This window comes from Vidua macroura, chromosome 12 (genome assembly GCF_024509145.1).
Source record: "Vidua macroura isolate BioBank_ID:100142 chromosome 12, ASM2450914v1, whole genome shotgun sequence".
NCBI classification, from domain to species: Eukaryota; Metazoa; Chordata; class Aves; order Passeriformes; family Viduidae; genus Vidua; species Vidua macroura.
In genome coordinates, this window is record NC_071582.1 from 12,138,544 (window position 1) to 12,200,675 (window position 62,132).

Genomic DNA, 62,132 nt, shown 5'->3' on the forward strand with positions numbered 1-62,132 from the left:
TTAACCTCCTACTCCATTCTGTTCCTGGAATTGGTTTGGTTGGTGTTAGCTTTTTTAAAAATCACTGTCTTTTCTCACCCTAGCTAGTACATTTACATGGAACTATATCACTTCCAAATTTCATATTAATTATGAAGTTTAATAAAAATGGTCACTAGTTTGTTAGAATTTTCAGTATAGGTTAGAAACCATTGGAAATTAGTTTTAATAGTTCTAATCACTATTAGAAATCTATCATTAGAATCTATGGTCATGCTTCTCTAAATTTTTCTATGTAGTCTATATGTAAATACCTTTCTGGGAGAACAGAAGAATAGAAGGCTGCTTTTTGCAGTGTCTATACAATGAATTGCTAATTTTTGTTATTGCAGTAGTAGTTCAAGGCCTTAAAACTGCAGAACTTGTGGTGGTGTGGTTATCAGCTGTATTGAGGTTTTTTGTTTCTTTTGATGTGATAGCCCCAGTGTCAGCATTTCTTCTTCTGACCCCCTGCATTTCTCTGCCACAAGGTGCTATTAGTGTAGTTCTGCAATGTCTGGTTACTTCAGTGGTGGCTTTCTGCAGAAAATAGCAACTTACGGAGGGGGCTGATGCAACTGTTGAAGGAAATGGTTCATCCCGCAGTTGTCTGCCTTAGTGCAGAGGGTGGCTGTCCCTAGGACTAGCTGTGGAAAACAAACAAGAGTAATGGGAATGATTCACTGAATCCAGCCAATAATTGGTGTTGGACACTTCTGGAAAAGCTTTCAGGTTAAACAAACATGGCACAGTTTTCCTTTGCTGTCTGAAGCCTTTGCTGTTCAGCACATCCACATGCCATACAGGAGCACACAGACAATGAAATCCCGTAATAAGTGTAACTGAAGTAGAAATAAAAGCAATACTGCTGGCTTGGCCTGGGGCACTGGGGTTGGTGAGTGTAGCCCTTCAGGTGCTGATGTGAACAGGGAGCAGGCAGCCTGTTTGCCCAGAGCTCTCTCCCATCGGGAAGCAGCCGTCGCAGTAATGGCCCCTGCAAAGCCGTGCGCTGACACTGCATCCAAAGCACCTTGGCCTGTGCGCCTCGCCCTGGCCAAAGATCACACACCCTCACCAAGGCTGTGCCAACCCTATTTATGCTGGACCTTGCCCAGAAGAACAAAGGGTTTAGTTTAATTAGCGTTTACTTTTAGATAATTTTATTGTACATACGTTCTGGCCAGAGCCATTACTGGGGAGGTGTTGCCCTTCAGGGCTCACCCAGGACAAGGGACAGCTCCTCACAGCACGGGGAGCCTGGGGCCTGCCTGGGACAGATTTCACCCTAACAAGTGAGAGCTGTCCTGCAGCATCACCACGGTGCCTGTGTGAGGCCTGGGGGCCATGTGAGCAAGGTGTAGGAGTGGGGGTGGCAGAGCACTAGTTGGGAGCCCTAGAGATAGTTTGTCTGGGTATCAGGATATAGGCCAGTGCTGGCCTTCACTGCCGGGTTGCCAAATTAGTTTAAATAAACCCTCATCTCTTAGCAACAGGGACATGACAAAGGGTTTGGTTCGGTGTTGATTTTCACCTTTAAGACCTCCAAGGTTTGGCCTGGTGTGCCAGGCTGGCTCTGTGGCCTCTGTTTGGGGGCTGTGACGCTGCACGGCTGTGTCCAGTCCCTGGAGGTGCCCGGGCTGGTGGCTCTGTGTGTGGAGCCCGTGAACGGGCCTGGCTGTGCAGCAGCAGCAGTGACAGCCAGGGCTGGGGTGCTGGGCTGGCAGCTGTGCTCCTGTCCTGGCTGGCAACACCATTTCTGCTGCTCATGGCCAAGATTTGAATGTGTGTAACATTCCCTAAAAGGTCCATGTAAATAACTTCATCATGCAACGTTTTTAAGATAAAGCAAGTCACTTTTGTGACCGTCTCTCCATAAGGTTTAAAAAGTACTTGTGAGCATCTGTTAAAATTCAAATAGATGTGCTTCCAGTTTTACTGGCTGTTGAGCAATAGAAAAATCACTCAGTTCAACTTGAAATATTCGCTATAGAATATTTCTAGACTCTGATATTATTTGCTTGCTGCCTCTCACATCCTCCTCCCTATTTTCTATTGAGACTCATTTCTTTTTTTACTTGTTGGCACATGTTTTCTTCTTGCCAAATCTCTTTTCTGTCTCACCCATCAAAACAAACACATCAGAAAAACTTAATTTTTTCTTGGCCTAATGTATTTCTCTATTACTACTGTTTACTGGTAGACCAGCACTGCGTTCTAGAAAGTTACATGTTAGATGAGTAGATCAGAATATAGTTAGGCTGGTGGTTTAAACTAAGAAATTAAGCACAAGAGGCCTTGCTTTCAATGTTTGCCTGCATTCTCCCTCTGTCCTCTTCTGCTGTGTTTTATTTATGCTGATGGACTGTAATAAATGCATCATGGGTGGAAAAAAGGCAGAGCCTTACTAATAACAGTTAGGACGCATAGACTGTAAACATTTCAAGAAGTCATTATATGCATAAATAACAAAAGTACTTAAAATTGTCTTTCCATTTTTAAAAAAAATTGAAGCACAAATTTGAGCCAAAAACATAAGCATGCATTATCTTTCAACAGATTTACATAAAAACATTTGCAGTTTTTCTTTGAATTTGTTAACAAATTAACACTATGTTGCTAGGTAGGGTCCATTCCACTGGAAGCTCTCTCTAAATTATGCTGCTGCAGAAAAATAAGGGCCATATCTGCTAATAATATTATGGGAGGCTCTTACTCGCCCACTTCTATCTGGATGTCTTTTGTTTTGAGTGAGGGATGTTCTGTTACTGAAATTCTGTTCATCTGGTTGTTTCTTTTCAAGTAAATGGTAAAATAATTTGTTCGTGTTCTGTAACTCCAAACTTGAAGTGATCTGGCAGTTTTTAATGGTAAGCACTATAAATCACAGTGATTCCTGTGGCCTGGCAGACTGTGATAGTGCCAGTCCAGACAGAGGCTGTGAAACAGCTTTTTTTCATTTGTGTGTTTTTTGAGTAATTAGAAGACATCATTTCTGTAAGTTCAAACTCCCTTAGCTCTCCCTCAGCTAGATTTGCTGACTTCATTGACCCCAAGTATTGCTGAAGCAGGGGGAGGAGATGATAGCTCTTGAACTTGGGACTTTTATTACAGACATTGATTTTATAATCAGATTTCCCTGCTGAAAGGCATGGGAATTCTGCATAGACATTGCTGTTACCAGATGATGGTAAACTGAGAATCTAGAGACTCTAGAGGATAAATCATTAGGATACAGCACCAAAAATAGACTATGGGGACCAGAGCTCTGTAGCAATCCTGTCAAAATCCTCAATCATTAAATCATGCAGTCCTAAGGCAGAGCTGCCTGTATCCCACTTTGTGGTTCCAATTCTGTAGAACTCTTTGGTTTTTCAAGCCATTTTCTATCATTTCACTCATTTTTACAGTATTTGGCATGAGACCAGTCTGGTCTGGTACTCCAGAGTTAGACTGTGGGCACAAGGGCTGCATCAGCCTTTTGCACAGAACCGTATTTATCTTCAGAAAGCACTGGTGCATGGTGTGAGTTGTAAATGAGGAACACCCACGTCCCCACTAGATCATAACAGAGATTGTCAACAGCATAATATTAGTGAAAGGCTGGAGTTCTTTCCCTTCATGTTTCAGTATTGGACACTGTGAATTTTTCATTACAAAGTTCTGTATTATCTGAGAGGTCAGAAAGCCACAGAAGTCTGAAAAACTTCTTGCATGTAAATAAATATGTTTAAGCTTTCAACTGTAGCAAAACTATCACATTCTTAATTTCCTGTTGGTTGTCACTTCTTTAATTGAATTAAATGTATTTCCAATAGGCAGGTAACTAATAAACATCATGCTTTATCTAATGCTGCTGCTGCACAAACAAGGAAGTAAATGCAAAAAGTCCTGATCCCTGGTAGTAACAGAAAAATCTTATCAGTTTGCCAAAGAAAAGCAGTTACCTACTGCTAATAAATCACCAATTCACTACATTAAAAGAAAAGGAAACATGTTTGTTTAATGAAGCTGTTAAAATGTTTCATTTAATGATGCATCTTTCCCTTCTGCTGTGACTTCCTTTATAATTCAGTAAAGCCTAAATATTTTTGAAGACTGTTAGCAGTATGTTGCCCATGCTTTTAGCATTATTAAATGTGTTAGCATTATGCTGCCATTACTGTGATTAATTTTTCTCTTGGCAAGTGCTTTGAATGAAACATCCTATGGTCAGAAAAAATTAATTCATCTTCAAGACTGCAGTATCCACTTTACTCCCTAAAGCAGAACTCCACAGCACAATCCTAGTCACAATGACTTGCAGTTCTAGTCATTGCCTCATTGCCAAACTCTTGGCCATAATTTCCATGTTATACTAGTATGTTTTACAAAGTAGATGAAAAAAACATTAGTTTGAAGTTAGGTGAATGTTTTATACTGATTTCAGGGAGGCATGGAATTAATACAGTAAAGTTTGCAGCAGTTGTGTATATGTACATGTTTTTGAAAATTCTCTTCTTAAGAAAAATTAAAACGTTTAAGAACTGGGCGTGTCTGTGCTCAAGTTCCTGTATTTTTATTAGTTCACAGAGGAGGCATTTCCACTACACAAAACAGGGTGTTACAGGGAAGTTTGTGTTTGAGGATATACTGCTGAGAGTGTCACTTCCCAGTAGGTGTAAAGGGCACAGGTGTACACCCTCTGCAGTAAACAGAATTACCACCAAAGTCATAGATGGATTCCCTCAATAAAGAACCAAAGTGTTTGACCTTCCTATCTGCTCTTAGAAATCTTCACAGTTTTCTGGCTGGCAGTGCCACAGGTATAACCTGCATTCCTTAAGGAAGAGTACAGCACAGGGTATTGCTGTAGCTACAGTTCATTTGTTAAAATGAAGGGTAATCATTTTCAAAAAGCATTACTTAAGTGAAGTTCTTTGTCTACTGGGCTTTTTTCTTCTTCACTAAACAGATAAATGAAAATATGGCAACACAACAAGGAAGGGAAATGGGGGCAACACTCCAATATTCTTTTTTTCATACAGTAACGAAAGTTTTTGGTGTGGGCTAGACAGATAAAACATACCTTGTTTCAGAGAAAAGTGACTGTAAAACCGTCAGATGTCTTAGTTGAACTGCACAACACATCAATTTATGCTGCAGTCTGTAAAGGAAATAGATATTGATTTCATTTCTGACCACCACAATTTGCTCCAGGTACAGTAGTATGTTTCATACTTGGTTGCATGGTAGTGTAATGGAGTCTAATGTTTCCCAGTTGCTATCTGCACTACCCACATGACCTGGCTTTATGTTTTCTTCCTTCTTTCCTTTTTTTTTTTTTTTTTTTTTGTACACAAACACACCTTGTATCAGAAACAAAATATGAACTCTTAAAAAATAAAAAGAAATTTTTAAAAAGCCAAGCAATTAATACCCCTACTTAGCCATAGCAAGTGCTGGGCTGATTAGCAGGGTTTAATTTTGTTATTACTTCAACTCTGTGAGCAGCCTCCTTCTAGCTCTGACAGCTAAAATTAGGAACTAGCTCTTCTCTTGATCCCCTCCTCAGAGCAATTTCAGATGTAGTAAGTCTGTGGAAGAAAAATATTCTGCTTTCATTGCTGCTTTGCAAACACAGTTAATAGAGTTAATGTAATGAGATATCCTGCATAGCTATTCACAAGTGAGTGTATCTAAAGCATTTATAGCTAACTGCCCATGAACCTTTAACAATTGATAAGCAGAGAGTTACTGTCCTTCGAATTTTCTATTATATGACTTGAACTTTGCTCTGTGGCAAGTTGAGGAAGCTAGGTTGCTTGAAAACCATCCTCATTTATTCCATCTAGGTTCTGTTTCAAGCAAAGAGAAAGAAACCAGTGTGTAACTGGTTGGGCAATTTCAGTTTCCAGTTTAAGGTGTGTCTCTTCTGCAATAGTTTAGAAAATACAGAATTGCTTAATAGCTTCAAGAAATTAAAGAAAACTTTACTGGAAGGATGTTGTGGTCTGAGTTCATCAGCCTCCCTCAGCTGTATCTTCTCTCTCTGAAGTTGTTCCACTAAATCCAAAACCAGCACTGTACAATTGCAGAATGTAAACACAACAATATTTGTCATTTATAATTGTGCCTGCCTAGTTTGAAACAAAATTGTTTCCCTCAGTTTATGTTTTTGATTGAAAGTGTCCTCTGATTCTTCAGAAAAAAAGCACAGTCAGAAATGTTTCAGATGGAAGCATCTGTTGCCCTGGAAACATGAATTCAGCACCCCAAAGAAGGAATACTTATTTTCATAGAAAAAAAAGGACTTGCATGATAACTCACCTTGTTTACATTAATGAATGTAATTGAATTACATTTCAGATATCTGGAGCCTCAACTAATTTCTACTCATATGATTTTTTTCCTAGATGTTTGTAACTGGAGGAAGGCACTGGAGCATGCATTCTATGGTATTTGCCCATATATGCCTTTGGGAAGTGTTTAAACTCCTTCCCAGTAATTGATCGGGCAGTCTGTTCTAGGTTTGTGCTTTTCCTTATTGCGTCCATTAAAAAGTTAAATCCCCTGTAGTTTTTTCTAGGAAAAAATAAGAGGATTTGGTGGGGGTTTATTTGGGGGTGGGGGGCGGTGTTTTGGAGTTGTGTTGCCGTTTCTTTACTTACTAATAAGACATTTCTAGAATGTGTAATAGCGTATTTCCCTTGCCAGCGGGAAGCCTCCACGGCTCTGCTCAGCACACAACTCTTCGGAACGCTGGGAGCGGGGCGCCATCGTCTGGAAAAGCTGGGAACGGCCTGGAAGGCTCCCAGGTGAGGAGACTCCGTCCATACAGCTGAGTCAGACCTGTTCTCACAGGGGAAACAAACACGAGAAATCTGAAAAAAAAATGCAGAATAATTGTATGCTATGTTGAACTATAGAGCACCATCTTAACTATGAAAATGTTTGTTTACAGTGTTTTTCTCAAAAATTCTGTTTTACACTTAAAAGGTCAGATACTAGACTTAGGTAACTGCTTTTATAAGTTCACGTTTCATCAGTTTATTTAGGGATTTATTAAATAATTTCTTTGTGTGTGCTTTGGGAAAAGAAATAGAAAGATTGCAGGCACTTGGGTGCTCTTAATGCACCTGGAATTAAAGCACATTTTTAGTCTGCTTGCCATCTGGGTCCTTTTGTTTATTCATCAGCTGAACTAAATATCCCTGTGTGTATCAGTACTTAGTTTACTATGTAAAACAATGCAAAACAAACTCTATACAGACAGCACTGATGATTTATTTACCCTCATGTACTGGCTGATAATGGTCCTGGAGAAACAACTTATCTTTTTACCACATATAATAATAAGGCAATCATGAAACAGTCATCTTAAGGATAAAATTATACTTTTGTTTATGAAATGATGCTTTTTCTTCCCCTACATAAATTGATGCCATAAAAGGTGTAAATGCTTCATAGCTGTAATAAATGCAGTTATTTTATTCTGCATATTTAGCACCAGTTGCTTTCAAACTGTGCAATACTGAGAGAAGACAATGTAGTAAAGGAAAATAGAGATAAAAGAGCAAAAATACTCAAAAGAGCAAATATAATGATGAGGATATCATCATTTTACAGCTTTACACACAGAAGGCAGCTACACGTGTGTTTTAAGAGCAGATTGCTGTGGTGGCTGCAAAACAGTAAATGGAAAGGATCCATATTTATTCTAGTAGCTTCCATAGTTGTGTCAGGTATTTCAGAGAATGAAAGAGCATGTAGGGTCCTTCCTAGAGCATTCAGGTGTGGAAAATGGAATAAGAAGAGTAGATCAGTAGGGGATTTTCCAGCTCCAGAGCACAGAGACAGTCAGTGCCCAGCACGATTTGGTATAGAGGGGAGGAGAGGGTGAAACTGGAAAGGTAATTAAGGGTGGGGAATGTGAAGGATGTTCATATTTTTTTTTTTTTGTGGTAGAGAGGGAATCTAGAGGCTTTCAGATTACGTCTTTCCTGTGAATTAGCAACTTGGATAGAAGGCTTTTTTTTTTAATTTTGTTGGTCAAAGAGGAAATTACCTTTGGGCAAAGACAGGCCTGTATTTGAACGGCACTGTTCTTGGGGTGTGTTCCACACCTGGTGCAGTGAGAGAAGCTCCTGGTGACCCTGCAAGCAGCAGGTGCCCAGAGTGTGAGCTGGACATGATTAATGAAACTGTTGAGAGGACAGGATATGGCAAGAAAACAGAGAGGGAAGCTGAGAGCAGTGGCATAATGCAAAGAGCTGGTGAAACATGACATTTGAGCTACGTGTGCTCACTCCTGAAAAAACTGAACGTGTCCAGAGCAGCCATCAAGAAAAAAAGACCTTAGCAATGTTCTTTTGGATAGAGGGAAATGAGCTGGATATTTCCCTTCCTTTGAGATCCCAAGGGACCTTCTTCTCTGGCAATGGATTTGTTTATTGGACTAGGAAGCTGCTGCAGTATGTGCCATGTCTTTTACCCAACTACCCATCTTTGTATATTACACTTACAGTTATTTGTAGAGAGAAATAATGCATTAACAGCCCTGCCCTGAGCATCAGTGCAGTGTCCTCATGAGATCCCACCAAAATACCTGAACAGAATCCTTGCCACTCGTTACTTGATGGGTGTCTTCTGGGGTTTTTGCTTCTATGTCAGAAAATTACTTTTAAATGCCAGCCTTCTGCTTTTCTGAGTCACTCTGCCACTTGGGAGTGATTCTGCAAGAAATAGCAGATATGTACAGTAGTGAGATAATTGAAGACCAGATTCAAGTATGACATTTTAAATGGTAATTCTGCTGGTGAAGAAATAAATGCTGCTGGTATTGAAAAGACAAAATGTCAACACAATTAAAAACAAAAACCAAACCATGTAATTAAGCAAGGAAAACATTCAGAAACAAAATATGTTTCTGATAATTTTCTTCTTAGGATAAGAACACTTCAGAAGGGAAGAGTAGGCTGTGAGGGTTTGCAGTCTACTCATATGAAAATGTTTTATTGACTCATATGAGTAGGTTGTCATCAAAACTGTATCTGTGCTTCAGAAAAGGATGAGTGACAATCACAGATTTAGAAAGGATAAACCTTCTCCCAGCGTGGACTTCCAGGAGTGGCAGAATTTTCTCAGGATTTCATCTGTTCAGTCAGCAAGAGCATTCCAGCACAGCTCTGGAAGCCAGGGATACTGGTTGTGGAAACCTGCTTGCATCTTGGAAGTTTTTTGTTTAGAAAGAAGTTCTGTCAAGTATATGCATTTTCATTTCAGCAGAGGATTTGTTAGAAGGAAAAAAATAGTGTAAGAGTGTGTAAACTATCTTAGCCATATTAAATAATCTGGCTTGGAAAAACATGAAACCTCATTTATAATAATGCCCCTTTTCTCTAAGCTGATACTGAAAACAATCTTGGAGTATCTCTAAAACTTACTGATTCTTTTAGTCTTTATTCTCATTTCGTCTTCTGTTGCCTTTTCTCTGAACTTCCAGTCTACAGACCCTTGGTAACAAGGGCCCCTCAAGGGTGAATGTAGGGTTTCAGGAATGTTGTGCCAGTTGCTTTATGATGATTCTTCCCCATACTTTGTCAGCTTATACTTTCTGAAGTGCAATTGCATGTGAAATCACTAGTCTTAAATTGTTGACTAAAGACAGAGACTTAATTAATTCTATGTATAGCATCTGCAAACCGAGTTAAAGCTGAGTGTTCAGACACTTCAAAACACAGCTGCCCTAAGAATCAGATTGGTGTAAGAATTTGAAGATGATGAGAGAGAGAAATACAAATAAATATTTTATAAGACAATGTGAACTTTAATAATCAATTTAATAAAACCCACAATAAAACAACACACCTTTTTTCTTCAATTAAACAAATGTATAGTAAATTATTTAAAAACTGCAAATACAATACATGTCTACTATACTTCAACATCTAATTACATCAACTGTAACCCCCAATTTAATTAAAACCCATTTGAGCATTAGTATGTGCAAAATACCTGTTGTTTGTGGTTTTTGCCAGTAAGTAAGGATGGGATGCACATTTTTCATGAACTGTGATATGGCTTAATTAATGACAGTGTTTGTATTGCAGCATTACCTTCCCAAGCACAGTGCTGCATTTGAGCTGCACATGCTCCCACGATGTACACCAGTGTTCCCATTTCTTGCCCAGACACAAACACAATCTGGTGTTATGTGCACTTTGTCCAGATTCACAATGTGCTGTCAGCTTTCATCAATAAAAATTCATCATGTGATCCCCACCTCCAAAAAGGGAAGAAAAGAAGCTAAAACTGTTACCACCAAATGCAGATACAAATCAGCCTTATGAAAATGTGAAATCCTAGCGAGTTTCAAAACAGAAAATAGCTGAAGTAGTCACAGTTGAATATCACAATAACTGTAACTGGGCTGAAGTTTTCCTTTCTGATCCTCAGAGAGAACTACTTTTCATGTCAGTGAAAGCTCTGCATAAGATGAAAGTACAGAATAAACAAAAAATATTTGAAGCCAAGTTCTTGGCATCTTCTGAACTTTGTAGGTGATGTTCTTGCTGCCCTTAGCTTCTTGAATGCCAATGACGTCAGAAGCAGGTTAAATCTGGGCTTGTAGGTGTATGACAGCTTAGTGTAAAGATTTATTATCTTGTGTACTTTCAAAATACAGGGTTCCACAGTGAGGCCAAACAGTTCCACTTTGTGGACTCTGAGCTGTCCAGATCAATACACAGTGTTTTCAGATTGCCTCCTCTCTGTAAACACAAAAGGTTCTTTCTGCCGCTGTAGGTTGTTCTGACATTGTTGTCCAACACCTTTAGGTTATGGAGCTTGCTTGGCTTTTGCTTTATCCATAAAGTGGGAACTGCTGTCGCAGTGGCATTCCTGTCAGGACACTGCCATGCTGTGCTTAAAGCAAAGATGAAAAGGTCAGAGATTGTGATGGATGGAATTGCGCATGTCTAAAACTTCTGCTCCCCACTTTCCTGTTAGATGTACATACCTGGAGATTGCATTTGAGAGTATTTCCAAGTCAAATATCACTTCTATCATTTTACTTTTCTTTTAAAACAAAACAATCATGAAAAAAATTATCAATTACAGGACATTTATTAATTACAATTAGAATGCATGCTAATCAACTGGTTTTTAATGTGAATCAAATGATGGTTTAGACATTCAAGATTATTAATAATAAATTCATCTTACAAGTCAAAACTTTGTAAAATAAATAACCTGTTTCTAATGTATAAATCCTATTCTAAAACACATTAAAGATAACTGATCACTTAAAACACTTTGGGTCCAGTGTTGGGTCTCTAGATAAACACCAGAAGTCTGGGCAAGGATCTTCCTGTCTGGATCTCTGAATGCCCAGATTAAAGCTAACTTTCTCGTCTGGGTACAGTAAATTCTGTATTTTGCAGTGTTTCCAAAGAGACAGTTTCCACAAGAATTCAACTTAATGTATGTGTTAGTCGTTTGAGATACTGTCTGAAAATTACTATTGCAGAAATACTGAATAATTAATTTGGGGATCATGATATATTGTGCAACCCTGGTATGATGAGCTTTAGAGACTTTTGACTGAAATACTGAATACCTGATGCTCTGTTTGAAGTGCAGGTACTTTGTGGTACGTAATGTTTAAAGGACAATATTGGACTGTAATTTGTGAGGTATCTGCAGAGCCACGTTCCAGTTTGTAAACAATAATCCAAAAACAGCTTTGTCTCAAAATCATAATAAATTGAATAAACCAGTACAACAGAGAGAGTGAAACAGATGTTCTGTAGGGCAACCACTGCACTTTTTGCAGCACCAGTTCTCCCTGCTGCATGTCCCATGGTACAAATCCACATATTAATGGTTACTATTGGATAATTTTCATTTTGCATTTATTGCTCTCAGTCTTTGACTACACAAGGTGAAGAATAAGGCAGCAGTTCCCAAAACATATGAAATTAGGCACTGGAGTTCTGACAACTCGCGCAGGTTTTGCTCATTTCCTGTTTGTAACTCTGAAGCTGGACAGAGCACTTGTACATTCCAAACGTGTTCAGCAGCAGTTGCCGGGCCTTGGACTGAACGTCCTCCCATTTAGATGAACTACCAGGAACTGCAAAATTAAGAAAATAATTAATAAATTCACTCCTTAAGAAACTTGAGCAATGCAAATGTTCTCAAACTTATCACAGTGTCACCAATGAGAATAATTTTTGCTCACACTCTTTATTAATTTAATATTGTTCTTGTGGTCACTGTGTACTCTCTATCATTTTACACCTCTCTTGATAGAACTCTGTGTGTGTCTGATACTTTCCCCCAAAAAACCTGAGCTTTCTTACTAAGAACTGATATTCATAGTATAGTTAGATGTCTGAATCAGCACATGTTTTGGCAAAACATTTATTTTTCATATGTAGATCGTTCCACATCAGAACTTCACCCTTTTTTTCCCTAAACATGTAAGAAAATTTCTGAGGAGAAATTTTGTGTTGTTTTTTTTCCCTACCCGAAGAATCTGCATTGGACATTTTGGTATGAATATATTTTATTTGCACAGTTTTAGTTTACACCATGTCTTTCTTGGCCAAGGTGTTCTATCCCTTGCTATACAAAACCAGAGTTAGTAGAGTTTCCTTCCCCAGAATGGTATTTCTTGGTTCAATTTAAATAACAATATGAAGAGGAAGTGGTGGGGTTTTTCCTAAACTTGGATTTAATTTAGAATTATGATATCCAGCAGCTTACCTAGTTGCAAGTGAACAATGGCAGTTGTTTTTCCTGCAGTGAGAGACCAAACATTTAAATCTTCTATAGAATAAACATCCTCAATTTTCATCAAGTCTTCCTTGATGCGATCCACATTTAAGTGCCTTGGAACTCCTGTGATACCAAACATGAGATAAAATTAATTCTGTCTTCTGCAAAGTCTCAGTAGCCTTTAAAATGTCACAACAGATCTCAATTTCAAAGAAATTAGAATTTGTGCTGTTAGAAGCAATTAGTAACTTCCACGTTATCAACAGAAAATAATATGGAAATGGGCCTGTTAAGCTATGGATACAGAAGTTGTACAGGAATGGCAGAGCTGTCTCAACTGGAATCTGTCCTGTCCACAATCCACACTCTGGCAACAGCCAGCATTAGATCCTTTGCAATGATGTACTTTTGTTGACAACTTCACTGCAGCTTCTAACCCTTAGTAACTGCTTAGGCCGGACTCTAGGATCAAAATCTGTTTAAGAAAACAAAAGCTAGGGCCTCTCTCCTGAAACTGCTTTTCAGGTACCTGGGATCATATTCACAGGCTACAGTAATCCATGTGCAGTGGTCAACACAGAGGACACTGTTTTACAGAGTGTCATCTCTGCAAATCAGAGATCAAGTCCTTTTGGCATTTTCAGCAGTACACCTCTAACTTACCACTCCCATCCTTTTTCTATACAAAGGGCAAAATCAAAATTTTAGATGATCAACTTGGGTCAAAAACTAATGCAAGTACTGAATAAACTCTTTCAGAGTAGTTTTGATGCTACAGTAGCTTTTCTTGCTTATCTTCTAGTTTTGTAGAGTTTCTTTATGTATACTATGAGTTCAGCCACTTGCTTCTCAAATTTCTTCAGACTTCTTTCATGAATTCTCTGAACTTGGTACCTTACTGTCTCTTAAATTATGTTATCTCCAGTACTATCTCTTTTGAATGTTCAGTGTCTAGGACAGTCTCACATGAAACAAAATTTTCCTTCTAGTGGAGACCATCAAAAATCATTTAGCTGATAAATAACTAGCTAACTGTCTGGTATTTGTATAGCTTTCTTTCTCCCAGGAAAAATGGACTTAAAGTCTCATATCTACATCATACTTGTGATGGGCTTCCATTCTGCCTTATAAATCTATATTAAAAGCTAGAATCTCATTGCTTATGTTGGATAGCTATTTAATTTTTTAATTTAGCATTTTTAGTATAATGAAGAAACTGAAGTTAATACCAGAAGTTGATACAACTTCAAGGGCCTTGATGTTGCAGAAGCAGTTTCCAGGATAAACACAAGGCCATTCTCTGGAGATCCTGAATTTGAGTTGGAAAAGTACCCTAGGATGCATAAAGCCCACATATCATCACTTTTAATGACATCATTAATATGGAGGTTTTTATGACAACTGGGATACCTATGCAAACAGATACAACACAAAATATCTGGAATCTGATACTTCATTAGTTTGTCTTATCTGTTTTCTTCAGCTAAATCTATTGCCTTGGAGCTGAGGATTCTGCAAATTTCATAATTTTTGCCTTCTCAGTGAACTTCTACTTTGTTGTTTTTGTTTTTTTTTTTAATCTTAAGTGACAGCAAAAGCACTAAAAGCACTTGACTGAAGATTCTGATTTACCCTCATAACATAATAAAAGTAAAGTCAATGGTAATTCACATGAGACAGTTAGGAATGTGCATTTAAAACCTAGGATTTTTCCCCCAGCCCTAACATCTTCACTTAATAAAGTAATAGTACTAGATCAAGCAGTAATAGTTGGCATGTAAGCTGTGATAAAGCAAAGGATGTTGCTGACATGTTTCCCTCTATGTCACACAAGATAAGATCCTTCAGCCCATGTTCAGCTTTTTCTTCCCTTTTTTTCCCTGCATTTTACACCACTCTTAACTTGCAGCTTCCCCTATGGGAACTGTAGAAACACACAATACAAGGCACTTGTGGGAAAGGGGCAGACAGGACTGGCATGAACTACATGTCCAGCCATTTGCCTATGCTTGGTGCCTCCTTTTACCTGCATTCACATTCACTTTAACTGTACAAGTAATAAAAGTGAGAGTGTAGAACTGAGTCTGGGCAAATGTTCACTTGATTCAGCTGAGGGTCACTGCAGAAACACAAGAAAGTTCTGTACATTTCACATCTCCATCTCCTGATGGTAAAGAGTGTGCAGATATAGGACTTGTGTTGTTCTGGCCACAGTCAAAGAGATCTAAAAACTGCTGCAATTTAGAGGAGCCATAAAGAACCACCATACTAAAGCAGCACCGAGACAGACAGGTCTCCAGGTAGAATCCATGTAGAGATGGGGATCATAATGTCAAGAAAACTGGTATTTTCCATGTAAAGTACTGCAGATTGGGCACAGATCTTACCTTCCAGAATAATAACTCCCGTGTCACACAGAATTCGAACTGTTGTAAAAACCACCAGTATGGAAAATACATATGTACATATAGGATCAGCAATCTTGTATTCTGGCTGCAGAAGGGAAATTTCACAATGTCAAAGAATGTATTAAAACAAGATCACTTACAAAAATGTGACTCAGAAAACATGGTTACTTCTAGTTCCAAGTTTCATTAATTTTTTTTTGCTTGAATAGTTACAATATATGTAGTAGAGACAGTTTTGCTTATTTTGCATGATGCATGAAGTTTATCATAAAGTATCATTAGGAAGATATTTTTAATAACTTATAAAAACAGGCCCCTTTTGACTTTAATCACCAGAATTGAAATGCCAAGAATTCCTCGTGCCTCCAGGAGAGGCCCTTCCTTACCTTATCCTTACCTTAAAGCGGATGATGTAGGCAGCTACGAGCACCCCGATGCTCTGTACCAGGTCCCCCAGGGCGTGGACAAACGCTGCTCTCACGGCCAGGCTGCTGTGCCCGTGGCTGCTGTGCCCGTGGCTGCTGTGCCCGTGGCTGCTGTGCCCGTGGCTGCTGCCCTGGGCTGCATTTGGAGAGCTCGGCTGAGGTACGTGAGAGTGAGGGTGAGAATGGGAGTGGGAGTGAAGGTGGCCAGACTGATTCAGCAAAAACCCCATTCTGAAAGTGAAAGAAGAGAAACAGGCTTTAGGGTTTGTTGGGTGGGGAAGATTTGTTAGGGTTTTTTCATTTTAAACCAAATAATTGAAAAATAATACTCGGTGTAATATCTTGTCTTATTTGGGAAAATTAAGACGTCCAGCAAAATTACATCCCATGACCAAGTTACAGACCATGAATGAATTAGCAGCTTATTGAGAAATACATTTCTGAGTGTTAATGGAGAGAAAGCTCTTACATTAAGTTAACTGCAACACCGACGGCTGCTGTGATGAGCATGATATCACCATTTATTTCATAGTCCATATGGATAGTTCTCTGAACAGCCTCATACAGGAGGAATGCCATAAGGATATAGACCAGCAGTACACTAATGATGGCTGACAGTACTTCTGCAAACAGAAAGGAAAAGACATTATAAAAATGTGTCTCAGATCCATTTCTGTTTCCAAATTAGAATGTGGACAGGGCCTTGTTTTAACTACTTTATCCATATCATACCTAATATAACTAACAAGTTGTGTGGCAAATAAAACTCGTAAAATAGGATTAACTAACAGAGTTTGTTCTAATAAACTCCTTCACATGTCCCTGTCATCCATATATACCTCAAATTATGTTTTCTCTGAAAACTTCTGCACAGGCGATGATCCTGACTTCTTCAGATAACCAGAACATTTGCCTGAGAAGTCATAGGCAAAGGCCCTGTCCAGGGATGAGGAGGACAGGTGATCTCAAACATTACCAGCCTACCCACAAATAAGGGAAACCTTGATTTTAAGTGTCCAGAATATTAAGCTGGGTTTAGAAATTATTTTTATAGATCCTTTTGTATTTAGGATGGAGAAAAAATTACAAAAAGGTAAAGAAATCAAACAGTACAAACTTGTCACACATTATACTCTTAAGCTTCTTGACATATGTGTTCATAAATGTTATTTGAGGCAGATTTCATCTACAAAAGCTTGATTAATGTAAGTTTCTGTATTGCTGTGTGTTCTGTAGTGCTGCGTAATGCTGTCCTAACATTATCTAATATTTACCAAATATTATTTCACAAAAGTAAGAGCATTATGACCATTATTTTGGCATAGGAATTGTCTCTGATCAGCAGTGATTTTCAAAAGGAAACATATTAAATAAAGATAAAAATTAGAAAACTAGTAAACACTAGTATTTTATTGTCCTATACTTTCTGCTGCCATTTACATCTGTGGAAAGTGGTTACAGTTCTCTATGAGGTTCCTGCTGTTCAGATGAGAGGTAAACAGGGCTGAGTATTTTATAGGTCGGGACTTTTGTGCTGCCTCAGTAACCAAGTCATAAAACTGTGCTGGTAATAGCACACAAGCCTGAGAAGGATGAGTCCACACTACAGTTTTAAGGTCCTACTATAAAGAAAATAGGTATTTCCAAATGTGTCACCGCAGGCCCCCAGCCTGGTAATAATTAGTATTGACTTCATGACTGTAGAAGGTTGATCAATTGCTTTATTAGATCATCTTATACTATATTATACTATACTTACTAAGAAACTTAGTAACTCTTCTAGCTAGTCTGCTACAGCTTTGACCTCATTGGTCAATCAATCTAAATACTATTTAGTGTCCAATTAAGAAATCGCCCTTTGGTAAACAAATCTCCATGACACATTCCACATGTGTACAACAGCAGGTGCAACAAGTGGAGATAAGAATTGTTTCTCATTCTTTCTCTGATCTTCTCACAGCCTTCCCCAGAAAATGCCTGGGAAAAATCTGTGCCTGCTCTCTGTGGCCAGAGAGCTGATGCCACACAAATGGGCCACTAGATTGCTTTTATCATAAATGTACTTTTGTCCTCTAGCTTCATTTTTTGAAAACTATTGCCTGCAGTAGCTGAAACTTTAAAAAAAAAAAGTCAACACAGCTGGCAAAGAAAACATTAGCCCAGTTAAAGACTGTCTCAGTTATAATCAAGTTAATATAGGGCTTTACAAAAAGCCCTGGGAAAACCTTAATGCTTGCTCCATTGTATTACATATGAATCTGCAGCCATGCCTGAGTAATCTGTAATCATTATGCATAATGCTCATTACTGTCACTTGCCAGATGGATCACTGGGATCTCAGCCTTCCTCTGTGAACTCAAAGATCAGAGGTGGAATTAATTTACTTGGAATTGTAATGGTTGTTCTTCCCCCTAGTTTCACACATGTTGCCCTGATTTATTCCCCAGTAAGGGCAAAATTCTGCCCTTGGCTATACCATAACTCTAAGAATACTCATCTGAGAATTGCCTCCCTTCTTCCTCTGCTTTCAATCTGTCAGCCTGCAGTACAGCTTGGGTGACTGCAGATGCCTTCTCTAACACAGAAGTGTTTTAATTTTATTTATTGAGTATTACAGAAAAAAACCCATGCAGCTATATCAGCATTTTAATGTCACCAAAATCAGCTGATCCATGCACTGAATTATTAACATCATTATGGGAGAAGAAACTCACACCAACACATTCAGCTGCTGGGTAGTGTGTCAATGCCTGGATGAGGAACAGCAGTTCCAGGCAGTAACAAGGCCCTGAAAGTCAACTGTCATAACCTGAGATGATTTCAGAGCAACTTGAAAATCCTGGAAATATCCACAGAAATGGAAATTATCTTTACGAAGCTGGCAGATTATTCAGGGCAACAGTCCTAAAAATACACAATACATTGCTTAGAAGGTTTCCCAGAATGCTTTTTTAAAAACTTGTGAAGCCATAGCACATTAGCATTTACCAGAGAAATAATACAGTGTGCTTTTACAATCTAAACCCATGTTTTCTGCAATGGAAACCAGTGTTTTCCTTGCAGTTTCTTCCAGAGTCACTGTCATGTCAGCATTGTAGATTTGTGCTGAGATCTTTCACTTCTTGTGAAATGAACTGTGCAGGGTCTCAGTGGACTGGCTGATCCTGTCATTACTAACATTGTCTCTGCAGCAATCAAAGAGTGCCAGGTTCCATATCTATGCTTAAATCTGCTCAGTGTCTTGCTGAAAAGGAGGTATCTGCACTTGGTGGGGAAAATGAACTATTTTTGGTTTCAAGAATTTAATTTTTTTTTGACATGACTGCAGTTCTCATTATTTTGTCTTCAGTTTTCTAACCCATTCCTGAATCTGTCAGCTTCCTTTTCACAACTGAAAATGGAATAAAACTGAAGATGGAACTTATGTATTCAAAGAGAATTCAAATAAATGAAAATTAGTGCTAACTTCCTTCTGGAATTTGACTAGACAACTAACAGGTCTGTTGCTTTTACAAAGCCATGTTTATGGGAATAATTAAAAATTCATCATTCTGAAAACAAAAATGATAACAAGTACCAGAAACATTGTTCATTAGAACGTTTTCATGCCTACTGAATGTATGGATTATCTTAAAATTTAATGCAGAGAAGGTCAGTGATGAGACAATTCTTGCACTTATTCCCAGCTTTAAACAAATAATCCACATCTTTTGTGACAGATGCCCAATCTGCACCCTACTTCTAACATCCTGACATATTTTAACATCTCTATTACAAAGTTTAAGCTATTGTTGAACTGATATTATTTGCTGACAAGCTTCTTACATATAGGTTACATGGAAAAATGTGTTACAAGAAGGATATACCCTAGAAACTGCTTTGTTCCATTGCCAGCACTCACTGATGTGTGAAACTGGGCCCTCAGGCCACAGCATTCAGACTGGGTGCCTAAAATCAGGCAAATAAATTTCACAAATGTGATTTTTAAAAAGACTGTGTATAGTAATTTTGAACCATCCCATCTTCTGTACTCTGGGGGTCCCTGGCAAAGCCTTGACTCACTTCCTTCCTGCAGCACAGAAACTCTTCTACCCTGCCCCAGGCTCTCCTCATCCAGAGAGCTGCACTGCTGCTACTCGTGCAGGATGGTTGAAGTAAAAAGAGCCCCTGGAAACTGTGTAGTCCTGCTCAAAGGAGGGTCAGCTACAGTGAGTTGCTCAGGGCTGCTTCCAGGTGGGTTTCATGTATTTCCAACTCACTAGAACCTGTTCTAGTCTTCGACCACCTGCTGGCACTGGGAGCAGAAAAGGAGGAGCAGTTGTTGCAGAACTGAGAGGCTGCTCCCTGTAGCTGCTCCTAGAGAGAAGGGCAGTACAGACTAATTTTATGGGCCACATGTGGCCCATGGACCACCACTGGATCAGTCTGGCTAGTATTTGACTAGTATTCTTCCTGGCAGTAAACTGGAAAGAAAAAAATATACAGAAAATGAGGTGGCAGGAATCTTCAGGGATTTCTTCTTTCACATTAATTGAAAAGTCAGTGAAAATTTACAGAACTGAGTAATATTTTAATGGTTAAGTAAGGTCCTTTTATTTTTAATAGCCCTGTTTTAAGCTAGGCCATGGCACATTCAAGGTATGTGCTATTTGATTTTAGAAAAGTTACAAAAACATATAAACTACCCAAATTATTTTGAAATAGGGTTAAAGTATGTATAAATGCTAACAAACATCCTTCTGGAGAGTATGAGCAAATGCCAGAGGCATACCTGCAAGGTCAGGTTTCAGTATCAGAGGAGCTCCTATCACAAAATTAAAACTTCATGAAAGAAAAGTTTGTAATGGGAAATGCTGGCATTGCTAATGCTTTCTTGCTAGAGCCCCAAAGAGCTTAGCTAGTGTACAGAGTTATGCATTCATGCACTAGTGACTAACTGATGACAAATGACAAGGAGTGATGGAGTTGTTGAATTCTACTGCTGTTCTAGCAGCCAAAATAAGAATTGCAAATAGTGACTACACAAGAATGAAATTCCTTGAAAAATGTATGCTATAGTGTTATAGAAAACAGGTAGAAAACTGGGACACTAGAAATTACCTATTTCATGAAAAAGATACTTTGAAGTTTTTGCTAAAATGTCTACGCACCTGCAGCTGTATATTATATCCAGTTAGCAACCACATGAAAACACTATCATCATTACATTTCCAAACATGAAGTTATAAATCCTGAAAATATTCTTCTAAAGGTTAGTCCATAATCCTGTTTATACTTCTTTTTAGAGACACCTTAACTGGACAGAGGGCTGTATTTGGCAAACCACGGGGCATTTTGACCTCAGCTTTCTGTGGTTTGGGGAATGCAAGAGGAATACTGATTTATAAGAGTAAATGGCAGGGCAGAGCTCTCTAATAATATGTTCTACATAACTTCTTAGTTGTGGATTAAAATGTAATTTTTCACATTGAATAGGACTTTTTTCCAGTATCACAATTCTGCTGAAGTCAACAAGATTTTTTAAATCCTGGGCACTGGCAGTAATCTGTTGTGAACAACCATGGGCTGACATGCACAGCTCCTGCACCAGCAATGTCATCATGAATTCAATTCCCCAGCCTTCCTCTTCAAGATGGAAGATGAATCAAGCATTCAGAATTTAACTCTCAATCTGCTAAGTGCCAGTTCCACAGAAATGGAGGGACTTGCCTTGCTCCCAGTGAATGAAATTCTGCTGTCAAACTTTTGGCCAAGTTTGGTTTTTTGATTTTTTTTTTTTAATCTATTCACTTGTAGCAATACAACCTAAGCAGTGTATCCCCAATGGCCAGTGAAAGGACATTGAGAGTCAGTTAAGGCAACTCTTTGGTTTGTTGCTACTTTCTTTCTAGCTACTTGTTCTTCTAGAATTAGGTGGTCTTTACAGTTGTTCCTTAAAATACTCTTTAATAGCAAAATCTGATAGCTACATACCTAAGCGATGAAATCCAAAAGTGAACCTCTTTGTTGGAGATTTTGCAGACAGCCAGAGAGCGAGGAGAGTCAAAATAATACCACTAAGGTCAGTTAGCATGTGAAGTGCATCTGTCATAATTGCTAGACTGTTAGCAACATAGCCACCTGAAAACATAATAGCAAAAGTCAGGACACTTGACATTTTAAATTATTTTACATAATATCCTCTTGCACAGCTTACAGTTATTTCTTTTCAGAATAGAACAATAAGTACATGAGAGCCTTTCTTATACCCTCTAAACATGGAGAGGTGTTTGCCATTACAAGCAAAATGCCATGCTATAATTTAAAGCTACCATAGTTAAAAGTGCAGTCAAGTGTGCTTTCTATTAAGAGTAACATACAAAGGATTCGCTCCTGTTATTCTAACAGAGATTCCTTGCATCATAATGTTTGCAAGATCAGGTCCAAAACAATTCTGTATCTTTTCTCTACATATTACTGCACATGTGTTTAATCAACTGATTCTTTTTTTAAACTACATTTGTTAAACACACTGACAGAACAGAACAGGAACAGAACTCCGAAGATTCAACGACCAGGAAATTTACCTGGTCCCCTTTTTATTTTTATTACTTTATCTTTTAACCTTAATTATTCCCCTTCCTGGCAGAAGCATGTACATTCTGGCAATATCTATTGCAGACAATGACTTTCACTTGTACAGCATTTTTCTTTGTTGTTTATGACCATAATTTTTTATTGTAATAATGAGCTGCATTGAGACAACCTGAGATCAAAGGTTAATATCTTTGTTCCAATTCAATTGCTAGTGCTACTATTGGATGAGTGAGAGATTTAAACAATGCACCTCTCGCTTAAGTATCCCTTATACAGAGGGGAATCAAGGACAGGCCGTGTTGTCTCCCATATGCTTGAAGGTAAACCCATTATCTCAGAAAAGATCACATCTTCAGTGTCAGCTCAGCTATTATTTGGTTTCTCTTTTTACCTTGAGATTGTCATGCAGCCTGTAAATTGTACTGAGCAAAGTGTGCAGCTGGTGTGCCATTTGGCAGGCTTCAGGCTTCAACTAACATTTCAAATAAAGAAATCTTCATATACAATTAAAATTGTCTTAGTGAAGTGCCTGACCAGAGGAAATAGGAAAGTGGAATTCAGTGGAATTCACAACTGGCTGATAGCTTTTAAGACTGGTCATAAAGCCTGTGTGTGTGTGGCTGTGGGTGTTCTTATGTACACACCTGCAGACAGAGCTACTCTCTCCTCCCCAGCCAAACACGGAGCACAGCTGTACTGCAGTACTGTTTGTGCTATGGCCACCTACCAAATGCACTCCATTTCAAACAGCTCCTTTCCTCCAGCCTCTTTCTTCAATTGTTCAGAACTTTCTATGTGAAATTCTTCTGAGGCTGAAATTCTCCAAAAGGCAATCTCAGCTCAAAACCAATGACTTTTTAAGATTTAGCAATTCAGCGGCTTTTTGAGTAAAATGAGTTATGCCTTTCCTTTCTGAATTGTGTTTTCCCATAATTTAAAAATTTTATTTAGAAAGTGCAACTCAACCTCTTTTATAGTCATCAGAGAAGAAACAATAATTTATATGTAAGGACATTTAGTTCAGCACTTTACATATATCATTATTTACAGTATATATGTTGATTCAGATGTATTATTTTGAGAATCACTTCAGTCCAAGAAGAGTCAATTCCACTTCAGCTAGTCTCTCACTTTTAAAGATTTTCAAAATAAAATTATAAGGAAGGAATTCAGATACTGAAGCTAAACATAATGCAGCACGTGGATTAAGAAAAAATAATTGCCATTTACAAAATCCTGCAATCAAAGGTCCTCTGTTTCTAAAGGTATCCCTTCATCACGTGGTTAAAGGTACTGCCTAGGGGCTGTTTAAATACAATTGGCAACTTGGAAAAAAAGACATCTATAACCTTTACAAATAGACAGCTTGATGGCTCACCACTGTTTTCAGTGACCCATGAAGGACAGCAGTTCTCCTCATGGATGATCAATTAGAAATCTCTAAACACAGCTGAGAACATCAAAACCCTGTGAGAAAAGCTAACTGGGACTTGCAATATGTTTTTCATTTCTTGATGCACAGTGGTTTCCCCAAAGTGTAAATTGTTATCTAACTGATCATCAAATTAAGCAACAAACACTGAGATAGGCTGAAGTAATGAGTTTGGAAAAAATATGCCAATCAAGATCTCACAAAAAAAGCTGCCGAAACACGATTTCCTTCATCTTGACATTGTTAACAGACACCAGAAAGATTTTTACTGAAAAAAATAATTGTCTTATACAGTCTTCTGCCTTTCTCTCAGAAACTCAAATCTGTCAAAGAACATAGATGGAAGTCAGTTAAAATATCCTACACGATCAGAGTTTCCCAAATACCTGAGCCTCAGATCAGTTTCATAAAGTTTGGAAATTTGAAACCAACCAAAGACAACACAATACAGGGCTGAAGTGAAATAAATTAAATAGGTGGGATACTGACCCAGGACTTGGGAGCTATATCTCTAATTACTCTTCTGCTGATTATTCCTTGCCCTGTGACAAGTCATTCAGGTCAAGATCCACAGAATTACAGAGATATCCAAACCCTCTATTTATTCTCTGTGGAAGATGGATGCCTGAATATTTGATGGGTCTGACCCTCAGTGCTCTCTGATTCTGTGTCCAAAGAAAGAAATATGGCTGGAAACAGCACACCCAGACCTGAGGAGGACAAGTCCACAGTACAGCATTAACACTCTGTACAGACAAATCCAGCCTGCTCAAGTCCTGACTGTGCAGGAAGAACAACAGTTGATGTGACAGTGATCAGAGTATTTTTACTCTCAACATCTATTATTTCTAGAGCTCTCCCTGCACTAGCTATGGAGAGGTCTCCAACAGCATGAATCAGCTCCCAAGCCCCAAACAGAAACACTCCCAATGACTTGAGCATCAACCTGCCAACAGCTCAGACATTATTCAGTAAGAGGCCCTTCAGATGAACTAAATTCAGTGTACATCAGAACTCTGATACAATCACCTAGCATCACTCTCATGTTAAAGGGTGTCTAAGCCTAAAATAAACCACTATTGCTTATCAAATTTACCTGAGTTCATGCTGAACCAAAATCTCAGCCAGAGAAAAAACATGGAGCCAGGGGGCAAATGGAGGCATTCAGCCAAATCCCCACAGGTTTGACACATAGTGCCTTAGCCATAATAAGTTGTTGTATTGTGGCCATGTTATTAATTACCAGCCACACACTGAGACATGCTGAAAGGCAAAACCACTTTTTTCCATTAACCCACATTCCTGAAATAAGGCCCCAAATAAAACTGATGCAGACACAGTCAATATTCTGGTCTCTCTCTGAAAAACTGAATATTTCTTGTAGGGTTTTTTTTTTTCCTGCTACATCTGTGGAACAAACTGCATTAGTTATACTCTAGCAATTATTTTGTTCCCTATCCATCTTGCACAAGTTTGTATTAAGAACACGATTCACAGTTGTCCTAGCAAAAGCCTCCAAGAGCATGAGCTCACTTCACACAAGTATTCAACTGACTCAATCTGCAGAAGTCAGGAGGAGGATGTAGAACATGCTACTGTTCTTCACTTCCAGAAAGTTTTTATTATTTGATTTTTTGTGTGTGTTTGAATTATGGCAAGTAATTAATCTGATTAGCTCTGATTCAGACTTGAATGTTGAAATTTAAGAAATTCAAAAGCATTAATTGCTATGGAGAGACCTAGCTCAACATACATATCAATGTACTGGCACTGTGTAGTTCTCCCCACAGCTCCAAATCAGGGGACAGTGGATGAGAACATTAAAGCATTTTTCAGGAGGCTGAGTCACACCCAACAGACACTTGCACTGCACGGCATGGATGTATCCAAAATACAGATAGTAACAGGACACAGTAAGTGAACAGAGATTAAAAGATAAATACCGAATTTGTAAAGATGATAAGACAATGGCAAAGGTATAACATTTAACAGCTAATCTATGCTTCTCAAGGACACTCACATTTTATTTCATGTCTATGCTGCTATAGCCTATTCGATAAAGCACAGTTGTATAATGTTGGTGTATAATATACAGGTTCTCCTCATCCTGCACAGCACAGCTGTTAGGAGGGAGCAATAAAAGCTGAACTTGAGCAATAGGTTCATTCTTCTGACCAACAATCAGGTGCTTATATGGGAACTCATTTTCAGGTAAAACCCCACTACACTTCTGCAAGTACTAAAAAACCCCACAAATAATTTAATGCAACTACTTGGTATTCTTGTATGTTGTAGCAGGAAGTGTTAAAATAACTGTCATTTTACATGACTGTGCTCATATGATTTATGTCTGGATGGAGCACATGCTAGTCCGGAGCACAGTAGGACATCAAGAAGTTCTCAAGGGAGTGATGTCTCCACTGGATTGCCGTTGATAGCTCAGGACTTTTTGTTCTAAGTAATAGTGTGTATTGCTGTATATGGTGAATAAGGAAAAATATCCCCATGTATTACTTTCATTATCATAGTAAATGTCACATTTAAAACTGTATTTTCCTCTTCTTCTCTTGTTGCAAACACAGCAAGATTTTTATGGTCGTTGATTAAAAAATCCTGTAATTGAAATTGTTCATGCCACTTTTCCTTTGTTAAAAATAACTTAAAAACTTACAAGAAGAAATAAAAATCCATTAGACAAAGAAAAATTTGCATATTTCATGCCATTTCGGGGAATTGATGAGAGATTCAGGTAAAGAAAGTTGCAAATTCTTTCAAGGACAATACAGATGGACTTTATTCCCTCTCGCTCTGCACGTGCAGCTCATCTCTCTGGTCTCTCTAAAGGACTGATGGTTTCTCTCAGTAACTACTCAAAGCCAAGGCCACAGCAGCCTAACAAGCTGTGAGGCACGTGCCGGAGGGACGGCACAGAAGGCCCCCGACTCACCTATGAGCTCCCCCGTCATGAAGAGGAGGTAGAGAAGGGCAGCGAGCGTCAGCCGCTTCTTCACCTTCCTCTGCTTGGAGCGCTCCCGCCGGCTGCTGCAGCCGCTGCAGGGGTCCGGCCGACCGGCCCGGGCGCTGCGCAGGGCGATGTCCCGGTCCAGCAGGGACTCGTCGTCGGACGGCAGCCCCGGGGACGCCCCGTTCACCGGCGTCTCCGGGGCCGCCTCCGAGCCGTCGTCCGCCACCACCACGCGCAGCTTGTTAAACCTGGGGAAGTCCTCATCCCCCACCTCGTCCGAGAAGTCAAAGGCACTGGAGTCGTTCAGGAACAGAGGGTCCTCGCTCCTCCCTAGCAGGGACTTGATGGTCGTCCAGAGCCCGGCCCCAGCCATAGCGGCGGCGCTCGGGGGCCTCGCCGGGCGCGGCCGACCCGCCGCGGGCGGCTCCGCTGGCGCAGCTGTGCCCTCGCAGGCGGCGCCCCGACCGCTCGTCGTCCCGTCAGGGCATGTCCCCTACATCGCCCCCCGGGCCCCGCGCAGGTCGGACGGAATGGGGCGCGGGGCTCCGCCGCGGAGCGCCCCGGCACCACCGGCCCACAGCGCCGCCTCCGCGCCGGGCACCGCGCCGTGAGGCGCTGTCACCGCCGGAGCCCCGGTCGCCCCGCGCAGCGCTCGGCCGGCGCGGCCCCGGTCACGCCGCGGCCGGGCAGGCGGCGCCCGGCGCGGGGCCGCCTCCCTGCCGGCGCAGGGGGAGCGCCGCCGCCGCCGCCATGCGCGTCACATCCCTCCGCTCCGCGCACCGCCGCGGGCGGGCAGCGCGCCGCCCTCGCAATCCCTGCGCGCTCCCGGGGCCGCCCCGCGTACGGCGGCGGCAGCAGTTGGTGGGAGTCGCGTCCCCTGCGCGCCCGCGGACCCCGCCAGCACCGCGCCTGCGCCGCCCGCGCGGGACGGCCGCGGGTTCGAGTCCCGCTGCCGCCGCCTCGCCGCGCCCGCGCTGCCCGCGGAACGGGGGGCGAAGGTCGGAGGGCCCGCCCTGTGCGGCGGCGGCGGCACCCGCGCGTCCCTCGGGGTGGCCTGAGGGGCTGTTCCCGTCCCTCCATGCCTTTTTGTTCAGTGGGTAAATGCCATGCGAGGTAGAGGCTAAGAACTGCTAAAGCCATACAATGCAGGTATGGTGGTCCGTGATAGACAAGAAGCTGTGTTCAGTACGCTGGAAGCCTGAACTGCATAGTTCCGTGCTCTGGCTTCAGATTTTGAACGGCAGGAGTTTGCATTGTGTTTTCTCTTTCTCTTCTGTCACGGCACAGCTTTTTACGTTGTTTCAGTAACTCTGTTAAGGTAGAGTTGTAGGAAGTCTCATATGCCTTTCTGCACATTCCTTAAAGGATGTAAGAAGAAACAAACCTCAGGGACCCTGCTGTTGTATAATTCCTGTCATTGCTGTGCTCTAACATAAGAGTAAATAGATTTTTGCCTTTGTTAATTTTTCTGACCTGCTCCGCATGGTCTGAGTTTCAGCCTACATGTGGTCTGCATCAATTTGTACCTATGGCCAAATTCTCTTACTGTATTCAGTCAGTTCACTAAGCCATAAACATTTCTGGGACATCATGCCTGTCAGAGAGAAGGTACATATCTTGCTTTGTTACTGGGTTGAAGGAAGTTACCAAGCGAAGACTGGAGAGTTGTATAGAAGTGCAGGATTTTGGAGAAAGGCACTCCTTTTCTTGTCAAAGGCTGATTCTGGTAGGCATCAGGGCAGTGCTGCAGGACACGGAGTGAGCCCCTTCTAAGAAGGAACTGGCCCCATAGGAAGGGAGTCCTCTGTGGTAAACTGGCCTCGGGTGGAGGTTGCTTACTGTTGTTCTCTTAATGATAGCCAAAAATAGATAGTGTGACGCTTTATCTAAGCTCCCTTGCCACTTCACAATGTGGCTGTTTTCCTGAGCATGTAATGTCAGGTTATTTTTCTTCAAGTGGCTAAAGTAGTGCCATCTCCCGCCCTTTTACCCACCTCATGATGCCCCCAGCATTGTTACCAGTACAACTGATCAGGGGCCAGACAAGGAACTCAGTCCCTGAAATGGGTCAGAATTAAACAATGCATATTGGGAGGGTTTTGGATATATTTGTATGTGTAACTGAGACTGCTTGCATGATCTCAACTCACAGAGACATCCATATGACAAGGGGGCAGCGAACAGTGTGGGAGTCAGAATGAGCAGCCAAGGATGGGAACCAGTTAAGCCAGCCTTGCTACCTAGGAAAATGCTCCCAGCTGTGTTCCAGTTCACCCATTCTTGATGTTTCTGTTCTCTCTGGATGATTTAACTCACTCTGTACTTCAAGAGTTTCACCACTTGTACCAGCACAAAGTGAGTGAAGGACACACAGACATGAGCAGCCAGGTTCCAGGAGCCACCAAAAGACCTGCATATAAAACTGTCTTAAAATGCTTGGCTTTACACTGGAGCTTTGCCACTCCTACAGGAACAGAAACTTCCAGCACTGAGGAAGGATATTTAGCTGGGGGGACTAATACACTAAGCCAGTGCACCAAGGTTTGCCAGCTCACCTTTTACTGAATAACTAAGACCAGATGTGTTGTCAAGTCAAGAACCAGCTCATACATTGGAAAGATGAGCCGCTGTTGAACAGAACTGTTTGTACCAGCTACATTCAATTTCTTCACTGTAAAAGCCAAGGCTCTACTCTTTCTACAGTCTCGTTTACTTAATGAGGACAGAGAGTCTCTAAGAGGTTACCTATTAATGTGAAGTATTTCCTTTTCATGTTGTCATCCCTGAAGTCATGTGACACATCCAAAGGTGATGGTTCAAAACATCCTATTTGCTATACAATTCAAGCTAGCTTAACTCCATTTTCACTCACATTTCTAGGGAAGGGCACAGTTACAATATATGTAACTGCTTAAATCAGTTGCAAACAGTAAAATCCAAAATGCTTATGTGATAGTGTCCATTAAAGGTTTCTGAACACAGTTGCTACAACATAAAATGACAATTAAACACAATTATGTGGTGTTAACAGTATTACAAGCATAGGCACTTGGGAAATAGTTACTGTGAAACAGATGTTTTGCAGAAGAAAAGGAACAAGAAAAGTTTTCTAACATTCTCTTTTTTGGAACATTTGGGTTGACAAAGAGTTAAATTTTAATTTGTCTAGAAAACCAGATACCATTTTCTATTCCAATCCTTAGTCTATTTCTGCAAGACGTGGGAAGGCCTGGAACAGGCAAAGCAGGAGCACAAAGCTGAAACTCCCACATCTCAAGTGAGACTATTTCAGAGTCATTATCTCACTTGATCTTACTAGAAATTCCATCTGGAAACTGCGAAGTCTTTCCCAGTGAAACTTTCAACAAAAGCTGTGGGTTTTCCTTCCCACCAAAAGAAACTTTTAAGTAAAATTACTAACCAGTTGGAATTAAGAATTTGAGTCTGTTTGTGTTAATTAACGTCTTCCTCTTGTTGCTCATTTAAAAAAGCAGAAAAATGGGTTAGTCTTTAATCCGATGATGGAATAGTGACATGATTGTGAACAAAAGTTAATTAGAATATGCACATGAAGAAAAATGCAAATGAATTTGCAACAATCTTGCTGTTAGAAATGTTAGTTTTAAGGTTGACAGATCACCTCAAAAGCCCCCTTTTTTTTTGCCTCAGTCTGTTTCTGATGAGCATTAGGGGGACTGCCCGAATTGAATTTAATCTTTAAGGTTTGGGGATATATTAGAATACTGCATTAAAAAAAACTTTCTGAGTGGTCCTTCATTATTTTCTTTCTATAGTTGCACCTGCATTTCCTATAAAGACCTTTATAGGTAAAAGAGGAAAAAAAATATAAATCCTACCATACAAAACTGATTTTTATTGAAGAATATACTTTCAAGTTGGTTAGGGCAGGGTGCTGATAACACCAAGGTTGCAGTTTGATCCCCGTATGGGCCACTCACTTAAGAGCTGAACTTAATGATCCCTCTGGGCCCCTTCCAACTCAGAATATTCTAAGATTCTATGTGAAGTTATTACTGCTCTTGCAGACTGTTGGGGGAGATGCACAGACAGACGAATACACAGAAGCTAGTTATTAATTTCCCAAGAAACAAAAGCTACAAGTAGTGTAAAGTCTGCACAGTTTCTGGAGAATACACATCTGTAACATACAAGAGCAAGGATGTCCCTAAGAAAGGGCACCTGCGGTGACTTTGGTTGTTTTCTGAGGGGCAGCAGGGCTCCCTGGGCTGCGCTGTGCTGCTCCCGCCTGGCAGCCGCGGGCCCCCGCCGGGCTGGGCCGGTGCCATCGCACCTCCGCTTGGACAGGGCCCTGCACCGCAGCGGGGGCTCCGCGGGGCTGGAGCCCGCACGCGTCGAGGCTCAGCCCCGGCCCCAGCAGCTGCTCCCGGGGCCAGGCGGCTTCCGACCGCTCCGGGCGAGTCGGGCACCCCCGGGGAGCGGAGGGGAGCGGCGGGAGGGAGCGCCCGGCGCCGCCACTGACACCGGCCCAGCGGATGGGCGCGGCCCCGCTGCCAGGCGCGGTCCCGCTGTCAGGCGCGGTCCCGGTGTCAGGCGCGGTCCCGCTGCCGGGCGCGGCCCCGCTGCCGGGCGCGGTCCCGCTGTCAGGCGAGGCCCCGGTATCAGGCGCGGCCCCGCTGTCAGGCGCGGCCCCGCTGCCAGGCGCGGCCCCGGTGTCAGGCGCGGCCCCGCTGCCAGGCGCGGCCCCGGTGTCAGGCGCGGCCCCGCTGCCAGGCGCGGCCCCGCTGCCAGGCGCGGCCCCGGTGTCAGGCGCGGCCCCGCTGCCAGGCTCGTCGCTCTCGTCGCTCGCGCGTCACTTCCGCGCCCGGCGTGCGGCCCAGGCCCGGAGCGCGGCGGCGGCGGCTCTGGCTCTATGGTGCGGCGGCGGCGGGGCACGGGCTGGGGGGCGCCGGGCCGGCCCGCTCGGTGAGGGCAGCCGGACCCGCCTGCCGCGGGCTCGGGCGGCCCTGCCCTGCCGTGCCCTGCTCTGCCCTGCCGGAGGGCGCCGGGAGCGGCAGCGATGAGCGGCGCGGAGCGGCCGGAGGGGAAGGAGGCGGCGGCCGCGGGTGACCCCAGGCGCTCGCTGGGTACGTGAGGGGAGCCCGGGCCGGGCGGGACGGGGTGCGGGGAGAGCCGAGGAGAGGCTGGAGCCGTCGCCGGGCCCGGTCAGAGCAGCGTGCCCGCCGGGAGGCTCCGCCACACCCGGTGTTACGGGCGGGCTCCCTTGGAGGCCGAGGGCTGACTCCCGCATCGTTCTCTCCCGTGCGGGGCCGGTAGGGTACAGGGTTTTATCTTCCACAAGCAGACAAAAAATACTCATAGTGTGCCCGTACGGAACTTACAGGTTGTGAAGTTCAGTTCTTGGAGTTCAGCATGAACTCCTGGTGTTTTGAGTGACAGGCGAAGACCTTTCATAGCTTGTTCTCAGACTTTGAAAGCAAAGGTTGGGGGCTGTTAATGTTTAGGTACTCTTGATACATAGTCAGAACACTGATGTTGCCCATTTTTTTTTCAGTAGACTGGAGTACTGAATTTTTAATTACTGAATTTTTAATTTTTTTAAAAGATATATATGGAACAGTTATATTTCCCTCTTTCTATTCTGCTGCTGTTCACATAAAAGGGTTTACCAGGAAGCTTGTGAGACAGCACTGAGAATAAGGGAGGAATAAAGAAGAAGAGGAAGACTAAAGTCCAGTTTAGTTGAAAAAATGCAGAGAATTTTAATGTTTTAATGCATTTCATTTTCTGAAAAGGAAAATATAGTTGCTGTAGGTGAAACTTGAATGTGTGCTGACCGGTCACACTCAGCCATGCTGTTCTTTGGTGTAGCTCCCAGTGATGTGTCTCCAGATGAAGGAGTCGTAGAAGATCTGCCTTTAATAGATGAGAAAGCTGTGGAGCAGCTAACTGAAGGATTGATTTCCCACTATCTGCCTGATCTTCAGCGATCAAAATCAGCACTGCAGGAACTTACGTAAGCAGATTTTTGAAACCAACTTCATACACATGCATACTTGGTTTGCTGCTCTTTTCAATATAATGTGCCAGCTCTCTTTAACTGGAATGTAGTTTATCAGCATTTCTGTATCCTGACTTGAGCAGCCTGAATAATTCAGTGATGTGTGGGAGTACCAGGAGGTGTATAAGCTGCAGTGTAGCCTGTGAGCACTATGGCTGAAGAATGTGTAACACTAGAAGACTAAAATCCCCTAAGCCAGGCAGAGCAGAAGACCTAGATTTCTTAAATGCTTATTCACTTCTGTAGTGGAAAAGTGTGCTAAAAGCTTGATTTATTTTGCTTGGAGACATGCAGTTTGTATTCAGGACAGCTTGTAGTGAGATATATTGTTTGTTGTTCAGTCTCTAAACCATATTGAAAAATACTTGAAAAATACAAGTAAGAAGCTAAACAGTTCTTGTACACTGATACCTCACTGATAACCAAGAGTGGTTGATTTCAAATGCAGATCAGATCTGCCATGGATACAGAGATACTGGAAAGAGGTTTACACAGATCCATCTCAGGTTTTGTAGGGTACCTCAGTTTGGTTTTCACTATGCATGATGTGGTTATGCTCCTGCCAAGGACAGCTTTTGTCTGGAAAGACTTGTGCTGATTTGTGTGGGATGAAGATCATCAATAATCACCAGGAATCCACACAAGTTCTGTACAGAAACAACTTTGTCCTGCATTGTGACACAGAGGCAGCCAAGTGGAAAGTCAAGAGCTAATTGTTCTTCCTTTCAGTCAAGCACTGCAACCTGGAGAGTGGCTCTTCAGGATTTTTGGGATATTTATCCTGAATATTCATGTGATGAATTTGTGCAACAAATAGTAGTTTGGATTCTTCTGAAGTCATTTACTCAAGTTTTTATTGAAATCATCCAGCAATGCATAAGAGGAATCTGGTATCGGGAAGTGTGTATTGATACTGTTTTGATTAGAAGCCTTTTTAAAGGGCTGGTTGAAAAGCATATGTGGTGCTTTACTTTGGGTTTATGCGTCTTTTTTTGTTTTAGACAGAACCAAGTGGTACTGCTAGAAACATTAGAACAAGAAATTTCAAAATTCAAAGATTGTAACTCCATTGTTGATATCAATGCTTTGGTAAGTATCAGTAATGCCTTTTAAATTCTAGATTAGCATAGATTTTCTCACTGAAGCATTACTAGCAGCTTGTGTCTTTTCCTTTTTCTTAATGACCTATAGAAAGTAAACCAGTTCAGATATTAGGGATAAACTGCTGGAGAGGGTGGGAACCAGCATGTTTCCCTTAAACAGAAAGGGCAGTGGGAAGACAGTGCAGGCTTAGTCAGGCAGCACTGGTGAGAATGGCTGTTCAAAGCCAGCAGCCAAAACAAATGTACACATTTTTTCAGTAGGATTGAGGCTCCAGCATGGGCTCTGTGCACCTCCCCAGATTGGCAGGAACAGTGCATGAAACACTCCTGTGTGGTGCATAAAGTTGTAAAATCTTTGTTCTGTTTCATGAATCTTAACTCTAGATAACTGAATGTAACTGTTGAGATGTAGTAGTTTTCTATATTAATATATATGATATGTAAATTTTATATATAAACTTGAACATGTTTGTTCCATTATCAAACTGTTCTGGTAATCACTGTTTTTGATTGCTATTTTGCTGTGTTGCTTTATAAAACAACTATTCTAACTTGACAGTCAATGCTTTAACAGTCTTGGTTTTTAAGTTTTCAGAAGCTAAGCACTATCACAACAAGTTAGTGAATATTAGAAATGAAATGATGATGCTGCATGAGAAGACATCAAAGTTAAAAGTAAGTGGGGATAAATATTTTTACTTTCCAATACAGATATTTACTTATATATTATTGACTTCAACATTTATTTTAGATGATGCTGAAAATTCTGATTAAAATAGAATTTTATCTTAAAAGGATGTTTTCAGTAGCTCCAAGCCATGTATATTTTTAACATACATGTTAAAATACATACATACATGTATGTTTTCACTTGCTCCTAATGGTGCCCAAGCAACTTACACATCTGAGCTACTCTTTCAGTGTAATCTTCATGTTTAGGTGGTGTAAGAATCATGCCTTGTTCTGTTACTTAGTCCATTCCATTCCAGGCAGTTCTCTTTGTTGTTTCAGTTTTATTTCAATGGAAACTAGATTGTCACAAATGTAAAAATTTCTGCTTCTGTTTAATGTACAATTAACAGTGGCATAAGTTCACTGGTGTCATGCTATGTAGACAACCTGCTTACATTCTGGCAAGATTAGTCCTTCAGTGTGTTCAACATGAGAATTTTTTCTCGGAGGCAGTAAATTGCATGGTAAGAACCTTGTCAGGTACACCCAAAGGATGGCTTTTAGTGAGATTGAGTGGGCTCCAGTTTGTGTTTTCCCAGTGTAGATCACAAACTTCCCATTTCTGAACAGTAAGCTGAAAGTGGGAGGGATGAAGCAAAAATGAACAGTTTATGCTACATTCAGTCATAAGGACGGTATGTTGGAGAGAGGCAGAATGGGAGGGATTTTGTTTGTTGCTTTAACTTGAATATATCTATAAAACTTACAATTCTTGTCTTTTCTGTTTAGAAAAGAGCACTTAAGCTGCAACAAAAGAGGCAGAAGGAAGAATTGGAACGAGAGCAGCAACGTGAGAAGGAACTTGAAAGAGAGAAACAGTTAACAGCAAAACCTGCAAAGAGGACCTGAAAACAGAGCATGCAACAACTTGTCTGAATTAATGATTTCTACATTCACTGGAATTAAGGCAGACTGCATAAATTGGTCTATAGCTGTTGCCAGCAACAAAAATACTCTATGGTATTATAAATTCCAGAATGGTAATAATAGAGTTGGTAACATTCACATTTTTTAATTTCAGCCATTCAAGTTGCCTTCTTTTGTAATGCTATGCAGTTTTATATTACAATGTAAGTTAATTTTTATATATATATATGTATATAGGAGAACTAGGCATCATGATTTTAAGCACCTATCCATTTTTGTTTTCTTCTGTTCTTTCTGTGTTTAAAATTCTGAGAGATTTGATGACTGGCACATGTTTTTCAGACAAAATGCAAAGAACTTCTTAAAGTTCAGATCTCATCACCAGAATTTAGTGGCTGCATTTTCACTGAAACTGCTTTGTTTCATGCAGTTGGGATCTGTCTTTGATCATAAATACTGATTTCTTGTGCAGCCTTAGTTTGATCCATCTCTAAAACCTGAAGAAAATAGCAGTGTATTTGCTTAAAAGTTCACTTCGTTGCAGCAATCTTTTTTTTTTCTTTTGTCATCAAGTAACTTAAGAACAGCTTTAAAGTAACTTCTGAATAAGTTCCCAGCTGAAATGATTGGCAGGGGAGAAGCAGAACACTAAAGATTGTCAAAATTGATGTGTGCACAATGCAAAGATTAATGAATTTGTGCTTCCACAAACATTTAAGTCAAACCAGGAAACTGTTGCTTCTGTAATGGTTTATTAGGAAGACTTGTGTGGTCTAAGCATATTTTTGTGGGATTAGAAGTTGTAATTTCTTTATTTTATGTGACAAAATAAAACATAACCAAAACTAAAATTTTCCACTTCGTGTGAAATTCAACCACCTGTAGGAAAACTACTGCATTTAGTGTTTTTTTTCCTTAATAAATTAATTATTTGCACTTCAGGGCTATTTAAGATTTTTGTAAGAGAGTCCTCACCCAGACTGATGCTTATTAGTGTGTACTGATGAGAAATTTGGAATGGAGTTTGATAGCCATTTCTTTGAATGTAATTCCTATCTTGCAGCACTTGGTGTGAACTCCCATTCAAATGAATGTACAAATTGTCTAGACTAGTAAAAGAGCTTTAAATTATTTGTTCCTACAGTGTAACAAACTAGTTATTTTATAACTGTGTTTCTTTTCAAGTATATCTGTGGTTCTTTTTAAGTAATAATGTAAATTACGTGTTTTGAAGTAAGATAAAGGGTAAGCTGTGTAAAGTTTTCCATAAAATATGTATAGGAGTGTGTCACAGGGGCACAGTCAATTTTACTTTTCCTTCTGTTTTAGATGACTCACACAGTGTACACCTGCCTGGACTTTCTGTATTGTAATTTTCTGAACTCCTAATTTCCTGTTCTTAATATTTGTTACCTTCTTCTGTGAAAGACGTACTCTAACAACTACCCAGGCATCATGCAAGGTAAACTGGGATAATGTTTTGGGGCAAGGAGAACAAAGACTTAAAGCAGTCTGAAGAGACACTGAAATGCTTTTAGTGAAGCAGTATTAGATTAAAACTTTCCACAGGTATTTTTCCCTGGAGTTGATTTAATTGCCAGTTAATTTAATTGCCAGTGGATTGTTGGCCTCTGCTGTGGTTTGTATGTATTTCTAAGAGAAATGTAAAGAATTTCCACAGTCCATTCTTTGGAGCAGAATGTACATAACTAAATGTTGTCTATAAGTATTTTATTTTGTAATGTAATTTCACAATCAAATTCTGGGAATTAAAACTGTTCTCATTAAACTATTACATGAAACTGGATGCCTCAGTATCCAAATCAGGATTGAATTCCTTTGATATTTCTTGATTTGTATGCCTCATAGAATCCAGTTTACTGTGTCAAGTCATCTTCTCTCTCTCTGTCAAAAACTGCGGGTTTTTTCCCAAAGAACTGTGGTTTTGTGAGATTTTGTTTTGTTTCAAAATAATCGTGGTTATTTTAACTAAAGCTAGAGAATTCTAAGAAATTCATAGAAATTGATACTTTTGAAATTTGGTACATTTCAGCATTTGGAATAATTTCCAATCAAAGGAGTAAAAGCTGACAGTGCTTACCTGAGGAATCACATGCACATACATAAAAATGTATTTTATTAACTTTTCCTATAAAAGCATGGTAAGATCTGGGTTTTCTATGAATAAGGACCGAATTTTATTAAATGACCTTTCTGTAATAAAGGGGGGAAATTAATAAAAATATATAGAATGAAGTTTGTTCCATTTACATAACTTCTATTAATGTGTTCTTAAATTACTTCAGTGAAAACTTTAATTGATTCTCCATAGGATGTTCTACCAAATACTCGTCTTAATGCATAAAAGTAAATGCTGCATGGAATGAATTTAACAATACTGACATCTAAAAATATGTGCTTGAATCATCATGCACTGCTTGAGTGTGTAATTATGTTGCTGTGTACACTTAGTCTTGCTTGATTTTACAAAAAGTTACTTATGGAGTAGATAAATGTGATAGTACAGGGTTAGGGTTAGTCAGTGTGTGCCCAGCCCTCACACACCAGCTCCCACCCTTTCATCCTGCCTGGACTTTGGAAAGTTTAAGGCAGTGCTTTCTACAGCTGCTAGAGGCCTCTCTGCTGCAGGTGAGGATTTATTCAGGCTTAGCTTGTGAGTTTCTGAATTATGGAATTCATTTGAGTAATATTTTTAATTAAAACTGCAGGCTATCTCTGTAAGCAGTCTGTGGGGAAATATGAATGGGTGCTTAAAGAAAATACTGCAATGTTTAAAGGCAGTCCTAAAAACACGTTTAAAAAAACAGCCCAACAATTTTCACATGAACAGAGATGACAATTAACCTCTTAGAACAAAAAATGTGGAAAAAGGGCTGCACTCTGATTATACAAAGGCAGCTGGAAACAGGAAGTTGAGAAACTCATTAAATTTATAAAAATGGGCAGTTTGGGTGTTTTAAAGGATTTAACTATAAACCCTGGGGCTTTTTTCTCTTTAAAGAAGTCTCTTGTATTAATAAAAAAGTCTGATCTCCATGCCACACTTTTAAAGATACTGATTTGTGTCTTCTTGCAGTACATTTTCTGCCCAGTAAAACCCAGGAACTGTGGGTGTTCAGCAGCTTTGAAAAAAGAGCCTTTGCCTATCTCTGGGGGATGCACTCCATCAGAGCTCATTTATTATTAATTATTGATCTAGTAAGTGTTTTGGTGTTATTTTATTAAGCTTAATAATTTTGCTGGTTTTCTGTCTGTGGAAAAGGGCTCCTAGATTATAGTTTAGGGCTGGTTCTAACAGGTAACCAGAGAAAGTTCAGCTATGGAAGTATCAGTGGTCACGCCATGGCAGGTACTGTAGTGGTTGTAATTCTGGTGTCGGTAAGGGCGATGATAAGAGTGACCTGTGCTGTGTGTCCAGGTGGGAGTCTGGGCTGCTGCCTGGGATGGAGGCCAATGCCGAATGCACGGCTGGGTTTCGATCAGGGGTTTTGGCAGGGGGCCAGGTTTAGGATTAGAGTTTCAAAACTTTGGGAAGCAGGGGGTTGGAGCTGTAGGTGCCATCGGAGCGGAGCCCCCGGCTCAGCCCCTCGCGAGGGCTCCGCGACCACCGCCGGCCGCGCACGCCCGGCCCTGCCCTGCCCTTCCCAACCGGACCGCGGCCTTTGCCCGCGGCCGGGCAGCGCCCGGAGCCCCGAGCTCCGCCCCGCCGCTCCCGGCAGCCGGCGCCGATCGCACACGGGCTGGCAGCGCGGTCCTTGCCCGCCCTGCTCGGCGCACGGAGCGGTGAGTGCGGAGCGGGGAGCGGGCCCGGGAGGTCCGTGCTGCCGTGAGGGAGCGCGGCTGTCGGGCAGGGCCGAGCAGGGAGGCGGCGGGGGCCCTGCCGGCGGGACAGCCTGGGGGCAGCCTGAGGGCCGCAGCGGCCTCGCCGAGCGCGGACGGGGTCGTGCCCCGGCCCCGTTCCCCCCGCAGGGCCGGGTGCTTCGGCCTCGGGGGCGCGGAGCAGCGGTGCAGCAGCGGCCGCTGTGACAGGATCTGAGGGGCTCGCAGCTCTGGAGCCGGCTGGGGAGCCGCTCGCCGAGCTCGCACACGTGCATGGGTGGCATGCTTCAACTGCCGATCTGTGGCTGGCTGTTTAAAGAATAGTTGCAATGATCTGTATTTCTTGCCAGTAGCACTTCTCTAACTTTATTTGTTCCAACTTCCTTCAGTAAACTGCTCCGATGAAGTAGCAGGCTGAGGCGCTTAGCATAGGGTAGGTGCCCTGGAGAGGAAGAAACTGCAGTTGTCCTGAGCGTCTCTGCAAGAGCTGCCGTGCTTCTGTTACGTGTTTGTTCTAGGCTCTAGTTTATTTAAAGTGCATTTTCTTCAGTATTAAACAGACTTACTCTAAAAACGTGCAAACAAATAGCCTTAGAGCGAAAGGGAAAAGAGATCTTTAAATGGAGGTACACATTTTTAAATAGCTTAAAAAGCTTTCTGCCTGCACGGATGATAAACAGCTTTCTAAAGTGAAACTCACTTATCGTGGAGTTGGGTGTTTTGCTCTGACTGGGGAGGGGATGAGAAGAAAATGTTTGCATCTTGGAAACCTGCAAAACAAAATGATTAACATTTGTTTTACAGTGGATGCCTCTGAGATTTTTCCCTCTCTGTCCTAAATTGTAAATGTAAGGATTAGTAATGGGGCATTATAAAGAATTCAGGACAGACAGACATCAGAGATGTCAAGATAAAGGAGCAGAATGAGTTGCTCAACTACATCTAGTGTAGTGGAGAATTTTTGAAGCGGACATTGGCAGATTTTCTTGAAAATATTTGAGGTTTTAGGTGTAATTTTGAATTACACATATAAGCGTAACGTAAATGAGTAAATAAATAAAAAAGCTGTAATTCTTGCCTGATGACTCGAGGAATTTAGTAATATGATTTTTGCCTTGAAAACTAACCCAGGCATTTAAATAAATATAAATTCTGCTTCCTGTAATTGTTACTGGTGCTTTTCCTTATCTCCTAGCTTCCCAGTTACTGAAAGATGTCAGCAATTGGAGCGGTGTCCTCCTGCTCCTGTCTCTATTCTGGTGTGTGGTTGCTGAAACCAGGAATGCAGAAGATGAGCTCCTTTGGCTTACACACAGCAGCCAGGTGTGCTGCCAAGGATTATTATGAAGTACTTGTGTTGGGTGGAGGTGCTGGTGGAATCGCCATGAGTGCTCGGATGAAGAGGAAAGTGGGGGCAGAAAATGTGGCTGTTGTTGAGCCAAGTAAGGTGAGTGTCCCTCTGCTGCAAAACACTGTAAAGAATTAGCATTTTACGTGTGACCAGAGGGGTCTGATTCTCATCCCTCTCCAGCCCCACATGTTTTTAAGTGTGGAAAGTAAGCCAGCTAACCATCTTGCAAAAGGTTTTCTATGACACTTTCTTCTTCATGAGATTTATGCATCCCTGCAGCTTTGTAATGGAAAAATCTTGGTTATTTATACAGCTTCTTTTGTTAAGAATAATACAGTGTTTAGGGTACATTGCTCCCATTTGGAGTGATGTGCCTTTAAGTCCCTTTAAACAGTTTTGAAATGTCCATTTGAACTTTTATTTCAGACTCATTACTATCAGCCCCTGTGGACCCTGGTTGGTGGTGGTGCAAAGCAGCTGGCAGCTTCTGCACGTCCAATGGGAAGTTTAATGCCTAAAGGTGTTGAGTGGATCAAATCTCAAGTTACAGCATTCAATCCAGATAAGAACTGTGTCTGGCTGGAGAATGATATCAAGGTAATAATGTAAAAAAGAAAAAAGAAAAAAAGTTTTTTTATTTTATGTCATGAGTTCTGTCCTCTTCCTGCAGATCCCCTTAGAACCACCTATTGAGCAAGGCCTCCAGCATCTAGTAGGCTGGGAAATTCCAATTAGTCTTATATACTTGATCCTAAAATCTTTTTCTAACAAAAATTGTGGTAGATAACTAGGTTAGAATAACATCAACTTAAAATACTATTATCATAAGCCTTTGCCCTGTTTATGGTGAACTGAACAGAAAAGAGATACCTGGGTCTGTGTATAACAAAGGCTGTGTGTGTAACTCATAATGCAGTTAGCATTTTAACTAGAGTTCTGAGAGCTTAATTTATGCTACTGATGCTCCCTGTATTTCCTTCCTTTTTGCTGTCAGGTAACTGAAATTTCCTTTGAGGTAATGCTTTGTCTAAAATACTTTTTGTTCCTTATACAACAGGTATCTTACAAGTATCTGATAATTGCTCTTGGAATTAGTCTGCATTATGAAAAGGTATTTGTTTTACAGTAATCATATATTTACTAATTTTAATAGCATCATGTACATTCATAAAGGTAAATGGCTTTTCAGAACTGTTTATACTGCAAGGTATTGAACACTGTGAATTAAAGAGCTAGAAGACAGACTAATGGCTTTACTCTTCCACAGGTCCCTGTGTAAAAACCCAAATTAGCCTTGGGAAATCCTTTTATGACAGCTTGGTGGTATCTCTGTGGTAATATCAGCTGATGGAGCAGCAAGTTAAATCTAGAGCTTTAAGGCAGCCTGTAATGAGATAATAAGGTGTGCTGACTAGAGTCTGAGGCATCTCTAACTTAAATGGAACAAGGAACACAGAGCAGTCAGTAAAATCTGACCTGCAGAATTAATTTGAGCTACCCTCACCTTTCTTAAAGGATGCACTTCAGAAGGAGCCAGCTGAGTTACCAGGCTTGTGTTTAAATAGGCCCTGGGGCCCTTCCCTTGTGAAACGTTTCCTGTACACTTCACACAGTGGAACTCAGAGGAAAATGTTGGTGCAAGAATGATCACAGGGATGTGTAGGAGGAGGAAAACACAAAGGCAAGATGTCTGAGCAATTTGACTCTTGTGGTTTTACCCTGACCTGAATATGATGCAGTGCCTGACAATATATTTAAGTATCTCTTTGAAAAGCTTTCAAGATATATGTCAAGCAAGAGCTGGTCTCAGTTAGGCACAGTCACAAATAAGCTCTGGTGATGAGGTCAGTGGAATGAGGAGTTGCAGCATGTTCAGCGACCCTCCTCTCAGTCTTCATATCTATTGCTTCAGTACAAGCTGATACAGAAATTCAGTGTTCACTAGTAGAAGCCGTGTAACACAGTTAATCACACTCTGTAATGAAAACTCATAGTAACTTTAAAACAAAAGTGGACACTTGAAAAAGGGGGATGGTTTCTCTTCACCAGCAGTGTATTCTGGTGCAGAATGGAACATCCCAAATACATTGCAGTGCATGTAACATGACTCCATATTCTCATAGAATTTCTGCAAGTCATTATTTTGAATTGGTACCACATCCTTTCTCACAAGCAGGTGCTCAGGTCATAGTAGGAGTAATAGGGAAATAATTACTGGATGCAGATTAGTTAAAACAAAATTACCCTAGGCAAATACAGGGTCTGTATCTGCAACTGTCTACAGAAAAGTTTCATTCACCTTATGAATTTTCATAATGATTTTTTTTAAAATGTGATTTTTACTTGTGATGATGTGGCAGTGACTTAATATATTCTTACTCTGAATTACAGTCTACAAAAACTTGGGACCAGGTCTGCATTGAAGAGTTATGCTCAGATGTTGCAGACCAAAGTAATTTCACTAAACGTACATCTACTAAATCATATACTAAATTCTAAAGGAAATAACTGTTTTATTGCTAGGCCTATTTTTTAAAATACCAAGTCTATGTAAGTATGGACTTTCTTATTGATAGAAATTTCTTATGTAGTTATTTCTCAGTCTGTATTTAATACTTGTCAATGACAAAACTTTTGCCATCAGTACTTGAAACCTTAATTTCTCTTTTCCTAGATCAAAGGCTTGCCTGAAGGTTTTAATTACCCTAAAATAGGTTCCAATTATTCAGCCCAGACAGTAGAGAAAACATGGAGAGCTTTACAAGATTTTAAGGAAGGAAATGCTATCTTCACTTTTCCAAATACTCCAGTGAAGTGTGCAGGGGCTCCTCAGAAGATTATGTATTTATCAGATGCATACTTGAGAAAAGTAAGTGTTTTTTATCCTCTCTGCCAGTGCATTTTCTCACAGTTGGAAGGAAGGCTTGTTCTAAGGGTTTAATATTATCTTTAAAACAAATATAAACCACATGAGAGTGCTGGGACTCAGGATTGTTGAAGTGACTGAGTTGCTTTTTCATTTTTAATGTATAAGGAATGCAGGTAAATTGATTGTGCATAAATATTTAGCATATATTTAATACCAGAGAAACTTGCAGAATTTAGGAATTCATTTCAGAACTTCATACTGAAAGAACGGCTTGCCCTGCTTCTGGTGAGCTGCAGATACAACTGTTCTCAGCCTAATTTATAACTATGCATGGTGCACCAAAATAATGCTGGCTGGAATGAAATCATTCTTGTTACTTTAAGTACTTAATACCTGTTGCCATTTTTCTACTAGTCTGAAAAGTGGCTATGCTTACTCCTTGAGGTGCATTGTCTCAGCATCAGGAGGAGTCTTAGCCAGGCTGTTAAAGCAAGCTTAGTGGAAGCAAAAGACAACTTCAAGTGCAAATGTCAGGCTTCATATGTGTTTCATGAGCTACCTACTGAGTGAGTACCTGAATTATGCATAGAAGTGGAGATTTCAGAAGGCTTTTTAACACTGAACTGCTTCACGAATTTAACCTGCATACAGCAGTTCCCCACCTCTTGTCACGAGTTGTGTGAGGTATCTTCAGTACCTCATGCTAACATGGTGTGAAATATTAATTAAACATCCATTAATAATTGAACTGCATGAATAGTTCTATCAGCTCTTTAGTAGTGCAGCACAGTTCTTTTGTCTCTTCTTGTCACAGTTTCTTAATAGAAAAGGCTAATTGGATCTCCTCCTGCAGACAGGAAAACGTTCCAAAGCAAACATCATGTTCAACACCTCACTTGGTGTGATTTTTGGTGTTAAGAAATATGCTGATGCATTGCTTGAAGTAGTAAAGGACAGGAATATTGCTGTAAACTACAAGCGCAACCTCATAGAAGTTCGAGCAGACAAGCAAGAAGCTGTGTTTGAAAACTTGGACAAACCTGGAGTGACTGAAGTTCATCAGGTCAGGAGCTTTGAGACCCCTCATTTGGTTCTATTTATTTTCCTTGTGTACTGCAAACTTCTACATTGTTATAATACAGTCTGCTTCATTGTGTATTGCTGTTCCCCCTGAGAGTACCATCTCTAACTTAAGAAGAATATTAAAAATTTTGAAATCAAGGTGGAGAGAAGAAAAAAATGTCTCATAAATTATGCCTGGAGTCCCGTATGCCATGGGAATGTCGCAGGTGTGTATGGAGGAGGGCAGATTGCTTCCAAATGGATTTGCTTGATAAGGTTCATGTTAATTAAAGGATGCACTTGAAATTTGAGAGCAGATTTTCATTCTATGTAATTGCATTTAAAGACCAAAACAGACACAAACCCAAGAAACCTTCTCTCCACACTGTGCTTATTCTTATACCAACAGATAGAGTTTGTTCTGAAGAACTAACTACTGAGTGCCTTTTCTTTCTGTTCAGTATGAAATGCTTCATGTCACACCCCCAATGGGGCCACCTGCTGTACTCATCAACAGTCCTGTCTCAGATGCAAGCGGCTGGGTGGATGTAGATAAGGAGACTCTACAACATAAAAAGTATCCAAATGTCTTTGGTATTGGAGACTGCACCAACCTTCCAACATCAAAAACTGCTGCAGCTGTAGGTAAAGTTGCATGTGTATGTTTGTGTATGTAAATGACAAGAGTGGAGTCACAGTAAGGCTTTTTAGTTTACTACTTCAATTTTGAGCTTTCAAAAAGAGTCTCCTAGGCCAACTAGCTAGCTACAGACCATGTTGGTGCCACTAACCCAACAGTACTGTTGTTCCAGATGCCTCACAGATTAACTAATTCTATTTTTTGTGTTCACAGAATGTCATATAATGAATGAAGTATTCTTGTATTACATCATCATTCAGTAATGAACCTTTCTGCTTTATCTTAGCTCCTCATGCATGTGTCACCTAATTGTTAAGTTAGTATCAAAAAGTCACAAGTTCTGGCCTTGTAGCCACAGGTTCCACAATTAAAACACTTTTAAGTGTATGGTCTCACAACTGATAAAAGGCACATAAAAGAGTAGAAAAAAGCCCAGGCTATACAGTATGTTATTGATGTAATGAAAGGGTGGGGTACTTAACTTCAGTAAATGGGTCTACAGTTACAGCACTCACAATGAAACACAACTTCAGTGTGCCAGAACGTCAGTGTTTGATAAGACTGAGCAAGTATAATTTATCATAGGAGAATGGGCATAGGCTAAAAATACCCACTCAAGTTAAATTAAAGCTTAATGCTTTAGCATGTTCAAAACAGTGAGGCTAAAGCATTAGTCCTTTTTTTTAATCTGGGACAGTAAACTTACATGTAGGTTCAATTGCAGTTGAATTGTCCAGCAAAATGCCTGGCTACTACTGTTTGCTTTAGCAATGACAATAATGACTGGCTGAAACAGTCTTAGTACATTTCTGTTTCTTTCTCATTTAGCTGCACAGTCTGGAGTCCTTGATAAAACTATTTCTCTGGTAATGAAGAATGAGTTGCCAGCTAAAAAGGTACTTACAGTTCTTGTCTTAGGGAGAAATTCCCTTGAATGTTTTCTTCCTTCTTATGCAAAAGTCTTGCAAGTAGCCGAGTGTGTGAACCAGAAGGCAGGAAAGGCTTTGCCTCTGCAGTTGCGGTGCTAAGTGGTTACTTGTTGCATGTCAGAGTAGTAATGGAATTAACTTTGATTCCCTGACTTCTGAGTTGAAAGAAGGCTAGAGGCTGATTTGTCAGGGTTTTCATCAGTCCAAGTGATTTACTTCACTGTTAAGGTAATACCTGCTCCAGAAAAACTCTTGCAAACTTGCTTCTTCTGTGTAGGACATGATCTTCTAAGGCAGCTGTTAAGCCCAAATTATGTTCAAATTTGTCCTTGAGCCCTTACTTTTATTTTACACATGGCTTCCTTGGGGATACTAACCTGAATATCCTGCAATTCTTTGGAAATTATCACTAAAGATCCTGTTGGCTTGTTGAAATAAACACCAGCTCTCATCCAGATCTGCTGGTCACCAGTTCCACTAGTTACAATAACCAGCCATTAATGACATTATGCCCTATTGTTCTAGGTTAGGTCTAATTTAAGCAATGTTAAGCAGATCTACATTTGAAATATTAAGAGTGGCTTAGTATTATGGTTAATAAACCAGAACTGGCTTAGCAGCCTTCCAACTTCACTGATACACTGGAAATGCAGAAACCTCCCAGAAAGTTATTTTGAAATGTGAATGCTAACCATGGCTTGTAAAACCTCAGCTTTTAGGCTTTGGTCAGAATGGTAAGTGGGTATTTTTCATTGCAGTATGATGGATACACTTCCTGCCCACTAGTAACAGGCTACAACAAGGTGATTCTGGCAGAGTTTGACTACAATGCTCAGCCTTTGGAAACCTTTCCCATTGACCAGAGTAAGGAAAGAACAACCATGTACCACATGAAAGCAGATATGATGCCTCTACTCTATTGGAATGCACTACTTAAGTAAGTATTGAAGAAAAACAATCAGGTATAGACACCTGTTCTGGTTTAGTTCCTTGCTAGAATAGAAGTATATCCTCAGTTGTGATCAGAACACCACCATAATGCCCATCTCTTCACAGTACAGTATCTTATAAGAAAAAAAAAAAAACTTTCCCCAAGCCCTACTTTGACAGTATGTGAAAGAACTTTCTCTGTTTCCAGGGGATACTGGGGAGGACCAGCTCCTGTCAGGAAGCTAATGCATCTGGGCTTGAAGTAACTGCTGCTTCTCAGCATTGGTTAAAACCTTCCAAAGAAGTGGACTGGTTTCACACTGGATCAATACATATCTTCCCTCTTGGAATACTTGGCAGACATTTAAATTTTTTTTAAATCAAGCTTTGGTCACTTTTCCTCCTACTATGAATTAAAGCCTTCATAGTGTTCTTTCTGTGCTCTTTTATGTAAACTGAGGCCTTAAAGTACTTTTTTATTTACACAGGAATCTGACCTTGCCTTACCCTACAGATTACTACAGGAATTGCTAGAACAATCAATACTTTCAAAGCTATTGTGTATGTAAATTTTTCTTCCTGAACCTAAACTGATTTGTTTGTATCCAAGATCAATGCATGCACTGGATTTAACAGTGATTCAATACTAGTAAAAGGGCCTGAAAGTCTCCAGTTCTCTTATTTTTGAAGAACATCAAACCTAATTTCCAAGCCTACCTGTTGCCTAATTCTTATAGGAATGCATGCAGAGTTTTGAAAGCAAAGAATTGAAAGCAGTGTGTGTGCATATGGATACACACACTCTCCTAGGAAGTTGAGCCTCTTCACATCAGTTCCACTATAATGTTTTAACCTGTGACACTAAGAACATCATGAAAAGAGTCACCTGAGAACACATACTAGACTGAAGCACAATTTAGGATCACAGACAAGGGGGAAGTGCTTTTTAATTATGGCCATATAGAACTCAGTTTTCAAGGGGAAGGTTGAACCAAATTGAATTTGGGAGTTGAGTCTTCACAGAAGCTGGAACTTTAGAGGCAGTCAGGTAGACAGCGTGGAGCAAACAGGAATCATCTTCACTCACAAGAATCAGCAGCAGCAGCTTATTTCTAAACAGAAAGATAGTTATGAACATATTTTGAGTTACAGCTTCCCACTTTTCCAACTTTTTTAAAAAGTTTGCCTTTGAATTGCAGCATAACCTGGACATATACCTGGGTGTTAAGCAGTTCTTCAATCTTATTCTGGATCTGTCCATACACATCATTAAACAGCTCCTCCTTTGATTTTGTCCCATTCAAATGCACTTAAAGAAAGTAAAATAAGAGAACCATAATAGAGTATCTCTGTAAGCTTGCCAGATCCTCATTTAAATAGCATGCACCTAGCTGGCATCAGAGAAATATACTCCCTCCACCTACTTCACCTCCTCTCATGCATCTAACCAGTATGTATTGCAGAGGTTTGAAAAGCAATTTCATGAAGTGCTTTTGTCATTAAAGACTTACCCACATCAACTCCAAGTTCTTCCATTATCTTCCTGTGCTTTATGTACATAGGCCAAACGTGGCCATCAAACAATCCAGGTGGATCCGGTACAGTGTAATTCCTTGAACTGTAAATTAAGGCATTGTTACTCACAAATAGTCTAGTAACAGTTCAGGGAAACAACAGATCCTTCATTGGGTTTCTCTACGCATTAGCCTAAGCCCATTGACTCCAGTTTGGTTTCTGAGCTTATCCAAAGTTACTAGTTAGCAAGAGCTGCAAGCATCAAGTTATGCAAATCAATTGAAATTTGATGTGCAGGTCTAAAGTGTTTAAAATGCAAAAGGAGTTCCCAAGACAGACTGATCTAAATATTGGTGAATAAACTCTTAAAAGCTTTAGCAGAACTTTGGGTAAATTAACTGTCTGCTTATTTCTCTTGAAATGTAATTCAAGTTTTCATTTGCACTAAGAACAACAACACAGCCAAACGTAAAACCTCAGATAGTTCAAGACCTGGGAACTGTGTAACTGGAAAACCAGCATGGGAGAAAGCCTAGTGAAAGGTGTGTGCAGAAACTGTTACATGCATGACACAACAGCTTGGTGGCAAGTTTTAGGTCAGTTTGGTGAAGGAAGTTACAGTCTTCTAACTCAGCAGTTACATTTGCCTTTATCCCTTCTCATCTAAGAGCTTCAGAGAAACAAATTCTTGAATGGAGTAAGGTGTTATTGGGCTAGCAGAGAACTCAGGCAAACTTACCTTCTTCTCCTTTTACACTCTTCATATGGAATGGAAAGAAAGTACCGATGGTGGAACACATCAATCAGTGGCCTGAAAGAGACACCTGTTTGGTTACACCTCGACTAATTAGTAGCAAATCCCAGAAAAGTAAAACTATATCCATTTCCTATACTTAAGAGCCACCTTTAGACTTGTGACACCTAAACTTGGCAGTAGTCAATGGCAGCTGCTAACTCTTGGTTTAGAACAGGTCTTTTTATTCCAGTAGAGGTTTGCCCATTCCATAAAACAACGTAAAAATCAAAATGTATGAAGGCACAATTGATTACCTGTAGGTGTAAAGTAGGAAGCCTTCAACAATAAGAATGTGGATTGTTTCATCTCCTCCCTCCTTATCTTCCAAGATCTGGGCATCCAGTGTGTTGTTGATCCCATGAGAACGTTCAAACTTGACTGGGTTTTTTATCCAAGCATTTATGGTACTCATCATAGCTTCCATATCTAATGCACTAATCACTAAGACAAAACAGACACCTATCATCTAGTGATACAGTCAGTGCAAAACAGTGCACGTAAAGAATCAATATACTCTTAAGTTTTTGAGTTACACTTTGAAAACACTAACAAAGGCTTACCATCATACTGTTTAAACCCATCTTCAACTTCTATTTCATCTTGGGGCTGAAACAGTAACAAGAAAACAAAACAAACCTGCTTGGTCAGGACAACTACTGAGAAGCTCAATACCCATTTCAAAGATTCAAGATCCAAACCCTGAAGCTACAAAGGGGAATCTTAACCCTCCACCAGGTTCCTTTGCATGCAGATAAAACGAGCAGTACGATAAAAGCCGCCTGCTCCTCTATCTTCCCACGGACACGAGCACGGCGCTCCACGGGAAGTCGTGGGGGCCCGCTACAGCGCAGGCTTATCCGGCCGCCGCACGGCCCCGCCAGGCAGCGCAGCGGCCGCGGGCAGGGCGGCGCAGGGCGGGCAGCGCGCCAGCAGCGCGGGCGGAAGCCCGCGGGGGTCACCCCGCGCCCTCCCGCGGCCTGCAGGGGCCGGCGGCCCGCTCACCTTGAAGAAGTCATCCTGGTGCACCACGCTGCAGTTGGGCAGGGCCCGCATCAGCCGGCGGGTCAGGGTGGTCTTGCCGCCGTTGGTGACCCTGCGGCGAGAGCGCGGCGGTCGGGAAGCGCCACGTGGGGGCCGCGTCCACCCCCCCACCCCCACTGCGGCACCGGGAGGGGCCGGGACGAGAGACCCGTGCCCATCCCGCAGCCCGAGCCGCCTTCCCCGCCCGGTCCCGGCTCTCACCCGCCGATGCCGATGATGATGTTCATGGCGCGTCCGGCGGCCGCCCGGCCCGACTCCTACTGCCTGTTTCTGAGGGGCGGGGGGGGACCCGGTGTCTCCGGTACCGGCCGTCTACGTGCCTGAGCCGGGACCCGGGCGGAGGGAAGGAAGGGGCCGGACAAAGAGGAGAAGGTGGAGAGGGGAGAAGCCAAACGTCAACTGCTGGGCAGCGCCATGGTCGCTCAGAGCAGCAGCAGGGCCGGTCCGCGCCGCGCCGCGCGCTCCGCAAAGGGGGGTGGTGCCCGCGCGCGCGCGCCTTCCCCTCGCGCGGCGCCGCGCCCATTGGGCGGCCGCCTCCGCCGCGTAGCCAATAGGAAGCGGCGCGACGCGAACGGCTCGCGGCTATTGGCTGGGGCTCGCTCACTCACGCCCGGCCGCGTTACAGCGCGACCGCTTGAGGGCGCTCGACGGCCTCCGCGCCGGGGAAGGGCGGAGGCGGGACCGGTGGGGGCGTGGCGCCCCCTGCTGGTCCTGGCGCGCAGCACAGGGCCGCGCACTCCCCTCCCGCGAGGGCGGAGCTGCGGCAGTGCCGGGCGCTCGGGCCTGCCGGAGGCTCGGCTGGGCCCCGCTCCGGACACCGGCCCGGTTCCGCCGTGAGGAGCTGCGCTGGGGCCGAGACCGGCCGTGGCTCCCCGTGAGGGCGCGCGAGGCTCCTGAGGGAGCGGCGGGGCGGGAAGGCCGCGAGCGTGGGAGGTGCGCGGGGCGCCCCCTGCCGTTGTCCCGGGCGCAGCGCGGCCGCCCCGCGAGCATCGCTGCGGTCAAGGTCACGGCGTGTCCTCGGCCGGGCCGGAGCCTCGGGAGGCCCGAGGGACACCGAGGGATTCTCTTCTGTAGCCCTCTCGAAATGAGGGCAACTCCTGCTTTTCCTGCTTCCTCCATATACTTGGCCGTCATGTTTGCTCCTCTGCTGTGCCTGAGGAACTCTACCTTTTCTTGTTAAGGCTTTTTTTTCCCTTCTGTGAAGAAGGGGAATTTATGATCTTAGCTTTTTTTTAGTAACATTAAATTTCATAATTTACAAGCCACTTATCCGTTCAACATGTTTACATTATTGGTGGTGGGTGTGTTGCCAACCATTTGCTTGCTTTTCATTATTTTTACTGGTTTTTTCTGGTAAGCCTGCAAGCAAACCTTAGTTGATTTCTTTTGCAGTTGTTTTTAACTTCCAAGCAGAATACATACTTTGGTCTCTTGGCTTTTCTTCTTATTTGATGGGGAACAGACATTTAGTTGAAAATAAATTTTTTATTTTCAAGGTTAAGGTAATTTAGCTAATTTTTACTTTCAAACAGAGGAGCTGCCTTTGTGGTTTGGGGGTTTTTATGTGTGAGGGGGGTTTCTGGTTTTTGTTGGTTTTTTTTTTTTTTTGTTGTTTTTTTTTTTTTTTTTTTTGGTTGGTTGGTTTGGTTTTGAAGAGTTATTTTTAAAATATATGTGCCTATTAGCTTTGGAAAGAAGGATGTCCTCATAGAGTACACCCCAATTTCTTAGGTTAAAAATCCTACACACCTAGATTATTGAAGGGCTCAGGTAAAACCTTATTCTCAGCTTTCTGTGAAGCTCCAGGATGGTAGACCAATATATACATTTAAGATACATAGTAGCATTATTATCTAGTTTGAGGAATGCATCGCTGTGATCTGTACATACACTGGTAAAATCAGGATGCTACTTCTAAGCAGCTAAACTCACTCTACAGCAGATTTAGCTATTTTGGCCCCAAGGTTCTTGCAAAGTCTTAATAATTGTTTTGTACTCCTCACCTTTTAACCAAGCAAGATGCACTCTCCAAGTTTCATGCTCAAAGCTAATACAAGTTTTGCTGTCTTTTGCTACACCTTGTCATTCAGATATGTAAACACACAACTGAGGATTTGAACATGATGTTGATGTCAAATGAGCAAAGGAGGGATAATGAACAAATTAGAAGCATGGTGCTTATTAGAAAGGCATTTAGGCTGAAATACACTGCTCCTTGCATGGACTTGACAGAGCTGGAATGAAAATGACAACAAGTGGGCCCAGCAGTGTTCCCAGTTTAACGCTGAGCTGGGCAGGGGGCTGGCAGCCCGTGACAATACTCACTAACTGTACCCTCATTGTCCTGCACTAACAGCTCGAGGCAAGGATTTTGCATGATCTGACCTTGAGTCTAAAGGCCAATTGGGAAGAATAATTATGTTTAGTGATGTTATTTATCAACATTACCAAGTGTCTCCCTTGTCTATGCAAAGATTCAGGTTTTTGGTTCTCTTGGTTTGATTCAGGCCAATATTTTCCATTGATATTTTGTAAGCAAAATACAAGAAGACTTTGAATACTTCTTAATACACAGCAGTGGTAGAAGAAATTGATTGTTACACTCAGAGAAGTTTATCTCAGCATTCCCAAAGCTCTGGGGCGCTTTAAGGCCCCGGGCTCCAGCAGGGCTGTGCATCCTGCCAGCACATCCAGCATCCGTGTCTGCGCGTGCTAGCCATTCCCAGGCCCTTTGTCTCCTCGCCTGGATGATACTGCTGCCATGGTGAAAAACAGAGAGAAAGAACAACAGGATATTGTCCCGTTCTGGTCTGGGTGCCAACTGTGACAAAATGTTGTTTTCTCCTTGCTTCAGAGATTCTTGTTGGCTTTTACTTGTCTTGGGTGAGCCTGGAAACATTAAGATGTTTTTGAAATTCGTCTAGTTAGTGTGGAAACCTTGAGTCTCCGGGAGCAAGGTGGTGTCCCATGCCCTGACACAAACATTCCTGTCCTGGGGGATGATTCTCTGAGTCATGCAGAGGAAAAGAAGCGTTCTGATGTAAAAGACAACAGGAAGGCGTTCAGCACGCTGTGTGCCAGCAGGACACCTGCAGAGCTGCCGCAGGGGTGGAAGTGAGCCACAGGCTGCATGGGGAGCGCTGAGAAAACTGCACGGCTGCACAAATCTGACGCCAAAGCAGGGCTCTATTTTTGGTCTCCGCTCTGCGTTCCTGACACCTGTAGGGACGCGTGAAGTGCACAGGAGACTTGTGCAGCACCTCCCGGAGCGGAGGAGCCGCCGCAGGGCATGGGAGCGCAGCGGAGCGTTCTTGCTTAGCCAACAGGACTAATTATAACCCAGGAATATGAACTGTAAATGTGCTGAAGCTGCCAAGACGGGAGCCGGGTGTGTGCCAGCGCTTGAATGAGGACACACCATCCTGTCAGGACTCTCCGGGAGCAGCAGGCAGCGCCGAGGTACGCACGGAGCCCCACGGAGGGAGATGGACGCGCGGGGGTACGGCAGGAGGACGGTAGGCGTCCAGCTGTTGCTTTGGGAAGGGCATGGTGTCGCACCAGTCGGGCTGCTCTCCGAATAGGTGATCTCTGTGCGGTGACACACTTAAGAAAACCTTAGCTTTGATGTGGTCTCATTAACATGCAACAAACCCAAAAAATCCATGACTAATGTGAAGTGCTGGCAAAAGCTTTGACTTCTGTATGCTTTTATAGTTGTGTGGAGCACTGTCCCTCCCTGTGGTGATAAAGACCATTGTGAGGGCATGAGGTGAAAAATTATAATTGAGGCAGATAACGAGTTGTATTAAAACCACCTAGGACAAACTGGAATAATATAAGACATTCTGCAGAAATGTCTCATATAGACTCCTTAAAACAAAGGGGCAGACATAACAAATGCTTGAAAGATAAATTGCAGAAATTTAAGAAATCTGCTTGAAGTGAGACATGATGAAATGTTAGAAAACCACAAAGGTGAAAGAAATAGATGTGCTAATTACATAATTGTGGGACTACATAAGAAATGCCTATGAAGGAGGAAATTCCTGTGAAGCTTATACTGGTTTGTTGTGAAAGCTTTAGTGGGGGTTCAGAAAGACTGAATTGAAGAAACTATACTGTTTAACTTCTGTTAAGCTGTAAGTTTCAAAAAAATAACAACATTTTCTTTAAATGAACATGTTGTGATAATGTTTTAATGATCTGGGGTATGGAAAATTTGATAGCAAAGGCTACTCTATAACTCAAGGTTTGCTATGAAGAAAGATACATTTTAAAAAAAGAAAAAAGTCAGTAACTACTAAAAGTTAGGTTGTCTCCTAGCTTCGCAGTACTTAGAGTCAGTGAGTTTCCTGGTTGTGTCTCTAGTTCAGGATTGCTCTGTTAATATTTTTATACATTCTGGGAAGCTCTAGACTCTGATGAATGGTTTTCTTGCTGCTATGCAAGGCTCTTCTTTTCTCCTTTAAGGGCTATTTGGAGTTGTAGAAGGCTCTTTGCTTTGAGCTCTTCCCTGTCTAAGTAGAGTAACCATATCATATGTAAGGCCTCAGTTTGTAAATGTTAGCAGCTTCACAGCTGGTTTCTTCAAATCAGTAAATAATTCCTAAGTATTGGTTAGTTTTGTTTAAAACCAGATCACAGACTGTTAAACAGGACTTAATTCTAGCATTTATTTTATCACATTTCTATAAAGAGCTTCCAATACTCTCTGTGAGTAAATATGCAGAGTTCTTAACCCTGATTTCTGATGTGAACATAGTAATTTTAAATTGATGCTTCTCTCCTCTACAGGTATGTTTAAGAATGTAACAATCTTGGTTTAGTCTTAGGAACTGCCTATTGCTCAATAACTGTTACAAAACTTTGATATATTTTAATATAAATTTAAATATTAATCTCTTTGCAGGGATACTTATCAGATGCATTCTGTGATCTCTACCAGTGAACCTGCACAAGCAATTCCTTTCTAAGTTCATCCCGAGGAACTGCACTTGTCCTTGTACCACTCGAACTCCCAGAGAATTACAATTAACAAGACCTTTTTACCTACTGAGAAATATAATGACTGAGTTCCTGGTTTGTTTTAATTGGTGCAATGGTGAACAGCCCCCACCGGTAGGTAGATGCACAACTGCCACCCTTTATTGGATTTGAAATTTTGTTTTCCAGTTACGTGGGAAACACTTTCCTTACTGTTGTTTTGATTAGTTTGGGCAAAGTAATGCAAAAGCTAAAACCAGTCTTGTAAAGATATGTTTGAACTGTTTGTTCTTTGCCAGAAACTTAGACATGTGACTGTTTGCAGTTCTCAGGCCCTGACTTTCCAGCAGTAAAGAAGGCTTTTGCTAGAATTCAATTAGCAGGAATAAAAGTGACTTTCGTAGTGTCTTACTGTGAACAGTCTGAAACTTCAGCCCGCTTGCCATGAGGTGTCATTTGGGGTCAGTCTGGCTATCTATTTTTATCTTGGCTACCTGCTTCTGGCTGAAAGCTGCTGATGTTTTCTGAATGGAGACCTGAGATATCTTATTTTTTCATAGAAGAGGCGCCGGAGACTGGACCGGAATATGATAGGAGAGCCAATGAACTTTGTGCACACCGCGCACGTCGGGGCCAGAGAGATGAGCAGTGACTATTCCTCAGTAAGTGTGCACCTCTGGGAGAAGCACAGATAACCTCTAGAGCAGGTAGCTAATAAAATACTAGATAATTATAGAAGAGAGAAAAATTTTGAGGTTCTTTTTAATCAGTAGTGTAGCATCAGAACAGAACTGTCTTTTGGTTTGTAAACATGAGATACTGTGGGAGATACACTGAGCAGGAAATGCTCATTTCCTCAGTATCTCTCCCATGATGAGAACTTTTTGGATACAGGTTCTATGGAAGCACTTGATACTAGAACCAAATCACCTTGAAGTCAAAGCTGTGCCAGGGTGAGGGATATAAGAATAAGTGGATTTTGTATAGCAAAATGCATCTCAAACATTGACTTAAAATATTATTTAACAGTCCTGGATTTAGTTATTATTTCTCCCTACTACAGTTGGGACTCAGCACTGTAAGCATATGGCCCACCTGCCCTTTCAAATTGATGTCTTTAATAATTGCTCTGGCAACCAGAATTTATAAGATGTGTGTTCTAATAAGCTTTTTTTTCCTAGGCTGTGTCAATTCAGGACCACATGAAGTCTAAAGGTGGCTACACAAATGGCACTTCTGCAACTGTTGAAATATAGGAAACTGAGAGAGAAGGCTGAAATCTGCTCTATCTTGAGAGGACCCCTTGGGCTGGACTGTGCTTTCATATTCTCTAAAACCTTGTTATCATGGAGTAGGGAGAGTACCTGAATTAAAAATAGGTCAGTACAAGCTTTGGTGTTCTTTGCACAATATCTTCTGAAGGAATTATTGTAAATTATCCTTAAAATGGTCTTTCATGGTAGTGTTGTAGTAACAACTGTAATTTGTCACTGCGGATGACTTCCTAGCTGTGTCCCAAAAGCTTCTCAAAGATGACATATAAGATGGGATTGGAAGTCAGTATGAATTGTCTGGGATTTTGGCATCTGTCTTTTTCTCCTCTCAGGAAACACAGAGGATATTTAATTGGAAAGTTTTGCATGATTTCACTTCTTACATGGGCTAAACTGAGTTGCTAAGTACGACCTTGTAGCTGTCAGATAACTTTGGACCTGTTTTTTAGATGCTTTACAACCTAATGCATTAATCTTTGGTATTTTTAAATGCCTTTTGGTAATGAAGGAACTCTAATGTAGGATAGTTAGCTGAGTCTGCAAAACACAGTGAAACTTCTGCCTTGCTGAGATAACACTTTTGTATCTAAAAATGGAGCTGTTGCAAACATTCTGACTCTCAAATGAGACTTAGAGCAAGAGATGTGTCCCTCAGTGACTGGGCTGCCTCCCATCAATGCACACACACTGCTGTGACTGGCAGCTATTACTGCAACACAGCTAATTGTACCTACCAGTTAACTTCCAGTGGTGCTACAATATGCTCACACCTGTGTGTTAGTTTTGCTTGACTACCATTGAATTTTAAATGAAACATGTTTAAGATCCCTCTCTTTGTTACCTCTCTGTAACAGTAACCACACAGGACTTCAAGGGATATCTCGCCTGTCCTTCTGGCTCCTTAATTTCAAGACTCTCTGTTTTATATGAAATTAATCTTTTCTTACATGTGGTGTAAGTGATATGGCCATGTGAAGGACACACATTTAAAGAATATTGTGAAAAGTTGCAGGAGTGTATTAAATGGAAACAGCATTTTGCAGAGTTCCAGCACTTCATAAATATTTAAATAAATATCCATAAATATTTAGACATACTCAAACTACAGTTTATTACTTAGTTCTTATTCATCTTTCTATTAAGTGATATGACAAAACTGCTGAAGCAGAACTGGGTTTTTCTCTTACTCAATCACTGACAATTGTTCCCCAGCTCAAAATTCTGTATGACTACCACTGTAGAAACAGGAAATCTGCTTGCTCTCATGGGATTAACTAATTACAAGTATTTAAATTGCTGCCATATCAGCACAAGTTATGCTGGAAGTCAGCAAACTCTGCCCTTGCTCTCGGCAGAAGATCAGTTATAAACATTTTTCCATTTAAAAAATTATAGCTGGCAATTCTTTTAACTTGTATGATTTATGTTTGTAGTTGTGATACTTCTTAAATCTAGGCTGCTGGCTTTGGTGAATTGTTAGGCTGCCTTTTCTGAGTATACTAGGGAACTTAAAACATGAATGGTAGCTCTGTGTTTCTGTATATGTTCAAAAAAGCAGCTTTCCCCTCCCCCATATTTTATCTTGTAGGTCCAAAAAGGAAGAGGGAGTATCACTTTCTGTAACAGTCAACAGCTGATCATAACATTCTGTAACCACATAAGAGGAATCTAATATCCATATCTTGCTAGTTCTTTACTCTTGAATTAGAATGCACACCAAATTTTAATATATTTTAAAATTAGCATAGGTAACTGTACATTTAGCTTTTTCAAGTCCTTTACATTTCTGTCTTCTAACTTGAGATTTACTCTAACAGCCTAGTTAAGATACAGAGTTTAAAGAAGCTAATTCCTGTATTGTGTTGAGGAAGCAGAAAGTGGCCAAGTTGTTTGAAATAATAGATTCTAATTCATCTGCTATTATACAGAGTTAATGCATTCAGTCATCTATACCTGCCCAGAAAAAGTGGTGATAGGGCAGTTGTCATGAAGAAAACGGGCTGTGTTTTGTTAACGTTGTAAGAAAAGACATTGAACAGGAGTTAGGGTTTCTTGAAGACCCATTCAGTAGATTTAAAAGTAGTGGTATAACTAGAAATAAAGGAGTTGGTGGATATTTCAGTTCTTCTCTCTAAAAATAAATGAACAGAAAATTTGTTATTAAACATTTATTTAGAGAAAAATCCTAGTTTTGATCATGTAAACCAAGCAGCACTATCTGGTGTGAAACTAATCTAATTTAATCAGACTATATAGTATTATATAGGACCATAATAAAGCGCAACATCATTAAAAATAATTGTTTTGCTATTACATTACTTTTAAAAATCTAACAAACATAACACATGTCTTAGGGCTTAGGTATTTTTTGTTCTATATTTAGAAACCTTATGTACCTGTAATCTGTCATGTAACTCAGTATGAGCCTATCTTAGTTATAATAAATATGTTGAACTGGGCACTTGCACTCTTTTCATATTGTGGGAAATCTTGATACTTTCTCTGCACTGAAAACTTGTTGGTTAAGTGGATGGATCAGCATGGCTTGGACTTTTGTTGCACAGAATGAAATTTCTCCACTAGAGAGCACAATTTTACATCAAGTCTTCTCTGTTTTATGCAAGCTCTTACTCCATTGTGGGGTTTGGTGGTTTTTTGAGCTTGACTGAAATAAAATACAGAAATAATACCAATTGATCAAACTTTTTAATCTACATTGTAGGCTGAAGCCTTACATCAAGACAATCAAGAAACATTGCAGCTCTGACATGTTGCTATTTTATGGTTTCTTTTTTTAGTCAGAAGTAAAATAACTTGCAAGTAGAGCAGGATCAACCAGTTTTTCTGTAGTCTGGCAGAGTCTTAGCACTGTTTGCTTCCCTGGGAAAAAGAATTTGGGATGGGGAGGTATTTTCAATTCTTGCTGTCTTATCCCTTGATGTTCCTGCTAGGCTTCACTGACTGTTCCATAATACACCTGTGGTCAGTGTATAGAAAAGGTATTTGTCTTTTTCACAGCCTAATATGTCTTTTTTATCTCCTGCAGAGCAGCTTTATACAATTATAGGGTGTCAATGCTATGCTCCAAGTTGCCTGTGATATGATAACTTGCAACCCACACACATGGTACTATTCCTTTGTATGCTCTTGCCATATTGGACTACCAGGTGCTGTTACAGCTTCCACTCTGTATAGACAAAAAATGTTAAGAGATTAATAAATACCCTTAATCTTACTATGCCAGTTATAATAAGCACAATTCAACAGTGTTAAATTCCATGTTCATGACATTCATTATATGTTACTGGAAAAAGAAACTCCAGTCTGTCAATGAAAGATGATTAAATGGCTGCTCCTGACCATGTTTGGATTTACTTTGCTGTCAGCACTGTGACACTGCCTTGAAAAGCCAACAGTTGAAGATAAGAACAATCTTGTCTGTCTTTCATAATCGCTGTGGAACTACAGGAAGAAAACAGTGGTGTTTTACAGTGGTGCTAAGATATTCTCTGGTGAGTGGGTTCCTGTAAGGTTTCCAGATACTTTGTGGTTAATGCTTGAAATTCAAAATTTTGGTTGCTTACCTATAAAGGTGGAGCCCTGAGTGCCTAAAGAGATGCTGTAAGTGGCTGGTGCCTGGACTTCTACAGATAAACTGTCCTTCCTTCATACACAGTGATGATTTGTCAGTGATTTGACACAGAAGGCCCAAGGTACTTAGACCAGTAATTTTCCTGTTAATATTTATGTGGTTACACTGTAGATGTAAAAGGTTTCTCAACCTGTACAGAATAGGTCCTCTCTGAGAACTGGCCTGTTTCCTCAAAAGAGCATTAAGCTGTGGAATGAAACCTTTCATCACACACAGCTCTAAGCCAGTTTTTCTTTGCTATGTGAAAGCATAAAGTCCCCTTGTTATTGCTTAACTCTTCCTACTGCAGAGAAGGTGTTGAAGAGCTAACAGGCTGATCAGGAACTACAGAAAAAATGAGGTATGGAAGTGAGGGAGATTTAGCCACAGAGAGGCAATGTGGTGCACATGAATAAGGAAGGAGCAGGGAGCAGAACATGCTCATGTTGACGTTTCTTATCTGCAACACACAAGACAGCTTTGATATCAGTTGGAAAATACCCATAATATGTGCATAATTGGTATATGGAGGAAATTAGGCACTTAAATGCATGACTAAGCTGGGACTTTGAGACACAGATTGCCAATATAACTTTAATGAATGGTAGTATCCTCTTCCTGCAGTGGCTTACAAAGCTGTTTTCAGAAAGTACAGAGCCACCCACAAAGGTAGCTCTGGTTTCAGCAGTTGCAGACTGATGTCATATTTATGTTTGAAAGACAAGAGGGATTTTTCTCTTTTTTTTCTGTTATATGTGAGGTTGCAGATGCTCTAAAAGCCAAGGCTTGCTGCACTCACTGGAACACTAGCCAAATAAAAACTAATAAAAAATAGCAGTAGTAAGAGAGTATCTGCTTTTGGTCCACTGCACTGCCAAAACTTCAGGGAAATTAACTAGATCCAGCTGATATTCAGATTCCAGGTATTGGGAGTATATGGATGGGTTGGAGTGAAAGGTCATGAAGAATTCCTTGTGCCTGAGGAACGTTGGGTGACAGTTTGATGGACTCTGTGGACTGAGATGCCAGAAGATCACCATGACTATACCAGATTTCCATTAATACTTTTTCTCCTGCTGTTGTGTAAAGAATGGAAAGATGAAACAAAAGAGTGAAAGCACTTTGAGTAGACAGGGATGTTACTGGTATGTGTTCTTGTGCCAAAAAAGCTCCCAGCTTGAGGTGCTTGACACTGAACTACAGCTCCTGTCTTCACCTGGGAGCTCAGAGATGAACAAGCCCATAACTAAAAGCTGTGCCCTTTCAGGTCTACAGGACACCCATGGCATGGTCTGCTTTGGCCTCTGCACTGCCTAAACCCAGCTTATCAAGCATTGCAGGATGGCTACTGAACACCTTATGATTGTCACTTGTTCCATACATCCTGTAATGTATGTGCATCTCATTAGCATGACCAATACCCTAAAATGATACCCAAAACCTTAGTCTAAATGGAAGTTCTCTTAACCTAGTTTTAATGTAAGAGAGTAGTAAGGGCTGGACAAGAACAACAGCTTTGAGGTGTCTGTTGAGACCTCTGCAATGAATTACTCATTAAATCAAGGCCACAAAACTGTGTTGAAACTATTTTATTCAGTGAACCTTTTAAATTTTTTGTCATTATTAAAACAATGTAAATGGGAAGAATTTTCTAACAAATGTTATGTTTCCTCTAATATTTGCATATGAATCCAAACCAAACAAAACCAAGGTTATTATTACTAAGGGCCCATCCTAATTCAGAGGCAAAAAAAAGGTGAATCATGTCTTTTACTGTTTTAATATATTTGTTTTAATATATATGTATATATTTAGACCATCTTAAGTAATGTGTAAGGAAATAAGCCATTCTTTGAAACTGAAATTAGTATGATTGCTCTGGCTTACTGAAAACTTTAAAAATGGACTTAAAATCTATATTTAAATCACTGGAAGAGATTTGAGTG

The 62,132-nt window shown here is 41.1% G+C and overlaps 5 protein-coding genes and 1 long non-coding RNA gene across 8 annotated transcripts; 4 read left to right on the forward strand and 2 right to left on the reverse strand.

Annotated features, from left to right (window-relative positions):
- The first annotated feature begins 1,135 nt into the window (after positions 1-1,135).
- Positions 1,136-9,807, forward strand: LOC128813411 (uncharacterized). Its single transcript, XR_008439033.1, has 3 exons — positions 1,136-1,310; positions 6,411-6,524; positions 6,712-9,807. It is a non-coding gene; the product is annotated as an uncharacterized LOC128813411 (long non-coding RNA).
- Positions 9,808-9,817: 10 nt separating this feature from the next.
- SLC30A4 (solute carrier family 30 member 4) lies at positions 9,818-27,192 on the reverse strand. Its single transcript, XM_053988508.1, has 7 exons — positions 26,566-27,192; positions 21,584-21,730; positions 16,080-16,233; positions 15,583-15,841; positions 15,165-15,270; positions 12,766-12,900; positions 9,818-12,130 (listed from the first exon to the last, which is right to left on the reverse strand). Exons 1-7 carry the CDS (start codon positions 26,954-26,956, stop codon positions 11,976-11,978), a joined length of 1,347 nt encoding a protein of 448 aa, XP_053844483.1. The 5' UTR covers positions 26,957-27,192; the 3' UTR covers positions 9,818-11,975.
- A 4,301-nt stretch (positions 27,193-31,493) lies between these two features.
- BLOC1S6 (biogenesis of lysosomal organelles complex 1 subunit 6) lies at positions 31,494-37,755 on the forward strand. The gene is made up of 5 exons (XM_053988510.1): positions 31,494-31,688; positions 32,434-32,578; positions 33,625-33,712; positions 34,315-34,401; positions 35,188-37,755. Exons 1-5 carry the CDS (start codon positions 31,622-31,624, stop codon positions 35,305-35,307), a joined length of 507 nt encoding a protein of 168 aa, XP_053844485.1. The 5' UTR covers positions 31,494-31,621; the 3' UTR covers positions 35,308-37,755.
- An 803-nt stretch (positions 37,756-38,558) lies between these two features.
- On the forward strand, positions 38,559-47,614 carry SQOR (sulfide quinone oxidoreductase). Of its 2 annotated transcripts, none has more exons than XM_053988324.1 (10): positions 38,559-39,129; positions 40,361-40,612; positions 40,943-41,113; positions 41,574-41,627; positions 43,191-43,385; positions 44,239-44,448; positions 44,909-45,092; positions 45,916-45,983; positions 46,775-46,953; positions 47,155-47,614. In XM_053988324.1, the coding sequence occupies exons 2-10, from the start codon at positions 40,379-40,381 to the stop codon at positions 47,210-47,212; spliced, it is 1,353 nt and encodes a 450-aa protein (XP_053844299.1). In that variant the 5' UTR covers positions 38,559-39,129; positions 40,361-40,378; the 3' UTR covers positions 47,213-47,614. The 2 variants fall into 2 exon arrangements, with proteins under 2 accessions (XP_053844299.1, XP_053844301.1); XM_053988326.1 differs by lacking the exon at positions 38,559-39,129 and adding an exon at positions 39,237-39,598.
- A 247-nt stretch (positions 47,615-47,861) lies between these two features.
- LOC128813314 (nicotinamide riboside kinase 2-like) lies at positions 47,862-50,745 on the reverse strand. The gene is made up of 8 exons (XM_053988327.1): positions 50,500-50,745; positions 50,260-50,350; positions 49,818-49,863; positions 49,512-49,698; positions 49,201-49,272; positions 48,458-48,564; positions 48,164-48,255; positions 47,862-48,058 (listed from the first exon to the last, which is right to left on the reverse strand). The coding sequence occupies exons 1-8, from the start codon at positions 50,523-50,525 to the stop codon at positions 48,053-48,055; spliced, it is 627 nt and encodes a 208-aa protein (XP_053844302.1). The 5' UTR covers positions 50,526-50,745; the 3' UTR covers positions 47,862-48,052.
- A 2,022-nt stretch (positions 50,746-52,767) lies between these two features.
- LOC128813507 (CDC42 small effector protein 2-B-like) lies at positions 52,768-59,914 on the forward strand. Of its 2 annotated transcripts, none has more exons than XM_053988701.1 (4): positions 52,768-53,813; positions 55,208-55,416; positions 55,842-55,943; positions 56,463-59,914. In XM_053988701.1, the coding sequence occupies exons 2-4, from the start codon at positions 55,363-55,365 to the stop codon at positions 56,535-56,537; spliced, it is 231 nt and encodes a 76-aa protein (XP_053844676.1). In that variant the 5' UTR covers positions 52,768-53,813; positions 55,208-55,362; the 3' UTR covers positions 56,538-59,914. The 2 variants fall into 2 exon arrangements, with proteins under 2 accessions (XP_053844676.1, XP_053844677.1); XM_053988702.1 differs by having other exon boundaries at positions 52,768-53,757.
- The last annotated feature ends 2,218 nt before the right edge of the window (positions 59,915-62,132 follow it).

Bases quoted from the DNA above. Each gene is read 5' to 3' on its own strand.
- SLC30A4 (XM_053988508.1), bottom strand. From the start codon at position 26,956: ATGGCTGGGGCCGGGCTCTGGACGACCATCAAGTCCCTGCTAGGGAGG. The intron at 15,842-16,079 runs GTAAGAGCTTTC...TTTCACTTTCAG, and splicing joins GGTGTTGCAGTTAACTTAAT to AATGGGGTTTTTGCTGAATC. The intron at 12,131-12,765 runs GTAAGCTGCTGG...TTAATTTTGCAG, and splicing joins CATTGTTCACTTGCAACTAG to TTCCTGGTAGTTCATCTAAA.
- LOC128813314 (XM_053988327.1), bottom strand. From the start codon at position 50,525: ATGAACATCATCATCGGCATCGGCGG. The intron at 50,351-50,499 runs GTGAGAGCCGGG...CTCTCGCCGCAG, and splicing joins ATCATCATCGGCATCGGCGG to GGTCACCAACGGCGGCAAGA. The intron at 48,256-48,457 runs GTAAGTCTTTAA...ACTTTCTTTAAG, and splicing joins AGAACTTGGAGTTGATGTGG to TGCATTTGAATGGGACAAAA.
- BLOC1S6 (XM_053988510.1), top strand. From the start codon at position 31,622: ATGAGCGGCGCGGAGCGGCCGGAGGGGAAGGAGGCGGCGGCCGCGGGT. The intron at 33,713-34,314 runs GTAAGTATCAGT...TTGGTTTTTAAG, and splicing joins TTGTTGATATCAATGCTTTG to TTTTCAGAAGCTAAGCACTA. The intron at 34,402-35,187 runs GTAAGTGGGGAT...TTTTCTGTTTAG, and splicing joins AGAAGACATCAAAGTTAAAA to AAAAGAGCACTTAAGCTGCA.
- LOC128813507 (XM_053988701.1), top strand. From the start codon at position 55,363: ATGACTGAGTTCCTGGTTTGTTTTAATTGGTGCAATGGTGAACAGCCC. The intron at 55,417-55,841 runs GTAGGTAGATGC...ATTTTTTCATAG, and splicing joins ATGGTGAACAGCCCCCACCG to AAGAGGCGCCGGAGACTGGA. The intron at 55,944-56,462 runs GTAAGTGTGCAC...TTTTTTTCCTAG, and splicing joins TGAGCAGTGACTATTCCTCA to GCTGTGTCAATTCAGGACCA.
- SQOR (XM_053988324.1), top strand. From the start codon at position 40,379: ATGTCAGCAATTGGAGCGGTGTCCTCCTGCTCCTGTCTCTATTCTGGT. The intron at 40,613-40,942 runs GTGAGTGTCCCT...CTTTTATTTCAG, and splicing joins CTGTTGTTGAGCCAAGTAAG to ACTCATTACTATCAGCCCCT. The intron at 44,449-44,908 runs GTCAGGAGCTTT...CTTTCTGTTCAG, and splicing joins GAGTGACTGAAGTTCATCAG to TATGAAATGCTTCATGTCAC.